Raw genomic sequence first — 72,089 nt, 5'->3', positions numbered from 1 at the left:
AATGTAAATAATATATATAATATATGGAAATGTTAAGGAGATCTACAGTTCTACAAAGGTACACTGTGATTACTGAAGTAATTTACTATTTTCTTGGTGCCCCCAAGTGGCCATTTTTGTTCTTTTCTTACAGTCAAAATATCCATAAATTGATTTGTTCTCATGCATCAAAAAGTTACACTTGCTAGTTTATAGAAAAATTTAATCTGAAGCCTCTTTTCTTTCAGAGTTAGAAAAAAAATACCACTTGGAGACAGATATAGAAGATACGAGTGATGCTGTCAGATATTACCTTTTCACTTACACAGAGAAGAGTTTTTTGAGTACAAAATGTTCTGGTGTTAAGTCTCCTAATTGTTCCATATGAATGACATCGTCGATCATGAATTGTAACTCTTTATTTAAAGAAAGAAACCTTATGAATTGCACAAATGGATGCTGTAGTTGAATATATTTTATTTTAACTGCAATTGTTTATATATATAAACAGTATAGTATGTATATACACTAACTTGCCACTTTATTAGGTACACATAGCTAGTACTTTTGCTTTCAGAACTGCCTTCATTCTTCGTGGCATGCTTTCTACATGGTACTGGTAACATTCCACAGAGATTTTGGTCCATATGGACATGATGGCATTGCGCAGTTGCTGCAGATTTGTCGGTTGCACATCCATGATGCCAACCTCCCGTTCCACCACATCCCATCCCTTAGGTGCTCTATTGGATTGAGATCTGGTGACCGTGGAGGCCATTGGAGTACAGTGAACTCATTGTCATTTTCAAGAAACCAGTTTGAGATGTATACAAAAAAATACTCAGGCATTAAACAATGCTCAATTGGTACTAAGGGCCCCAAAATGTGCCAAGAAAATGTCCACACACCATTACACCACCACCACCAGCCTGAACTGTTGATACAAGGCAGGGTGGATCCATGCTTTCATGTTGTTTACGCCAAAGTCTGACCCTGCCATCCATGTCGCAGCTGGAATCGAGACTCATCAGACCAGGCAACGTTCTTCCATTCTTCCATTGTCCAATTTTGGTGAGCCTGCGCAAATTGTAGCCTTAGTTTCCTGTTCTTAGCCAACAGGAGTGGCACCCGGTGTGGTCTTGTGCTGCTGTAGCCCATCTGCTTCAAGGTTCGACGTGTTGGGTGTTCAGAGATAGTATTCTGCATACCTTGGTTGTAACAAGTGGTTATTTGAGTTACTGTTGCCTTTCTGTCATCTAAAACCAGTCTGCCCATTCTCCTCTGACATAAACAAGGCTTTTTCGTCCACACAACTGCCGATCACTGGATACTTTCTCTTTTTCAGACCATACTCTGTAAACCCTACGGATGATTGTGAGTGAAAGTCCGAGTAGATCAGCAGTTTCTGAAATACTTAGACCAGCCCGTCTGGCACCAACAACCATGCCACGTTCAAGGTCACTTAAATCCCCTTTCTTTCCCATTCCATTGCTTGGGTTGGACTTCAGCAAAGTTGTCTTGACCACATCTACATGCCTAAATGTATTGAGTTCCTACCATGTGATTGGCTGATTAGCTATTTGTGTTAATAAGCAATAGAGCAGGTGTACCTAATAAAGTGGCCAGTGAATGCATATACAGTATATATATATATATATATATATATATATACATATATAGAAAGAGAGAGAGAGTTCTTTTGTATATATATATGTATGTGTTTATATATATATATATATATATATATATATATATATATATATATACTGTGTGTGTATATATATATATATATGTATATATATATATATATGTGTGTGTGTGTGTGTTTGGTAAATCATTGAGTAGTCTGTAAAATAAAGTTCAAGGTCACTCAGATGAATTCTCACATCAGAGGCTAGCATAATGTTAAGAAAGAGCCCCAGAGGAATTTGTAATCAGGTTTGGACGGGTTGTATTAATCTTAGAAATAACTCCATATTTTTCCCCTACAGGTCAAAGGAAGTAAATTAGACCAGAGGATATATGTAAATAGGGAACTGTATGCAGCTGAATTATTTCCAGAAATAAGTATAAAATTATATTCTGTATAACAAACCATTCTTCCATTGCATTTTTTTATACAGTTAGGTTTGTGCCATTGCAGGGAAATCAGAAATCACCATGGATACGACTGAGTGTGAAACTGCTGATCAAAACCGCAAAACCTCTGAGTAAAAGAGAAAAAAAAACAGGAGAGAGAAAGCAGCGATTTTTGTAGTGAAGATTTCGCTTGCAACCAGTTTGTTGACATTTATTTTCATGTAATCGACTGGACAAACACAGCCATTACATGGATGATCAGAAGACAACAAGGCCAGATATGTGGGTGTTACAAAGAATGAAGCTATGAAAGGTCTAAGTGTGAAAAGGAAATGTTGTTATGAACCTCATTATCGCCTTTGTGAATTTCGGTGATGTTAAACAGTGTCAGTGTACCTGTTTCATAAATCTAACCTTATACCTAAAATGCTGTATTTATAATATGTTTTTTGTTTACGGAATCAATACAGACCGTCTGCTTAGTAATGCATTTGCATTTTGTTCTCCTACATAGTCAATCCACTGGGGAAAGCTGGATACAGTTTGTAAGGGCTTTAAAACAGGATATCACTTAATAATAATTGGATCCCTGAAAAGAACAAAAAAGTCACAGTAAAGTAGGTGGACAAAGCCAAGTTGGAGTTAGAATTGTCTTTATCGTGATTTATTGTCATCACTTCTGCCAGGACAAGCTCACGTTATTGGACTAACGGCCATCTTTTCTATGGGCTAAGTATGGCAGCTGCTCAAGTCGAAATTTGCCACTGTTATAGTGGGCAGCCCCCAACCTCAGGAGCAAATCTCAAGGGTCAAGTAACTACACGACTTTCTAAGGATCCTTAGTCCAAACTCCTAGTCCCATAGTATATAGTCTAGACAGGAACAGGAGGGACCCAAAACAAGTGGAAGGAACACATCAGTATCATATAACAAGTCAAGGGATTAGAGAAGGCAGCAATGCCAATAATTCATTGGTGAATGGTGGCAAAACGGCAGGAATAGGAGAAAAGCAAAGTAAGCAATGGAAGATCAAACCAGTATCAGGAATGTACTTGGAGGATGTTATATAAAGGAGAGTATGGCCCAGACCTACCCAAGTTAAATGTTTGAAACAGGATACCAGTTGTGAGGTTGGTGCCAAAAGGCACTGTATAAGTGTTGTTACCTGTTTCCAAGGAACTGAAGAGGCCATTCATGACTTTATCATTACAGAAGTCTAGAATAGCAAGTTCATGCTACAATTAGATGGCTGGTACATTGATAACCCCAAATTGTCACTTGACACCAAGAAAGAGATTGATACTAGGTCACCTTGGAAAATACTTTTTGTGCATATCTGCTGAATCTTCACATTCTATTATTACTTCTTAAAATTGGTTTCTTTGTAGTTCTTTTTGTTCAATGTGCTTGTTGGACAAAAGAGACGAGACTAGGCTGAGCATTTTGTCTATCACATGTTTTTTTGCCCTCTGTTTGATTGGCTGTATTTTCCTTAGGCTTCCCAACTACTTCACCAGCCTTCCTTCTACCAACACGGAGAACATATTTAAACCATTTAATGAGCCATGGGCCTTGTTATGCCTTTTAAGAGTTTTTGTATGGCACTGATTTTACATCTCCCTTGGCCGATTAGGAGAGATCAGAGTATCTCCCAAACTGTCTGATATTCCCCCACTGCCCACAAAAGCTGCCAGGGACAGCAGAACAGTGCCAAGAACTTGGAGGTAAGCGTCATATGAAATAATAATACTCGAGAACAGGAATTTCAGGTGGCAGCTTTCATGTTATTCAAATAGGTGGCTATTTAATACATATGCAGGCCTGGACTAACCATCCGTCGCATTGGGCAAATGAAAATGCCGAGCCGCACACTATGTGGGTAGCATATCCAGCTGTCGGCTGCCATCAGCCTTAAAGTGGCATCGCCAGTTCGGATCTGTACATAGATATTGCGTATGTCAATCTTCAAACACCATTATGAATGCATTTACTTTAAAGGTGATGTTATACGAGAAAAAGTCTGCTGATTTACTGCTGATTTGACTTTTTTTACTCAGCCGCAGTAGCAGCAGATGGATGTAGTACAACGCAATATGAACAAAAGTAGCTGTGGTACATCGATTTTGATAGAACAAAGGCAGTGACAGCTTTTTAGCTACAAGAAAGGACCGTCCCTTGTGATATTAAAAAGAAGCATGTAACATGGTGAGTTACAGGAGTGTGAATGGTGACCAAGGCTTCCTCTATGAAACCTCAGAGATGGAAAAACATCAGACGATAAGCTTTAATAATATGAAATCAATGTAGATCAAAGATTGTTTTCCATTTTTTCCGAGAACTGAACATGTTTTATTGTGCCTCTCTTTATAGAAACAGAGAGATAAGAAAGGTTTTCATATATCTTCTCCAAGGTAGCTTTACACTCAAACAAAATGTTGATTTGATAATGGTTTATGTAGGCTCAGATTTATTACATTACATTACATTTATTTATATAGCGCCAGCAGATTCCGTAGCTCTTTGCAATGAGATTTAAATTTAAAATCACAAACAATAACTGGTACAAAAGGAGAAGAGATGCAGCAGCTCATATATAACACTCTCTCTAAAGAACTATTAAAATAGGTAAAGATATGGGGGGAAAACTAACATTAAAATTACAGAAAATTAGTAAAGTGGAATTTTAGAGCATAGTGAAGGTAAAGTAAAAAAAAAAAAAAACCCAAAAACTAAAACTAAGACGCGTGTCTCTGGAGTTATAACAAGAAAAGGTTTGTAATGCATTTGTGGCAATGTGGCTACCAAATAGAATTGATTTTTGCCGAATAATATAGAAAAATGACCAGAAAAATGGCTTTACTTTAAGGTTTTATCCGCTCACAGCAAAGGATTTAATAAGATGCATTTGCAGATTTGCAGAAAAGTGAAGTGCTGGTTCCATCTAGAGGATAAAATAGTAAAGAACATCAACCATTGATTGATCAAAGGTCAAGGGGTGATAGCAGCTTCTTGAAATTATTAAAATACCTAGCAAATTCATTCACAGTCCATTTTTATTCTGCTTTGTTACAACATTATAGTAACATGGAACATTTGGATTATTTGCCACTGATACAAAAGCTCATAATGGTTGTGGTTTTGAAACTAGCTTTATTCTGGAGTCACATAGTTTACTTAATAGTAGACTTGTGCATTCGTTTTCGTATGAACTTTATTTTTAACGAAAGTTGCCTGTTTCGTGCTTTCGTACAAATCAATGAAAACGAGGCTAATCTCCGGCGAAACTAAAACGAATTAGAAAAGTGACGAAAATGTGTTTGGATTCGTTAGATTCCTTGCCACATGTAGCTGCCATTACAAACCATTTTGGCGCCATTACATGCTTGTTTGGTGCTCCTTGATGAGGTGAAGTGAGAGGGATTATGTGTAGGGGGAACATGTCAATAACTGATAGGTAAAATTGCTCATTCTGGGATGTTCAAAAATGGGGCCTGTTTGCATCCTTCAAGGTCTGAGGTTGTGCAGGCCTCCATCACGTCATGCTCCGGCAATGATACATCATGAAACTATTTTTGTATACGAAGGTAGGAGACTAGCCGTGAAATCCTATTCCTGTATCGAGGAATGTGCAAGAATAAATGTTCTAGTGGTGTTAAGAAGAAAATAAATAATTAATTCTACCTAAGAAATCTAGATACAAGATTTAAAAAATTAATCTTTAGACAATTAAATTAGCTACCTCTCAGATTACATCTTTTTACAGCTTCTTTCAATATTCCAATCAATGTTATCTGAGTGGAGCTTGTAGTGTAATGTGTTGCAAGTTATATTCTTATAATAACACAACGTTTTAAGAACAGTCCTTATTACTAGATTTTTACATTACTAATATGTCCATGAAATGTTATTGGAAGACTGTTCTCAATTAGCCAGCAATGCTACCTTGATGTTTTTGAACTTTCATGATAAATATATTCTAAACCAACCGCAGAAAATGTATCCATGTTAGCATTGACATTGATTTTTTACAAATGTAGCACTCATTTTGCTAAATCAATAATTTTATTCCCACTGGAGTTCATCAAGTATCGTTCACTTAGGCGCAATGGGCAAGTGGTCAATCATTTCCAGACCCATCATTATAGGGAATGTTTGAGTGACTGATAAGTGCAAAATATAAGAGCACAAAAGAAAATATAATATGTTTGATCATATAAGCTCAATAAAAAGGACCACATGTCGTACTAAACAACATTGTTTAATATTTTAAGGGAGTCCCATTATCTTTTTGATAGAAAGAGAACTGGGACTGTTTAAGTGTAACAAGTGTAATTTATAGGTTCCCATTTATATTTAATAAATATTTAAGTTCCTTGGAAAACACAATATAATTTCATAAAGCTATCAATTAATAAATAGTATGGTAACTTTACTGGGAAGACAGATTAGTGGAACAGTCTGCTAGCATCTAAGTTGACACCTTAACCCCTTAATGACAAAGCCCATGTACGGGCTCAAAATGCATTGTTTTTAATGGGTTTACGGACCGCCCATTGTCCTTAAGGGGTTAAAGGACTTATTAAGTTTTGAGTATTTATATTTACATCAGAACTAACAAGCAGACTAGACAGCCCAAATTGATGTATCTCCTGTCTAGTTACCTTTTCTATCTTTCTATAAAGTTTTAGTTTCACCAGCACCATCTACCAACTACTACCTAAGAGTTTAGCATTAAAAATGTCAGCCGCAGAATATATAAAGACATTATAAAGTTGTCACTGCTATTTTCGGGCGGAGGAACAAAATGTAAGAATACCCAACCGTATACAATATCTGAGATCCCAGATGTGACAGTATCAGTAATATTTGTCTAGGCAGTGTTGTACATCATAGCTGCACAATAGATTGAGATATAAAACCTGTGCCAAAAATGCTCATTAAAGAATGATATAGCTGTAAAACCATCCATAAAAAAACAACTAACATTTAGAAATAAAATTACATAACACCATCACTTATTTTTGTTAATCCGGAGGAGGAAGAAAACATTCTTTATTTTGTATTCTCTCCAGTGATAAACATTATAAACAGGGAAACATTTTATTGATGAGAAAATACATGAATGTCCACACTCTATAAAAGAAAAACAGGGGCAGAGCATGTGTGTTGGCATAGCAGTCATGGCTGAATCAGGGCCAGCGGGGTTAAAATGATCCATTTAGAAGAAGAAGCTGTATAGTGGGTGTTTCTCATTTATGTCAGAAACCATATGCTGATCTCTACCGTTAACTAAAAATCATTCAGGAGCAAAAAACAAATTAGTACAGATCACGTCGGCAAAAACAATATCAACTATCTCAATGGATACAAAAAACATACACTATACGTTTGTTTAAAACAAAACTTTTGTATTTATTCCATATGGTGTTGCTAGAACCATCGCTATATAAAGAAGAAACAAACGTAAACATGAACAGATACAAATTTGCAAATTGTGTTTCAACATACCATATGGTACTGTAATACAAAATATACCACTTATTTGTAAACCTTCTGAAGATAGATTTAACGTTATTCATTATATGTCTGGGGCTGAGTTGGCAAAGGAGTGAATAGTCATATAGGGAAAATAATTTGTGGTTCTTGTTTTTTATTTTTTTTACATCACTTCTTATTGTTTAGTGCCAAATATACAATAATTTCAATGTAACATGCCCTGCAACTGTACTGTTAATACCTTTCACTGAAAGTAACTAAACAGAAATCTATGAAAGGCTTATCAAGAGAAATTATGTATCACCAGCGTTTTAAGAACTGTATGAACTCCATATGGTTACAGTATCTCACAAAAGTGAGAACCCCCCTCATATTTTTGTAAATATTTTATTATATCTTTTCATGTGATAACACTGAAGAAATGACACTCTGCTACAATGTAAAGTAATGAGTGTACAGCCTGTATAACAGTGTACATTTGGTTTTCCCATCAAAATAACTCAATACACACCCATTAATGTCTAAATCTTGAAAACAAAAGTGAGTACACCCCTAAGTGGAAATGTCCAAATTGGGCCCAAAGTGTCAATATTTTGTGTGGCCACCATTATTTTCCAGCACTGCCTTAACCCTCTTGGGCATGGAGTTCACCAGAGCTTCACAGGTTGCCACTGGAGTCCTCTTCCACTCCTCCATGACGACATCACAGGGCTGGTGGATGTTAGAGACCTTGCGCTCCCCCACCTTCCGTTTGAGGATGCCCCACAGATGCTCAATAGGGTTTAGGTCTGGAGGCATGCTTGGCCAGTCTTTTTTCAGATCTTCAGAGAGTTCTTTGCCATGAGGTGCCGTGTTGAACTTCCAGGGACCAGTATGAGAGAGTGTGAGAGCGATAACACCAAATTTAACACACCTGCTTCCCATTCACACCTGAGACCTTGTAACACTAACGAGTCACATGACACTGAGGAGGGTAAATTGCTAATTGGGCCCAATTTGGACATTTCCACTTTTTTCCAAGGTTTAGACATTAATGGCTATGTGTTGGGTTATTTTGAAGGGAAAACCAAATTTAAACTGTTATACAGGCTGTACACTCACTACTTTACATTACAGCAGAGTGTCATTTCTTCAGTGTTGTCACATGATGATAAAATATTTACAAAAATGTGAGGGGTGTACTCACTTTTGTGAGATACTGTATATTAAATCATGTAAACATGACGTTCTGTTCTCACCCATGATTAATTGGATGGCTTGCTCTATCGAGGACGGTGTGACCCAAGCTACAGAACTGGGTACCATGGGTCTTTAAAGCTTACTAGTAATGACCTATGGAATTCAGTTCTCATAGCTGGGACTCACAGATTCACAATCTTGCTAGAAGAAAGGTTCTGTTATTCTCTTCAGTATTTGAAATGTCACTGTAACAGAGAAAGAAATATAAGGTAAATTTAAGGCTCACGCTCGCCTATTGGTATTGGTGATGTACTTATTGAAATGTATTTCTTTTCTTAAATTGTGCTACACATTTATTTGCTGTTCTCCTACAGAAATTTCACATGATCCCTTAAAGGGTTAGATGGCTTCCCTCTGTTTCCTTTTGTTTTGTAATTTTTGAAGAATGTTCTGAGCTACATGTTTTCTAACTGAATTGATTAAGTAAATGTTTTCCTGTCCTTTCTCCGCTCTCTGTGTGTCTTAGAATCAACAGTACATGCCAATATTACTTTCTTAATGATCAGTTACACAGCCTGACTGCTTTGTAGAATGCAATAATTGGTTCCTCTCCTCAACGCTTGATCTCTATGCTCCCCTCTGGCCTTAACACAATTCCCTAAATCCATACCTACGGCTCAACTCATAAACATGCTTTCTATAACCTCTCAGCTCAATGCTTGTGGAGAAAGTGTATCTTAATGCAGACTACCTACACTATACAGTATATTCTCCTCTGCCAAGCAGCACTATTATACTTCATTATATATATATATATATATATATATATGTATTGTGCCTACATCCACCCCTCCAAGCAAAATATTGATGTTATCCATAAAGAAAATCCATATAGTCGCTAACCAAAAATCTCTCTGTGACCCTCCAACTTCCATTTGGAGTTATACCAAATATCTGAAGTTTTAAAATGACTTTCTTTTCTAGGGCCGCACCTGATCTGCCACTGCATGCTTCAGTTATCCCTCTGAAGATTCGATGTTAGAAAATGTAGATCCTTTACAAAAAAGAAGAAGGTAAAAGCCAAGTAACCGTAGACCAAAAAGTCTTACTATATATCAGTATGACCGTTTTTTGTGCCCCTGTCGCATCTGCCTTTGAGGGCTGCAACTTCCTATTATAATCATCATTGTAGCTGAGGATGATGGGAGTTGTAGTTCACAAAACGTTAGCCAATTTTTGTGTTTCCATCAATATAACTCCCGTCATCCACAGAAGCACTCTATTCCCAGACACAGCCCCAATGTTTAAGAGTAAACAGATCCGCCTTTAACAGACGTCTCATGCTCCCGTAACCACACAAGATCTCTGAGGGGGACATAGGAGAAGACTACCTTGGTTTGCATGGATCTTTAAGATTTAAGTCAAACCAGGTGTCACATGATATCATTGTACAAATACAAAAAATATATACGATTATACTTGTTTTTGTAAATTTAATACTACCTGGATTGTATGCCATAATTATACCAAAGAACGAATTCTGACTGAAGGTTGTAGAAGCGGTAATTCGTAAGCACTTATCTGCTTGTTTTTGATGTTTGCTTTTTTTCTACTTATGCAGGTAGCATTGACTAGTCTCATGTCACAATGTGTGTAAGCACACAGGTCAACTGACCTTGGTACCTTGGTCCAGCATGAAGGTACTTTTCCTCTTTTTTTAATTTATTTTTTGTAACAATAGAACCTGGCTGCTACACTACACTACACAAGTCCATGCATATAGGTAGGGATAAGATCTTCTTCTTTTCTTTTGACCTTTTCAGCAACATGGTCCTTCCTATGCCAATTCCTATGCCAATTCCTCTGATAGAAAATGCAAGGCTTCATCGTATTACTTTAGCTATCGGTTGTAGGTCATGCAACAAACTGCTACCAATCGTGTAGGTGACCATGACTAATCCTCAGACACTCATTTCCTTAGCTTTGAAAGTCAAGCTGGGACAGACAGATAAAAACACTGCATGCTTACAATGCAATCAGCACAGGGAGTCATTCAGCAAATTAAAACTTTTTCCCATTTGGTTTCCATGCAAATGTCCTTTATTTGTTTTCTTTTTTTAATAAAAGCAGCTTGGAACGAACACTTTACTACTCTATGTGATTACTGAATATTTAAATGATCTATTAATATTTAAACACAGTTAATTTGAATTGTTCATGAGTTTAGAATCCATGCAACAGCTCAGCGGCAGTCAATATCATAATAGTTGAATTGGGGGCTTGGGAATAGTAATTAGCTTGAAGCATTAATTCCCTTTTTATGCGTATGTGGTTTTCTAATGCATTTTTAAAAGATTCCTAAATGCCTTAAAATTTAAATTTTAATTATACTAAGCCACCAATAGAACCGTAAATGCTTCTGAATTGGAATTTGGCCTATAATCAGGCCAAATGTAGGCCCTGAGATAACTATGCACAATTTTGTTTTTCATTTATACTTAATATCAGAAAAGTTATTGTTTAGTATTTTCTATGTTTATCAAGTAAATATAAATTACTGGTTTTGGATATTTTTATACTCTAAGCCTGTACAGGTACACTTGCACTGGCTATGTTCTGCAGAAAATAGCTGAAGGGTTGGTGAAGGGGCAAATTAATATAAGATGGTTCTGCAGAATCTCCCCATGCATTTGCAGGAAGAGAGGGATCAAAGAGAATTAAAGGGTCGTCAGTATATTACGTGTAGGGAATTATGTTCAGCTGTGTTCTGCAGAATTCGCCTATGCGATGGCAAAAGGGACAACATAAAAAATTTTATGAGACCACGCAGCTATCATATGTATTAAAGTGGGTAGTGGGATGTAGAAAAAAAAAACAAAAGTTATCTACATACTAATTAGTTATCTACATAATAATTAAGATTAAAAATGTCTTAGATAACCATGTAAAACATTAAAGAAAACTTACAAAATAAGAATACATGAATGTAAGCCCAAGGTAACAATCAGCCTAACGGGGCAAGTGGCTCAGTAATAAAATGTTGCAAAAGGAATCTGAGACTGGTCCTTTCCAGCCTTCCCCTGATATAAGCTAAGAAACCTGAAACATTTTTATAAGCAAAAATGACAAATCATGTACAGTGTAGCCAGCTTTAATGAAGATCAAAATTACCTTGATAACGGACCATACCAGGACTATGCATTGATATTATTTGCTGCATTTAATAGCATTTGTGGGCCTTATCAGTTTTTCTAAAAAATTAAAAAAAAAACTTTTTCTAGCCTTATCCATACAAAAGCAGTCAAACTGTATATAAAGTTATAATAGAAGGTTATGGGAGATTATGAAAATGCTATTATATATATATACCGTATTTGCTTGAATATAAGACAAGGTTATATCGTCTTATATTCGAAGTCGTCTTATAATCAGACCTCAAATAGAGGTCTGACTACAAGACTAAGATCCAGATCGTCTGCAGTGCTGCAAGGAACCTGGATCCTCCTCTCTGGCAGCCGGTGAACGTTTGCAGGGTGTGCACAGACAACCTCCGCTGCTGCTGGCACTTGAGCTTCCAGTGCTCAGTCATAGAAGCCCTGGTGGAAGTACCGGCCAGCAGTGGCGGTTGTATGCGCACATAGCGAATCTGAAGCATGGAGGAAAAGTCTAGGGATGCATCAGTAAGTCGGGGCAGGGTAAGAGTGGCTTATGGGAGGGTATAAGGGCTTTCTGGAAGCAGAGTGGCATATAGTGGGTAAAAGGAATATCAGGGAAGCAGAGTGGCATATAGGGGGTTAAAAGGAATATCAGGGAGGCAGAGTGGCATATCGAGGTTAAAAGGAATATCAGGGAGGCAGAGTGGCATATCGGGGGTTAAAAGGAATATCAGGGAGGCAGAGTGGCATATAGGGGGTATAAGGCATATCGGGGGCAGAGTGGCAAACATTGGGTTAAAAGGCATATCTGGAAGGCAGAGTGGCATTCAGTAATTAACATTTTATAACAACAGGTTAATAAATACCATGATATGATTTAAATTAATATTTGGAATTATGTAAAGTAATTGATGTCCTGTCAAAATAGGAACAGCCTTTCCTATTTTGTTAGCCTTTAACAAACGATACTGTTTCTGAAAAAAACTAATAAAATCAGACTTGGACTGCCCATCTGACACCCCGGGCTAATGCCCGCTGGCCGACAGAGCTCCACGTTCAGCTGGGGTGCGGCAGTGCAGGATGCGGCCACCTGCGTGAAACATGAGCATAAAAACGTAATGTGCAGCCGCGCGTAGCCAGATGGCAGCAGTACTTACACCATTAGCCAGTCGCCAGCCTTAAAGTGTCAGGGCTGCTTCACCAGGTTTAAGTGTACAAGTATAAAACTTAAAAACTACAGTGTGATTGCAACCCTGTTCAATCCAACACACTGCTGGATGGATAAAACTAAAGTTGTTCAAAAAATGGTTACATGAATGAAGACGGAAAGGAGGTTGAGAAAATAATTTTGAAAAAATAAAAACCAAAAATAGAAAACAATAAAAAATTACAGTTCTACACAAAGTAATTAAAATGGGCACAGGGTGAAAGACAGGTTTTCTATTTGTAGTTTTCATCACATTTTGGATATCTATTTTGCTAGTTTTTTTAAATGTTATTGTGTACCCAGTAAAATAATTTTGCCGTACTCTATATGTTTATTTTGCTTTCAAATTACAGTTTTTAATGCTATTGGAAAATCATTAGGTATCTTGGCTATGCATTTCATAGAGTTGAAAGAAAGAAAGCTTTTACAATATTTAAACTGTAGTTATTATTTTTAAAATGCAGCCATTGTTTTTTTAACACAATTCCAACCTTAGGATGTACTATTATGTCCTATAAAATATGGCACAAATTAACCATAGGACATAATGGTCCTGAAGGTTTTGGTATTGGAGGGTCTCCCTACCTGTAAAGGAGAGATCAGACTGTAGTATAACAGCCTGGACTCTTACTTGTCAATGAAAAGTTAAAACACAAACTGAGTTGACTAATTAATTGTAATGGCAACATAGCTTTGGCTGTTAAAAAGTAAGACAGAAATTAAGAAACAGTAATAAAAGTTAAAATAAAACAAAAAAATAAACAAATATATGAACCCTAGTGTTGTCAACATGGAATCATCAGGCGTACTGTCTGGATAAAAAGTGAGGAAAAAATAGAAATGAATAAATTAATTATTAAAAATTAAAACACGCAAAAAAAGGTGAAACACGCAAAATAAGTGTTCAACTTCTTATTAGAAATATGAAATTAAACAAAATGATTTACTGCACTCAACCAAAAATGTAGGGGAGCCTTTTGGGCTTTCTAGGGCAACCCAAACTATATGGGATATTTCTGGAAATAACCTGATTGTTTATTCCAGCAGGGTGACTTATCCTGTGGAAGAAATACTAAGTAAAATTGCAAAAAAAATCTCTTTTTTTAAATTGACCATTTTTATATACTTTAGCGTTAATAAATATTAAATTATACACCCGTGCCGTGGTATATTTAATTATTATTGTAATCAATAATTATTATTCATTATTATTAAATATTTGAATATGGTTTGAAACAAAAGCCTTATTATGTGTAAAACCAATATATCACTTGTAGAGGTCCACCAAACACAAGAAAAGTGAAATTATGGTTTAGCAAACACATTGTAAAAATGGTCTTGTCTTTATCAAGTGAAAAATCTTTAGAATTAAGGGGTTCATTAATATAGCCTCTATATGAAAAATATTAACCCCTTAAGGACAATAGGGGTTTTTTCTCGTGGTATATTGCGGGACAATGGCTCTTTTAACGTTTTTCAGTGTTACTGTTTAGATGTAATTTTCTTCTTTCTCATTTCATGCTCCCACACATATTATATATTGTTTTTTCCAGGACAAACAGGGCTTTCTTTAGATACCATTCATTTTATCATATCATCTAATTTACTATAAAAAAAATGATAAAATATGGGGATTTTTTGTTAAAAAATTACTTTTTCTCACTTTTTAAACAGAAAACTTTTACTTATCTGCAAAAACGAATGAAAAAACCTGCTAAATAGATTCTACTATTTGTCCTGAGTTTAGAAATACCCAATGTTTTTATGTTTTTTTGCTTTTTTCTGCACGTTATGGGGCAATAAGTACAGGTAGCGTTTTGCCATTTCAAAACCATTTTTTCCAAATCTGGTAATTCTTCCCCCCATGTGCCATTTCGGGTATCTTTGAAGCCGGATAATGCAATTTACCCCATCAAATCATATATTTTTAAAAACTAGACACCCCAAGGCATCTGAAATGCTGGTATTTTAACCCTTTCCATGCACTAATTTTACCACCACCCTTAGTGAAACTTTATGGTAGTAATTTTTTTTTGTATTTTTTTCACACACGTTGTACTTCAGGTATAAAATTATCGCTCCTGGTATATGTCCGTGTCAAACAACACTCCAATATGTGTTCAGTAACATCTCCTGAGCGCAGTGATATCCCCCATGCATGGGTTTGTAGGGTTATTTGGGAAGTAAAATGCCGCCTTTGTGAGGTGTGTATTTTTTGCCATTTAGACATCCGCCCCATGTCCCATATTTGGGACATCTTTGAACCCGGCCAATTCAATTTACCCCACCAAATCATATATTTTTTAATACTAGACACCCTATGGGCATTTGTAATGCCAATATTTTAACTCTTTCCATGCTGGAATTTTTCTAAAGATAAAGAATTTTAGGACTTGCTTATTAAAAACTTTTTTTTTTTTTATTTATTTTTTTGGTGACAGTGGGGATTTTTACATGTTACCATATTTTTTTAATTTTTTTTAAACATTTTTGACCAATTTTTTTTTATTTTTTATTTTTTTTATTACTAATCACTCTCAATAGTGAGCTGGGCTCCATTGACCTTGCATGGTTGGATGCAGTACCTGCATTCAACCTGCAGGAGGAGCTCGAGAGTTCTCAAGAGGGTCTGGATAGACCCTCTGTGAACTAAGATCTCTTGTTAATGCCATCCTGTGAATGACGGCAACGTCATTCACAGGATGGCACTTGTGGTTGCTCCTTGGAGCAATCACAAGGCGATCGGGGGTCGGGGGGGTTGTGTTGCTGATATGCCTCGATATCGAGGCATGTCAGCAACACAGTTTATGCTTAGGAAGCGATTCCGATCGCTTCCTAAGCAGTTTTAGCCGGGCGCCGCCGCGATCTTTGATGATCGGTGCGGCGGCGGCCATTTTTCTTCCGGGGAGGGCTGCCCTCCCCGGATCCACGGTCAGCCTCATTTGTGAGGCTTCCGTGGATGCTGCAAAGCCGCCGATCGCGGCGAAAACGCCGCGATCGCGGCGATGCAGCTATTTAACGGCAGCCCGTACATGTACGGGCATTGTCGTTAACCCGTTGCACGGCAACCCCGTACATGTACGGGGATTGTCGTTAAGGGGTTAATAATGCAGAATACATATTTGCTAGCCAAGTCATCCAGGGAAATGTGTAATTTTAGTGGATTGAGAAAAGGCAATCAAGGACAACGTATTTTATGAGTTCTTAACCTGTACATGACCAAGGAGACTTATTGCCATTTTTTAAATATGTTTATTCAACTATAATTGTGTAGCCACTAAGAATTATATATTGTTTTCGGAACCGTCATTTTTAGATGTATGGTCCAACATTTAGGATACATATTGAAAGAGATATTGAAATTAAACAAATTTTTGATATAATTATCATTGTTGAAAAAACAATACCACGAAATATCCAATTTAGTTTCCACGGTTTTGTAAACACCTCGCATTAATGGTTATATAGATTTTCCATACTATCTCCGTGAAAATTATATAGTAAATAATATTATCCTCACGTAGCTGTGCACATGGTTGCTTGCCATAATATTTTCAGTAGGATGTACTATTTTGTCCTAGTGGTCCCTGTGACCACCATTTCTAAGACTTAACTAACCAATCTAAAGTTACAAAAGCTGTTTCCACATGTCAATCATTCTCAATCATCTCTGATCAAGAACTGGCTTTAAGGATCCTTTTATGTTGCCAAAAAAAGTCTCTACTTCACCTAGACATAAGAGATGACCTTATCTGTTACCCTCTTATGCCAAAGGTATCATGAAAGTTATACTTTACTGAACTATTTGCATCTTTTGCCCTATTCTTTTGAACAAGACTAAAATATGTCCTAATCTTATGATATGCCTGTGTCTGCACCATTTTTAGTTAAAACCTGGTAAAACATTTAGGAAAAAGTATAGTATATACGGTGACTTCTGAATATTAACATTTTCCCATAATATACTTGACGTGTTGTAATTGCGATATAAGTCACCACTTGACATTATGCTGCGTTCTCAAACTATAGGATACATATAGGTCTACGAGTTAACAGAGAATCATAGGCATTGGAAATATTGAAGGCCACCCCTGCCTCAGAACAGTATTTATTTTTCATGTCTCATTTTCGGTTCCAGCGCTTTTGTTTTTTTTTTTAGGAAAGTAAAGAGACAGCTGTTCTCTTGGAGAAGTAAGAATACATATTGATAGCTATTGCTTTATTTTAAAACACTAAAAATGCTATTTTTAATTGCTAAATATGTAGGCATGCATTCATTTAAATAGCTTACTGTATTAACTGGGTCAAATAATCACAATATTATAGGTTAACCCCTTAAGGACAATGGGCGGTCCCTAAAACCATTGAAAACAATGCATTTTGAGCCTGTACATGTAAGGGCTTTGTCATTAAGGGGTTAACATGTGTTTGATCTTGCATATTATGATCTACTTACAAGTTATGTTAAAACATATTAATGAAAAAGGATAAAAATAATCAAAATCTATTTAAAATGTTATGTACAGCGCATGCAGACACTAAATCTAATATATAAATATGATATAAATCATATTAATCTACTACTATCTCTATTACTATTATTGTTAAGTATCTTGTCAATTTTACCGCTATTTGTAATGTTTGTATTTTTTTTGCTTTGCAATAGCGTTAAAGAATCTGCTGTCTTTTTTTAATGTAATTTAATAATGTAAAAAAAATTAATTTGTTACTTGAAAACAATATGTAATGTTAGAGATTTTGTGAAATAATTATTCATACTAATTTATACTAATTGCACATCACAAAGAGCATAACACAGATATTTATATACACACTTACGTTTCGTATGCTTCCACCTTGCTTCAGAAGAAATCTTAGTTTCAGTCTCTACGAGGTCTGTCATAATTGTTCAATGAGGAACATTGTAAATGCGGGAGCCAAGCATTCTGACTGACCCCCTACTGCGTTAGAGACATTTAAACTCTTTAAGGGGAGAGACCGTAGTTCATTTGCATATATATATATATATATATATATATATATATATATATATATATATATATATATATTCTTTACACTATGCAGCTTGCACATTTACAGCTTTGGAAAGTCCCTTTTCTATTCCCTTCTCGGCAATGTGTTAAGGAAGGAACTCATGACAAGGCTACACATAAGTGACCTTTTGTTCAGGACGACTCTGCCTGTTCTGTAAAGCTGAGTGACGCATTTAAAGTATTTTGAGATAAAATGGGGGGATTTAATAATATAATAGATCGGCAGATCAGCGTACATTATTTTGCAAATACTTTAATATGCAATCTTTACCTGAAAGGGAAAAGATACCTTAGGGAGAAGCTGCTGCATGCGCTCTACGTTATCCACAGACCAGTTTTCATCACTTCAGCTACTTGAAGATAGGTTGCAGGACAGCACTCCTACTGAAATAAAAGAGAGAACTTTCTGCGCATGCATATTGTGGGTCTTGTTAGACCTTGGAACCTCCAAGAGCTGAATTCATCTCCTTCGACCCATATAGCTGGGGGGGAGGCCAATATATAGAGAGGATTCTACTGAATGCCTCTATGCATTTGCAAGGAGACACAAAGAATTTTAAGGGGACACTCATATGCATTAAAGTGCATATGGTGCGCGGAGTGTCCCTTCACTAAGTGTGAGTGAGTCTGTTTACATCTAAGTCTAAATAATGTTTTGTACAGACTGCCTGGAAACAGATATGCGGGAAACATTCTAAACAAATATGATGATTTTACACCTTTCAAACACACATCTTTGCAAATCGGTAAATATAAATTATATTTACACTATTAGGGCTGATCCGAGAGTATTCACAAGTGGCCAGTCTAGGCGCGCCCAGCCCTTTGTGATGACTTTTGGACTGGACAGGAGAGACTGCAATGCAGCATTACATGACTGCATAATAAAAGCTAGGCTGCTCCTGTATTGTGCCATTTAACCCCTTAATGACAAAGCCCGTATATATAGGGGCTCAAAATGCATTGTTTTCAATGGGTTTAGGGACCGCCCATTGTCCTTAAGGGGTTAATATGTTGAAGATGTTGGCAGTGAAGGGGTCAGGCCTAGGTCAGCCCCAAATGTATATATATACATTAGATCACTGCCTATTCAAAGTACCGTGTATGTGTCTGATAGAAGGCAGTGATTTAGTCAGGCCCATGGGCAGCGATACCAAAAGCACGTCTTGTATGTGGGACAAGAGTTTACAGTAAGTCAGATATTCCATACTATGAAAATGTGGTGAAGACTAGTGACAGGTGACCAAACATTATCACTTACTAAAAGCACAAAAATATCCAAAAGCAATGGGCACCGTGCTGTCATATACACAATACACAATTCTAAGAAATAAACGGAAAATTTTGATTATTATTATTATTATTATTATTATTTCCTTGATTGCTTTATCTAAAATACATTGCCAACTGAGGGTTGGTGAATGAATATCAGAAATTATTTATGGATGGAAACTGAGATTAACTTCTTTTGACTGAAAACCCGTTGCAGATACTTTTCTATCAAATCCTCAAGCAGTTTTTTTCACATTTGCCTACTTTCACATTCTTTTGTTATGAGACTTTTTGTATTTCTATAGTAAAAAAAAAATGTTCTCAAGAAACTTGACGACTAAAGAGGGATGAAAAATAGAGAGGACAAAATCAGTGACTGGAGAGGGAAGCAACATTAAGGGGAGTTATATTTTAATTCAATGTTTAGTACCCTGTTATAAGCATGGGCACATTGCTTCTGCGGATTGGTTTGTGGTTTTTTTTTACCTAACAGCAGTTCCGTATTAGGCCAACGATTTATTGTAGAGACTTTGTCCCATGCCCCACATTACTGTTATGGGCAGATGTCCACATTTTTCTACCCCCACTCACATATTGAGGGGAGTAGATCCAGTAAACACTCTAGAGAGAATCAGGAATGTAGACTTGGTAGTCATCATTGATTTTGCGGGACCATAGTTGCTTTTTCAGCATTATATACAGAGTATGGCATTTTTTTTAAACAAAAAGACTACCAACAATGGAAAGATGTGCCAGTGCCTCCCCAAACTACATGCTTTATCACTGCTCCTCTATTTCCTTCTTTAATCTGGAGTAGCAATTATGGGTTTTTTCAAATATTGGGGAAAATTCAGTCTTGTACTTCTGGCTGGATGTGTCTGTCTTTCCTTCCTTATTCTAAGGGATCAAATCTTTTCTGATTTTGGGGAAAATGCTGTGTCCCTAATACCACTGCTGCTGCTGCCTTATCACCTTCCTTACTCTTAGGGATAAATTCATCAAAATGGTGCAATATTTGGATAAATTGATTCCCATAGAATGCTATCCATTGGTGCAGTGCTATCCAGAAGGTGTCAGGAACCTAATAAAATGGTTAGAAAAAGAAATCTGTTGCCCAAACACAAGAATATTTCTGTCTATTTATGATCATTTGCTTTATAATTAAGTTTCAATGGTGGGACAACTTACTCAACCATATTAAGATGGGAAGGGGTCCTGATTTTCACATTATCTTATATATCTTTTTGTTCTATGTTTTAAATGAAGAGGAAAGCTAAATTGCCTGGTGGGTGAGTAACATTAGTTTTTACATCTGTACTGCCAGACACACACTTCTTGTGGATGGGTTCTGGTACTTTGAATGAGTAAATGATTTACTTGCACCTTAAACACATCAAAAACCCAGACTTTGCCGCTCCATAATTCAAATAGATTGAAATGATCTGGTGCATATTTTGTGAAAACTTGTTTTAAAAATTTAACATACAGCATGAGGTCCATTAGTCAGAGAAAGACATAGTTACTACTTCTAATATTTATCTAAGTTACAAGACTTAGTAATAGATCTCATATTTGCAACTTCACATGATTATCACCTGAAAACAACCTTAATAGTTATAACTATAAGTAATGGTTGTAATAAGCGTATAGCGCCCATCTTTGGCAATATGTGCAAGCAAAATGGTTGATCAACATGCTTGAAGCATTTGAGCATCTATATTCAGGGCAGTGTATGAACTATAACCATAGTGAGACCTACATTTTTAAGTTACACAAATATTTTTTTAAATAAAATAGTACATGAATTGAACATAGTTTATTTGTTTAATTATGTCAAATGAAATAAGAAATATATTGGGAAGACTTAATGTTTATTCTAGGTCAGATTTAAAAAAATATATTTATTCTATAATATTATTATTATTATTATATTAATAATAATAATATTATTATTATTATATTAAATAAGTCTTAAGTTCAATCTTCTCCCATTGGTTAATAGTGGGTCCTCAGTAACTCCATTTTTTTTATTATTATTTTTTTTTATTGACATTGAACTCACATGCCCTCACCTCTAATTTGTAAAACTTAAAAGTCACTGGCACGCACAAATCTTTGTAAATAAATAAATAATAAACCTGATCTAGGCTGGCCATTCAAGTTTTTGTTGAATAGACCTATACATCCCTGAAAATATTATATACTGGTAATTATAAAACTATGGCTGTTTATAAGAAAAAAAAGAAAATAGCACAATATGTTTGAAAATATATTTTTAGTCTAAAACTAGTACTATAAAAGTGGGAGTTTCCCAGATCTGTAAAGTATATAGTATTGAAAAAACATGTCTTCCTGTCAGGAGGGTGCTTTAGCCATCCACTTCCATCTGGAAGTGAAATTGATCTTTCAACACAGAATTGATGTTGAAACCATAATTACATTTCATCAAGGTTTTTTTTTTCCAGTTACTCAATATATTTCACTTGCTCACATACTGTATATCTAATTTACATGTATATCGTATTATTTGGTTTCAATTACCTGTACAAATATGGCTATAGTACCTTTTTCATTTATAATTTAGGGTGGAGTCATTATCTTATTAATAAATACATTTTGTGTATAATGTCTTTTTTTTTGTATGTTTTTACATATTCATACATGAAATGCTTGCCCTCTACATATGATATGGTGTACTTAAATTTGTTGTTGATTAATATGTTAAAGCACTCAAGTTTTCTATTTGAAATTCTTTATTCTTTGGTTTATTTTGCTTTTGGGGTTGAGGGGGCATTAATGTTATAGCATCTCAGATGAGTGCTTGTTGACTATTGTACTGTTTGGGTTATGCTAGCGGCTTAATGGTTGTCTGAATGCTGTTCGTATAGGGGCTACCTGGACCATTTTAAGATTGTTTAATTATACAAAATAATTATCAGATGTTTTCTCATTTGGCCACAATTTTTTTTAAAACACTATTATCTCAAAATGAAGTCTATTGATATTTCAATCATAATAGTGAAGTAATCACTGATATAGATTTGTTATACGCCAGGATTTATGCTGCACATCATATTTTAAGCAGATGAGAAATTGTGAGAGTGGTTTGTCTCTCTAAATTTGTAATTGGAATCCACAAGAGTATCATAGTGGGCACCTTATACAGAATTACAATAAGTAGTATATATTTAATACAAGACTAAAGAAACATATACAGTATAATCCGCAAGTAGAATAAAATGAGTTGTATGTTTACAGCTAGGATGTATTCAGGATGGACACCTCACATTTTTTGGTTTTATTTGAACTTGTTATTCATGATATCAACTGGTAGAGATGGAGTACCACTGAAATTTCAATACAAAGAATATATAGGTTGAGGCAGAGGACCAAAGTGGTTTCTGAAGGAGGACCCATCCCTAAAGTTCACACGAGTAATATTTCAAAATACAATTTTCAAAATGGCTTGGAGGATAGTCCATGTTATCAATATTTATGTAGAAGAATGGTATGGAAGAATGGAGAAAGAGAAGGTAAAAATCTTTCCCATTCTAGTAAATGACAGCTTAGATCTCTAATTGTGACTGAAACTCCAACTGTATCTATGAAAAGCTCCAAATATTCTGAAGCAACAGCTTTTGTCCCAAGACTCCAAAGCCTTCTGCTTCAGAATCTCAGAATATTTGGTGCCTTTAAACATATACAATTGGAGGTTTGATAATTGCTCCTTATTCCAGGACAGATGGGGTGATCTTGTTGGGGTGATGTTGTGAATCGGACATGTAATCCCATTGAGTGACATCATAAATGATATCAAAAATTGGATTTCTGATCATATGTAAGCTCTTGGATGGTGGTGGCAGGTGTCACCCTAGAAACCAGGGCAGGTCCATTATAAATGCCGCCCTTTCATTCAGAAATTGCAAGTGGAAAAAACATGCAAATATAGGCATTTAAACATATTTGGGACCTCTTCACAGATTTAATTGATTTAAATAGATTGCTCTAACTACCAGGGCCATACTCTGCATCTGTCTTGTTGTTTAAATTAATTTTGTTTTCAGAATTTATTGTAAAACTCTGAGGAATCTGTTCAGACAATAACAGACAATAATTACTATTTCATTTTATCACTTTTGAAGTATTTACTCATGCCCATGCAAAACCACGCCCATTTTGGCTAACAGTCATTATTGCTCTTCTGCAATTCAAAAAAAAGAGGAACTTAAATAAAACGATAATGAGCCAATTGGCAGTATTAGAAAAAAAATACAAGTGACAATAGAATTTTAAGTAGACTTGTGCATTCGTATTCGGGCAAACATGAAAACGAACACGAAGGGTGCTTTTTCGTTGTTCAGCCCGAATACCAAACATACAAACATGGCGGCGGCAAGAAGTATTTGAAGACGAAGAATCTTGGTGTTAATCTTCGTTTACTAATCTCACTGGTCCTTTTTCCATCTAGCCTACCTTATCTACGCAACATTGCAAGGGTTAACAGGAGGGGAAATCCGTAGGTTCACCGTCAGAAGTTAAAGGGCCTTGTGAACGACTCTATTGGTCGCCTGCAGCAACCAATAGACTCACTAAACCACTGAAATTTAAAAAACCTTCAAATAATATTTTTAACAAACACACCTTATGGAAGCGAGTTACATTGTACATTATTGGGTAATGTCTTAATGTTCTACAGAAAAAAACTGTTGTGTTTGTGGCCCTTAACCCCTTAATGACAGGACCGTCATGACTTGTGTTGCTGTAATGCCTTGACGTTGAGGCATTCAGCAACACTGCGATCGGCATCAGGGGCCCCTCCCCGGGGCGGACGCCCGTTTTAAAAGAGTGTAGCTGAAATACCTCGATCATGAGGCATTCAGCAAGGCCGAACTCTCACCGCAGGACACGCCATGACCGCTCCAGAGGTCGGTCACAACTGCCACTGCAAGTGATTTTGCCCCCCGCAAGATTGAATACAGGTACTGCGTTCAACCATGCAAGTCAATGGAGCAGAGCTTTTTAATCACAATGTGATTAGTAAAATAAGAAGAAGAAGAAAAAAAAGAAAAGTAAAAAAAATAATAAAATGTAAAAATAATTTCCCACTGATGTCACCATCAAGGGAACCTTCAAGTTCCAAAAAAATGTAAAAAAATTAATTAAAAAAGGCCAAAAAAATAATATATATATATATATATATATATATACTGTATTTGCTCGATTATAAGACGAGGTTTTTTTCAGAGCAAATGCTCTGAAAAATAACCCTCGTATAATAATAATCGGGGTCATAGTATAATCAGACTTCAAATAGGTCTGACTATGAGACGACTAAGATCCAGATCCCCCGCAGCTGCCGGGGACCTGGATCCTCCTGTCTCCCCCCCCCCGCCCCACTTACCGGTGCTTCTGAGTCCCTGGTGTGTAGCCGGGGCAGAGTGTAGATGTCTACGCGATTCGCGTAGACAACTTACGCTGCAGCCGGAAGGAGGTGTGGCTAGCAGCGGGGGTTGTCTGCGTACATCGCGCAGACCTTCCCTGGCTGTCAGAGGCACCGGTGCGGGGAATTCGCATAGACGCTGCCCCGGCTACATGACAGGGGACTAAGAAGCACCGGTAAGTTTGGGGGGGGCGGGGGAGTGTTAAATGGGGGGCATAAGGCATTTCTGGACGCAGAGTGCTCTATGAAATGCCTTTTAACCCCCTTAATGCCACTTTGCCTCCAGAAATGCCTTTTTAACTCTCTATACGCCACTCTGCCTCCTGAAATGCCTTAAACCTCCCTATATGCCACTCTCCCCCATAATATGCCTTTTAACCCCCTTAATGCCATAGTGGCATTTCTGGAGACAGAGTGGCACATAGGGGGTCAAAAGGCATATCATGGGGCACAGTGACATATAGGGTTAAAAGGCATATCATGGGGCACAGTGACATTTAGAGGGTTAAAAGGCATATCATGGGACACAGTGGCATATAGGGGGTATAAGGCATTTTCTGGGGCAGATGTGCATAACTGGGGGGGCAGGTTGGAAAATAGAAGGAAATAAAACCAAAATATTTTTCTCAATCATAGCTTTTATTAAAAAAATAGTAATTAACATTTACTGGTAAAACTTTTTTCCTATAGGGTCGTCTTATATTCAGGCTTTTTCTTTTTTTTCCTAAATTAATATTCAGATTTGGGGGGTCGTTTTGTAATCAGGGTCATCTTATAATCGAGCAAATACGGTGTAGATATATATATAATATATGGGGGTGTCTACTTTTAAAAAATGTATGAGTTGAATTGAATTGGCCAGGTTCAACAATGTTCCAATTAACACCAGGGGAGATTTCCAATTTGAAAAATGCACATGCCTCAAAAAACAGACAAACCCATGCATGTGGGATATCACTGTACTCAGAAGATGTTGATGAACACATATTTTGGGGTGTTGTGTATCAGCGACATATAACAGGAGCTGTAAATTCATACCTAAAGTACGTGTGTGGGGAAAAATACACACAAAAAATACTACTGCAAACTGAAAAAATGCTGGTGATAAAATGTGTGCAGGCAAAGAGTTAAAATCCCAACATTTGAAATACCCTGGGGTGTCTAGTTTTCAAAAAATATATGGTTTTATTGGGCACACTGAATTGGCCAAGCTCAAAGATGTACCAAATAGGGCATGGGCAGTGGATCACCAAATGTCAAAAGTTTAACAATGAAAAATGCGCATGCCCCAAATGTGGCCCTTTTGCCCCCAAACAGCCAGGAAAACCAATGTGGGGTATCACCAGGGCCGGCCGAAGACTTAACGCCGCCTGGGGCGAAGTTTAAAACGCCGCCCCCCCCCGCCGACGGTACTTACCTTTAAACAGTCCTGCGGCGAGTCTCCCTGCTCTGCCACGGTGCCGGCTTGTAATGCTGAGCGCCGGAAATTGACGTCACTTCCGGCGCTCTGCATTACAAGCCGGCACCGGGACCGAACAGGGAGAGTCGCCGCAGAGGAGAGAGAGAGAGGGGCGCCGAGCGGGTAAGCGAAAACCACTCGGTGCCCCTCTCTCTCTCCTCCGCTTCAAAAAACAAAACAAAAAAAAAGCGCTTGGGGCGGCAAAGTGCCGCCCCTTCTAAAGTGCCGCCTGGGGCAATTGCCCCAGTCTGCCCCATTATAGGGCCGGCCCTGGGTATCACTGTACTCAGGGGATGTTGGTGAACACATATTGGGGTGTTTTATGACATATACCAGGACCTGTTAATTCATACCTGAATAAAATGTGTGTGAAAAAATAAACGCAAAAAACGACTCCCAAAAAGTTTGACAAAGACTGGTGGTAGAATTAGTGCATTGAAAGAGTTAAAATACCAGCATTTGAAATACCCTGGGGTAAATGGGTTTATGGGGTAAATTGCATTGGCCGGCTTCAAAGATACCGAAATAGCACATAGGGGAAGAATTACCAGATATGGAAAAAATGCAAAACGCTACCTGTACTTATTGCCCCATAACGTGCAGAAAAAATACATTGGGTATTTCTAAACTTATGATAAATAGTAGAATGTATTTTATTTTTGCACACATTTGACTCCCTAACAAACATCTTGTACTTGTTTTGTCAAATATACTGTGTGTATATACACCGATCAGCCATAACATTATGAACATCTACCTAATATTGTGTAGGTCCTCGTTTGTCACCAAAACAGCCCTCACCCATTGAGATATGGACTCCACTAGACCTCTGAAGGTATGCTGTGGTATCTGGATCATTTAAGTACTGTAAGTCGCGAGGTGGGGCATTCATGGATGCATCATTGTGCCATGTGTTCTCCAGGTAAGTGACGCACCCAGCCATCCACCTGATTTAAAGGAAAATGTGATTCATCAAACCAGGCCACCTTCTTCCATTGCTCCATGGTCCAGTTCTCGGGTTAACATTATGGCCAGTGTCATCCTAGTGAACAAACTTCTTTAACTCCATTCTTGTCTTCATATTATCTGCTTTCATGAAAACAGTGGGCTTTTGATGAGGTATCATGGCCAAGTAACAGTGAGCACTTTACTGCGCATCCACAGTAGCTGCTTTTTCCATGCTTGCACATACCAAGTCCTCCACCACAATTAGAAGTCCCTTTTATCCAAACAACGTGTTGCCTTAGTTGCTTCTTCCAATGATAAGAAAGTTATCATAAAATTGTAGGTATTCTGTAAAATTTTGGATATAATTAATGACACACGTGTTTAATAAACTTACATGTTTGTTATTATGTACCTCTCTATAATGTTAGACATTAAGACTTTACAGTAATGTAGGTCCTCGATTCTTTGGAAATAAGGATATTATGTTGTAAAGCTGTATATTTGTTTCATCCTATATCTTTGTGGGAGTACAGGAACCCTCCAACAAAATAAAATGTGTTCTTGGACAACAATTGCAACAGAAAAAAGGGACAGTGGTGATTCTTTAAAGTAAATTATCAAACCATAAAAGCACTATACAGTGAAAAATCAGCATTTAAGCATTACTTTATGATTTAGCATAAAATATGCCAAATGTTTCCTGTGTATTTCATCCTTTGGTTATGTCCAGAAATTACTCTGTATCACTTCTGCTTTGGAATTATTAATGTTTGCCAGATGTCTGCAGGAGGCAAACCTTATCTTAAGATTTGTGTGTTATTATTAAATTAAAATAAAAAAACTTCATAAGAAGTAATGTTTTGACCACAGACATTTAACTCTCCACTTCTGTGTAGTTCTCCTATCATAGATCTCAAGTTCAGTAAGTAGGCTATTGAAGTTGGGTGTCAGGGCTCCGGTCAACAGGTCGGGTAGGAGCCCAATTGCAAGGGATATCTGAGGCTCTGTCTGTACTCCGAGATGCAAATTGAGAGACAGGTAAGTATAGGCAAGAAATAACAGTCTCACACCAGGCTGGTATACAAGAAAAGATTATATTGATGAAAGTTGGCTGATCAGGAACAGGACTAGTATATACAGTAGAATAAAGCACAAACAGGATACACTTAATCTTAACACATGGAAAGACTGGAAAGTCTTGCTGGACAGGCGTGGAATTGGAGACCCACTGGCAGGGCACACGGCAGTAAGCCCACTGGCAGGGCACACGGCAGGAAGCCCACTGGCAGGGCACAAGGCAGTAAGCCCACAGGCAGGGCACACAGCAGAAAGCCCACTGGCAGGGCACACGGCAGGAAGCCCTCTGTGTAGCTGGACTGGTGGGGGCCCGCTCTGTGTAGCCGAGCTCAGGAAAACCAGATACGGTATGCAGGAGAGCGGTCAATATCAAGCCGAGTCGGTAGCCGAAGGACACAATCATAAAGCTAAAATGGTATGCAGGAGAGTCAGGGCCGACCCAAGACATAATGCCGCCAGGGGCAAAGTTTAAAATGCCGCCCCCCTTATCTACCCTTCCTCTGCCGGCACCGAGACCGAGCTAGAGGGCTCGCAGAGGAGAGAGAGGGGCGCCGAGTGGGTAAGCGAAAACCACTCAGCGCCCCTCTCTCTCCTCCACTTAAAAAAAAAAAAGTGTCTAATATATATATATATATATTGGCAGCAGGGGCAAATATTTATATATGTTTTGGCAGCAGGGGCTAATATTTATATATATTGGCAACAGGGTTTAATATTTATTTACATTGGCAGCAGGGTCTAATATTAATATATATCGGCAGCAGGGTATAATATAAGTATATTTATCCGCAGCAGGGGCTAATATTAATATATATCAGAAGCAGGGTGTAATATTTCTATATATTGGCAGCAGGGTCTAATATTCATATATATATATATATATATATATATATATATTGGCAGCAGGGGCTAATATTAAAGAATGAAAAATAACTACCAGTTCAGCTGTTATTTTGAAATCATATTTCAATCACTTCAAAGAGAAAGTACATATGATGTAGTTAAAAATGCACGTCTAACGCATATATATATATATATATATATATATATATATATATATATATATATAGTTATATATAGTATATGTACCGTTTTATAATTGGCCCCCCTACTTTGGTCCCTGGCCCCCCATGTGTCCCCCCTAAATATGAAAGCTGGAGACGCCACTGGCTGAGCATGATCAGTTTTGTGTGGGAGTGGAATAAGCATGCAATTGATGTGAAAGGGGGAGGAGTAAGCAGGGCCTGACTAGTCATCTAACCCAGCCCCTGAGGAACGGCTATTAGATGCGATTCCTGGAGCCTCCAGATCAAACCTGTTAATACTTTGCACTAGTCATTCTAATAGCAAAGATATGTTTCTAAACTTACCTCAAAGCTCCAAGTCTTTATCTGTATGCCAGCATAGCCAGACAGTATAAGCAGATGAGAGGCACACTTTAAGATGTGTTATTTAGTTGAAAAAGGTGGAAGGAAGAGGAAGATTTTTATTTGCCATTATTTCCTTCGTATAATTCAATTCAGTTTAGTCTGTCTGCAGATTTTTTTTCAAAAGCATGAGTTTTAGCTTAGTGATACTTAGATTATATGAAGCATACAGCAATAAATTATGGGTACCTATCTTTTAAATAGCAAACACTTTCTAAATGGAAAAAAAACATTACCATTTCCTGATAGTAACGTACTAAATGCATATGATATTTACTGAAATGTCATTGCACTTGCAAAATTCTACTTATTTGTCAAGGATCTTCGACATGTATTCACCAACTAAAAACATGATTTAAAACGTAGCATGTTGTAAATTGCAAAGCTTTTTATTTACCCTGAGCTGTATTTATGACTTAAAAACTAGTAGGGTACTTAACCTCTCTGATAAAATGTATCCATTAGGAGAACAAATACTTAATTTAACTAAATGCAGCATATACAGCATCTGATCACTGAATAATTCTTATTTAACATAGCCATAGATAGAGCCACTATATAAAAGGATAAAACAGCTTCTTGGGGAGCCACTCATCTTTGGGCCTTCAACAGAATATAAAAAGAGATTATGTGTGGTGACATGTTCTGTGCAACTAAAAAGCAAGATGAGCTCAGGGGTCCACTGGCAATTTGTCCCACCGAGAAAAAAGAAATACCCATTTTTCAGAATGTATATTTTAAATATACATTCTTCCTACATCAGTGGTGAGGAATCACTTCCATTGAAATCAAAGGGAACAATTTGCAAAATGTACATGGGGGTCTGGATAGACTCCCACCTGCAGCTTTCACAAAAGAAGCATAGTAGCTAGTGGAGGTACATGGTAGGAACTGTATATCACGGCTAAACACATCTCTTGCATGGAAAATAGCTAAGGGGTGGGGAAAAGGGCAAATACATATGTTGGAATTCTGCAGAACCCCCTCCCCATTCATTTGCAAGGGGATACCATGACCACACAGCTTTCGTGTGCATTAAAGTGTGTACCTCTAAGCTTGGAGGAAAAGAATGAAGTCTGAATTACAGAGGTCATTGTGTGGGAATGAGAAAAGTCAAGGGTCCCCAAAAAGTCAATTGGGCTAACTGGAGAAGTAATACAATGACAGAAAGGGGACATTAGCAGTAGATCCACTCTGACTCAGGGTGCAGTGCACACATTGGTACTCACCAAAAGAGAGCCTAGGTAACAAGCCCAGCCAAACCATCCAGTAATACCAGAATGAACTGGTATGGTCTCACATGGCCATATATTGGATTGCTAATTAAAAAGAGGTCTTCCAGACAATACAGCTCCTTCAAACAGTGGATTGTTTCTATGTTTCGTTCTTGTTGAGAGGAAAAACGTATGTTACACCAGTCCTACACATAGTTAATGCACACTGTATTAAAACACTGCCCCTTAACTGTTACAAGTACAATATCTTCATGAATGACATAGGCATTAAGATTGCAAAGGACATCTAAGGGCATCTAAATTACTTAAATTCCAGCCATTCTGCCAAATTTAACACTAAATGCAGCATTAGTAACATCCCAACTGCTGTTGAAGTGGCCTTCCCAGAAATAATTCTTTAAAGGTAACATTTCTTCTCGTTCATAACTTTTGCAAGGAACACTTGTCATGCAACACGAAGCAGGCACTAATTGTTGAGGTTATTGCCATAAAAAATATGAAAAACTTTCTGTGTGGTTTCAAGAGGAAAGAATAAAATAAAATAAAAGATTTATTTAACATAATAGAGGATTTTGTCTAAGTGGAGCAGCACCTTTTAACATCTCTGGTCCTCTGACATGGAAAAACAAGTTAGTTGTGCTGATTAATTAACATATTTAGGAAATTGACTGGCCATCTGGCACACCGGAGAAGATAGTTGGTGGCCATTAGATCCATACACTTACCTATACTGCTACTCCAACAATCCACATGTACGTCAAGTGCCAAAGCATCCTAGTCATCCCCAGTCTGGCAGGCTGTTTCAGTCTATAGCATTGTAATACAATACTACTACTACTACTACTACTACTACTACTACTACTAATAATAATAATAAAAATAATAATAATAATAATAATTACTATTATGATTTTTATTATAAAAATACATAATAACATAATAACTACATCTAAAAACATCAAAACTTTCTGGTTTAATTTTTTATTTGTTTTGTTTAAGCCATCACAACCTTAAACAAGAGACAGTAACATATTATTCTTTAAAATTCTTTTGAAATCAGTGCTTCTATAAAAACTTTTTACAATTAATGGAGAAGTTATAAAATGTATTGATATTGACACTCTTAAAAACAATATAAAAGGGCATTGCCCTTTAATGCAAACTAATTTCACGGCTGATTTATTGTCGCCTATAAAATATTTTGATCATACACGTTTCCATTATACATCCCCATTCATGTTACTTTGAAAGGAAACTCAGGTCAGGCGCTCTCTGCTTCAGTTTCCTGTCTGTAGACTCCGCTCAGTTGGGGAAATCCTGACAGCAGAATCAGCTGCCAAGAAGCCACTAAACCTTTCAGGGCTCAGTTTCGATGAAACTCGCATCTGTCAACATGATAGGAGCCATTAAGTCTGGTGGCGAATATGTTTATTAAAAAACTATTGGAAATTGCTGACCAATCTGTATCGCTTTTTGTAGATAAGATAATTTAAATTATATAATAATAAATATATATCTATTGGTCTGCATATGTTGCAAAGCAAATGTTAATCGCAAATTGTTTATTAGAATGAAAATTATTATTTTGTGGGTTTTTATTGTTTTATTTTATATTTTTATTTTTCTGTGAGAGAAATATAAATGCAAATATATATTTAAATTCTTTTAATTATAAAGTGGCATAGACGCCTCCATGCCCTGGGCTCCTTGAGGGGCCTGGGGGTCACCCTCCTTCCTACAGACTATGGGCCATGGCCTTGGAAGAGGTTCTGTTACTTCTACCCCTGGTACAGTGTGCCACATTTTCCCATTTACCTGAGACGCTAAAGACTGTAGAGCTTGAATACAGATTTTAAGTATTTACATTTTGGGAGAGGGGCTTATGTGTGGTGTTTTAATCTCCATTGGGTCACGACGTACTATGGCCAGTATTTGCACCATGAACTGATATTCAGCCAGTCAGGAAACTGCAGTGTTTACCTTATTCCCCAAAGACTACAATAGCGACCCCCTACTAGACTGAGGTCGGGCAGAGTGCAAATACTGAGCACTGTGCAAATGAGGGCCTGGTTGAGAACTGTGTGTTGTCACGTCCTACCCAGGCCGCGGAGCTGCATATCTCACTCTTGCTTCAGTTTCCCGGTTTTGCTTCAATCCATTCCTGGATTTCATTTTGCGCTGTTCTGATCTTCCATTCCTTGCTTCTGCTTCAGCTCTTTGCTTCAGCTTTGTATCCTTTATAAGGTGCGCCCCTCCCGTGTGTTCTGTTTGTCTCAGTCTGCAGTCTAAAGGTATGTCTCAGTGCTGTGTGTGGATTTCATGTTTAGTTTGTTTCGTATCACTGTCAGCAGGGATTAGCGTTAGGACCCACCGTCATTGGAGTACGTAGTGGTGGGCTAAGCATACTATGGCCATAAGATGTGACGGAATCTCCAATAGTTATCAAACAGTCCTAGGCTAGTTCCTGTATTTATGTGGGTGTCCTGTCCTGTGTCCCCGGCAGCAGGGTGTCCTGTGCTGTGTCCCCGGCAGCGGGGTGTCCTGTCCTGTGTCCCCGGCAGCGGGGTGTCCTGTCTTGTTCACTGTTGTGCCCTGTAACATGTATATCTTGTCTGGTTATGTTTTGTGCCTGGTCTCCCGGTCCCTTGCTTGTTATGTTTCTGCTATATTTCTCTGCTTAGCTTCCATACTTCCAGCCCGCAGCATCCCGCACGTGAGTCTTGTGTGATGTCTCATGCCTGTTCCAGGGTGCCTGCAGGATATCACTTTGTTTCCTTATGGACTACATCTGCTGCTATATTAGGGCGCTGGTATGTGGCTGCACAACCCTAGATACTCAACACCCAGGTGAGTGCGGTCACCCTGCAACCAGGCCCTGCACCGTAACTCCTGCACACAATATTTGGGCGCGCTGGGTCCTTTCCGTCATCTGTTTGGACCCAGTCCGTGACGTGTGTTTTTTCTCCTTACGCATACACCCTCCGACTGTCAGAGAGAATTCCCCGCACCGGTGTGGGGAACTCTGCTAGCTGAATGTCGGGGAAGGTCTGTGCGATGGACGCAGACAACCCCCGCTGCTAACCGCACCTCCTTCCGGCTGCAGCGGAAGTTGCCTACGTGAATCGCGTAGACGTCTACCCGCTGCTCAGACAACACGCCGGGGAGTCAGAAGCACCGGTAAGTTTGGGGGGGTTACCAGACAGCAGGATCCAGGTCCCCAGCAGCGCTGGGGGGATCTGGATCTTAGTCTCATAGTCAGACCTCTATTTGAGGTCTGATTATAAGAAGACCCCGATTATAAGACGAGGGGTATATTTCAGATAATTTGCTCTATAATCGAGCAAATACAGTAGTTGTTTCCTATTGAGTACAATCTACCATTTCTTAGCAGTTCAAGACTACAGTCTACCACTTCTCACCATTATCAAAAATGATCTTGATGTTGGGAGACAAATTGTATTAGTCACTACAATAATGATGTGGGATAACTGCATTACTTTGAACACCCAGTGGGATTTTCTTTTAAGTGTTTTGATTATTACCACTGTGGGAAACAAAAAAATGTTGATTCATGCCCATAATGCCAGAAAGGTCATGATTCAAATGTGGTGTAATTTAATCAGATGTTCGTTTTGGAAACTGTAAAGGCACCAGTATAGTCATATTCTAGTGTTGTAAGCTGGCATTAGGAAACCTCAACTTCTCTTTTTGTAAAAGTTAACTGTTTCATATTTTATTCTAGCTATATAGGCATACACTGATCAGCCATAACATTATGACCACCTGCCTAATATTGTGTAGGTCCCCCTTCTGCCACTAAAATAGCCCTGACCCGTCGAGGCATGGACTCCACTAGACCTCTGAAGGTGTGCTGTGGTATCTGGTACCAAGACGTCAGCAGCAGATCTTTTAAGTCCTGTAAGTTGCGAGGTGGGGCCTCTAGGGATCACAGATGCTCGACTGGATTGAGATCTGGGGAATTTGGAGGCCAAGTAAACACCTTGAACTCGGTGTTGTGTTACTCAAACCATACCTGAACCATTTTTACTTTGTGACAGAGCTCAATATCCTGCTTGAAGAGGCCAATGCCATCAGGGAACACTGTGTCCATTAAATGGTGTAGGTGGTACGTGTCAAAGTAATATCCACATGATTGGCAAGACCCAAGGTTTCCCAGCAGAAAATTGCCCAAAGCTTCACACTGGCTTGCCTTCTTCTCATAGTGCATCCTAGTGCCATGTGTTCTCCAGGTAAGCAACGCACACGCACCCGGAAGAAAATGTGATTCATCAGACCAGGCCACCTTCTTCAATTGCTGCATGGTCCAGTTCTTATGCTCATTGTAGGGGCTTTCAACAATGGACAGGCCCATATGCAACAAACTGCAATGTGCTGTGTGTTCTGACACCTTTCTATCAGAACCAGCATTAACTTTTTCAACAATTAGCTTGTCTGTTGAATTGGACCACACTGGCCAGCCTTCGCTCCCCCCCCCCCACACGCATCAATGATCCTTGGGCACCCATGACTTTTAAGCGGGTTCATCGCTTTTCCTTACTTTGGATCAGGTATGTATGTTTGTATGTATATTAGCATTAATGTGTATGTAAGCATGAATGTCGATGTATAAGTGTATGTGAATGTGTATGTATTAGTGTGTTAACATAAATCTGTATGTAAAGGCAAAGATGAATGTTTAATTGTTTGTATGTTTTGGGGTCACTCCTGCGTTCCAATGGCACATCGTGTCCAGGTGTGTATGTATATATATAGTATCTCACAAAAGTGGGTACACCCCTCGCATTTTTGTAAATATTTTATTATATCTTTTCATGTGACACTGAAGAGCTCAATGGCTTTAAATGTGGCACAAGTCAGTTGGTGAAATTTATGCCCTGCCAGATCTGCCCCTGTCCACTGTAAATGCTACTGTTTGAAGCGGAAGTATGAAGGAGCAACAACAACTCAGTCACAAAGTGGTAGCGCATAAGACAAAGATCACTAACACAGCAATGACAACACAGAAATGACACTCTGCTACAATGTCATATAGTGAGTGTACAACCTGTATAACAGTGTAAATTTGCAGTCCCCACAAATAACTCAATACACAGCCATTAATGGCAAAGAACTCTCTGAGGATCTGAAAAAAAGAATTGTTGCTCTACATAAAGATGGCTTAGGCTCTAAGAAGATTGCCAAGACCCTGAAATTGAGCTGCAGCACGGTGGGCAAGACCATACAGTGGTTTCACAGGACTGGTTCCACTCAGAACAGGCCTTGCCATGGTCGATCAAAGAAGTTGAGTCATTAGGGAGTCAAAAGAAGTAGTAAGGGCAGTGTACATGCAGGGCCGGCCTTTGGGGTGTGCGACCTGTGCGACCGCACAGGGCGCCACGCTTCAGGGGGCGCCGCCGCCGGGTCCTCCCCCGCCGCCGCTGCTGCCGCCATGGGGTCCTCCGCCGCTGCTGCTGCCGCCGCCGCCGCCACGGGATCCTCCGCCGCCGCGGGGTCCTCCGCCGCTGCTGCCGCCGCCGCGGGGTCCTCCTCCCCCGCGCCCTCTGCACCTAAATGAAAACATTGTTGGTTTTTTTTGTTGTTTTTTTTAACTTTAATTAACAACCTCCTTGTTAAATAAAGTTTTTTTTTTACTTTATTTAACATGGAGGATGTTAAATAAAGTTAAAAAAAACCAACAACAAAAAAAACAGCAATGTTTTCTTTTATGTCCCGGGCAGGGGCGCCGAGCGGTTGCTCGTGAAGTTCTCAGCAACCGCTCGACGCCCCTTACTCTCCGTCGCGGTGCTGGCGCTCAACATGAAATGCCGGCAGGACTCCTCAAGGTAAGTTAGGATAAGGAGAAGTAGGGAGAGCAGGGGGATAGTTTGAAGGGGCAGAGGGGGGGGTAGTTTGAAGGGGCAGAGGGGGGGGTAGTTTGAAGGGGCAGAGGGGGGGGTAGTTTGAAGGGGCAGAGGGGGGGGTAGTTTGAAGGGGCAGAGGGGAGTAGTTTGAAGGGGCATAGGGGAGTAGTTTGAAGGGGCAGAGGGGGGGGGGCGCCAGAGGAGTAGTTCGCACAGGGCGCCGGAACACCTAAGGCCGGCTCTGTGTACATGTATGTATGTGTGTGTGTAAGGGCAGTGTACATGTATGTGTGTGTAAGGGCAGTGTACATGTATGTGTGTGTGTAAGGGCAGTGTACGTGTATATGTGTGTGTGTGTAAGGGCAGTGTACGTGTATATGTGTGTTTAAAGGCAGTGTACGTGTATATGTGTGTTTATGGGCAGTTGTGTGTAAAGGTAGTGTGTAGGAGTCATGGGAGGGAGGCTGACATTAGCCTTTTTTAATTAAAAGAAATCTCTGCTGCTGTGGACTACTCTTCCAATGTGCTCAGCCAGCATTATGGTGGACACCTGGCTGGCTGAGAAACATAGGAATTTTAGTTTACAACTAGCATCTGCAGCTTTATTGTTGCTGCACTTCCCATGACGCTCAGTCAGCATCATGGAAGTGGTATGTTTGGCTGAGCCTTATAGGAATGCAATTCAATGTGTTGGTTATTTTTAATACGCATGACTGTGCTGACAAACATAAAGCGTATTTTAAGCGGCGACGCAAGCGCGACATTTTAAAGTGCAATTGCTTGTATTGGTGATATATCTTTCAGGCTAGCTTATTCACTTAAGCTAGAGTTGTCAGGAGAGTTTTCAGGGAAATTGTGTTTCAGCTTCTTCTCTTGTATATAATGAAGATCTAACCTGTAACAGGAATTGGGGGTCTAAGGGGATGTTCTTGGGTGTAGTTCCCACCTCCTAATAGCAAAATTCAGCTACAAAATGGGTAGCTGCTCCAGTTCTCAGAGTAAAGGTGCTCCTTCATGGAAATATAGTCTCCTAAAGAAACAAGAGCAACTCGACACAAAGAACGCTCTTTATTGGAATTGGGCATAGTTTATATAGCCACTTTACCAGGTAACCATGCAGGTCAATACAACACTGCAGTTCCAATAATATTCTGAATCTTAACTATAACCAACTTAATGAATAAACAGTAACTCATACATAAAAACATATCAATATCCTAAGCAAAACAGATAAAATATATAACAGCAATAATCATGCCTGTTACACAACCCAGAGAGCTTTTGCTGCAGGAAGAGCTTGTCTGCCACACATGATATATACTGTATAGTTCAATTGGCAAGATTTTTATTCCAAAGTCTTCTTATACATGAAGTTACATGGTACACATTGCAAACTCAGCCCTCCTACTTGGAGAAACCTGGTAATGTTGGTCTATCACAATGAATAGTGAAGTGAGTTTTATGAACAGCTGCTCCCTGACAACTTTTTCATCAACTCTATACCCACCTTTAATTTCCTCATCATCTTAACACCCTTCCCTTAGCATACTCCTTTCATATTCATACAATATTAAACAAATTAATTTTTTTTTAGTAAATAGTTCTGTTTTGCATGGGCAAGCACCAGGATATGCCCTTGCTATCATCCACTAGGACTTTGTACTTCATGTGCCACTGATTGAGTGAATCTTGAAACTAAATAAAGTTTTAACAATGTTATACACTGCATAAATCCTTAGCAGGAAACTATCACTAGTAACATTTACCTTAGTAACAAAATACTTGCAGCAACTGGTCCTCATCAATGGGGAAAGATGGCATGCATAGAAGAATACAAGACTTATATTTCTCTATACCTGCCAACTCTTTACACCTTTTTGTTTTATATTTTCAGCGTGAAAAAAAGTGTACTTTCACAGACTGGCATATCTGCCTTACCTTTGTTTCTTATATCTTAGCCTTTGTAATATTTGTTACAGTACCAAACAAAGCCACAAGATGGCACTGATGTACTCTGACTGTGGGTCATTATGTAATTTGTGACCTTTTTAGTTTTGCTACGTATACTTATCTAAATGGACCTACAAAGATCTTACAACACATTACAAAACAAATTCCAATACAGTGGAAGAGAAAGTTGAAAGCAGCAAAACCCTACTAAAAACGTAATCAGTGTAGCTAACTTCTAACCCTTACACTGGTTAGAACATCTTTTAAGTAGTAACCCAAAAACCATCGGTCTTACCTGAAGTGTTTTCTATAAGTTATGTTGTATTTTTGGTATATGGTTCAGACATTGGTCATTTTATGTTTTACCTTAACACAACCTACTACTGGTCATAAAGCATCCTTGGTGTGTCTTACTGGGGCAGGGGTAACGGGACAGATTTCTAAACTGGGACAGATTTCTAAACTGGGACACATTAAGTGTGGCTATATAGGCAATATTAGGTGGTGCCAGAGGCATGGTAACCCACATTACCCCAAACACGTTCAGCTTCAGAGTGTCCCAGGATGGCCATGCGAGATCAGCAATTGAGACACTTAAGGCATATCTGTTCTGCATACAAAAGCCTATGGAGGAATGCTTTGTTAGCATTGCCATAAGGAATCAATGTGGTAGTCCAATAGTGAAAGCCATTCAGGAAGAATGCCAAATGCTTTTCACAGCTCCCTCTCAGATTGGGGCACTTGAGGGTTGCCACAAACATGCAGAATCGTGTGTTTAACTGAAAAGTAGTATGACACGGTGGACTAGCAACACAGCAGGCCGTGTTTATTCTAGCGATTAACCCCCTTAATGATAAAGCCTGTACATGTATGGGTTGAAAACGCATTGTTTTCAATGGGTTTAGGGACCGCCCATTGTCCTTAAGGCATGCAACCCTCAGTGCTGCTTCACAGTGCAAGCCCCCTTTTTAGATTGATTGGGTGTTAATTAGGATGTAGCCTCAACCATATATAGGTTTATGATTTAATAAAGCAACCATTCCATTTAATGTCGATTGGCAGCAACACACAAGCGTTCCAAGGATTAGTTAAAAACAGTAATTTTATTAAGTTAAGAGCAAAGAACAGAGACAACTAAACATTTAACATTCAATTTCAGCCATCTCCAGTGTGATTTCATCAAGAGTGGTCAAGAAAGGCAGATAGTTTACAGGATCTGGAAAACAGGTAGATATCAGTGTTAAAAATGCATAAAGTAACCAACTTTGTATACACAAAGAAAGCAATAGCTGCAGACTGAGAAACCACTGATAAGTCAAGTGTGTAAAACTATCCTACACATATTTACCAATAATAGTTTGACCTTTCCAGTAGCACATAAAGGCTCTGTCAGACCCATGTGACAAGGCGGATTCAGAATTTGGCAGTTATTAACTTGGACTGGGAACAAAATCCTGGATCATACACATCATATGGATTATAGTTTGTATCAGTTTGAGATTAAACACTTTGTTTGCAATAAGGCAATTCGTATAGTACCTTAGAAATCTACCCACCATATATTTGCTATGGATTTTTTTTTTTTTTAAATACATTTGCATGCATTTTGTGTATAATCAGTGTATTATGAACACAATTTAGAGAGTCAACAAAGCTTGGCATTTTCCTAGGCCTGTGTCATACTCCAATCTCATTTTACTCACCCGATTCCCAAGAAAGAGTTGGGATTTCCATCGGAGAAGGCTGGAATTGTATCAGCTTTTCAAATCTTGCCACATCGTTGTCATTTACAATAAGGGGGACACCAGCTAGGCAAAGGTGACTGAGCTTATGGTCTTCTGGCACATCAAACCTTTCAAAGTCTAGGGTAGAAAGGGGATGAAGACAGTTGGTCACTGGTTGGAGTCAGCACAGCTGCATACATGCAGCCTGCCACAGGATCAGTGATAGAAGCTAGATCAGTTCTTGATTAAGCAAGCATTTTCATGGGGGGGGGGGGCTTTCTTAATTTCACACCATGTTATGCATTACAAGTTAGCTTTGCAGCAGGACTAGGATTGCCAGGCACAAAGCATAGTTAAATCATCAATACTGTAGGGCCAGCAAAGACTCTTGTAGAAGGAACCTGCCCTTCACAATGGCAGGGAAATAGAGTTAAAACCACACTACTTGCGAGAAGGTGCCATACTTCTGTAGTTCAGAACTAAAGTGTCTTGCTTTAACTGCATTTTATCTACAGAATCAGTTTCTACATAAGTTCTCATTTTATTATGATCGCCTACAACTAGCATAAATGGCAGTTAATTAGTTCAAGTGCCAATAGGTGTGCTTTAGCACATTAGATGTGTGTGTGGGGGGGTTATATTCATATAGTTTGAAGTAGCAATATCAGTACCTATACATTATCCACTTATCAAGAAATATAGGTCAGAGTGGAAGTTGCCAAGGTTACACACCTGAAGGATTGTATGGGAAGAAGTTCTCAATGTCAGGGTATGCCTCTTTCACAGGCTTTGCAACAGCCTTCCTTTCAGAAACCTGAGACTGCAGAAAGAAAGGGGAAAAGAAAAAAGCTTAGATCAGATGTATTCATCAAGTATTGGGACACAGCATAAGAACCCACTTGCCTTTTTAGCATGGTTTAGGTTGGTTTTTCCTTTAACTGCCCCACTCTGTGGTATTTTGTTTGGTGCCAGCTGCTTGTTGACAGTTCCAAGTGCTTTCCTGGACAGTTTGGGCAGGTTTTCAGAGGCGCTGAACACTTTTCCTGGGAACATATTCTGCCCTTTGTTTGAAAGCCCCTTTGCTGCAGTCAGAGAGGTTTTATCATGTTAGTTTAACATTATGGGCATACAAGACCAGTGCTTTCCAAATCTATGCACATTTCATACAAGGTTAGCTTCTTGCTGTCACCTGCTTTCACAGATCTTTAGTGTAAAGTTGCATTTCAAGAAGGAAGCAGTTGGTTAATAATGTTGGAGAGGACATGGGTCAACAAGTTAATCCATTCTGCAGACCCATTTAGCTGATTCAGAAGATAAATATACCCAGACAGTAATGTCACCTCAAAAAGGAGATAAATCCATCTAATCCAAGGCAGTCAATCACTCTGGATTAACAGTCAGTTATCTTACTTGTCATAACCCTATATGCCAGGGCTTGACAAATTTGTTGTTAATCTAGGCGCCAGGTAAAAAAGTTAGGAGCCAGGATTTTTTTAAACTAACAGTTGGTCAGGAGTGATCTGATAATCATAGCCCACTTACTAAAAATCACAGCGTTTGACCTGGAAGCACCCTGGACTTTCAGGTCAGTGCTGTTGTTTTTTTTATCTCTTTCGATGCTGATGTTCCATTGGAGCACAGCATTGACTGATATTTAGTCCCCACAAGCTTGTGGGGACAAATGTTAACCCCTGCAATGCCACGAATGTGTCACACAATTGTGGCATTGAAGGGGTTAACGCTCCACTTTCGCTCTCATGGAGTGATCAGGCAGCAGGGGGGTGTTGGGGCTGGCATCCACACTCATGGGGAGACCAAAGAACCCTCTCCCCTGTTCCTGAAGCTGCCTCTGGTAGCTGGGACTCAACTGCTGGTCTATAGACCAGCCATTGCAGGGGGGAGTCTCTGATGACTGCTGTAGGCTTCCATGCCTACAGGAATCATCAAAGGGCTTTTGGGGGCTCGTTTTTGCTGTTGCTGGTCTGCCTGGGCTTCCGGGCAGACCACCAGCAACAGAGCCCCGTACAAAACGGGAATTAACCCCTAAATGCCGCGATCGCAGCATTGAAGGGGTTAACGCTGCACTGTCGCTCTCATGGAGCGATCAGGCAGCAGGGGGGTGTTGGGTCAGGTCCCCACACTTGTGTGGGGGCCCAATCAACACACAACCCCCTTCCCTGAAGCTGCCTGTGGCAGCTGAAAACACGATTGCTGGTTTTCCGGCAACCGTGTTTTCAGCCTACAGGATCACTCCGTGGGAGTGATCTCAGGCTCGGGCTCTGTGTGGCTGTGCTGTCTGCCCAGACTCCTGGGCAGACAGCAGCAGCGCCCCCGCGTGGTGACTCAGCCTCTTACATCCACATTTTTTTCTGGATGTAAGAGGCTGACAAAACCTAGGCGCCAGGACAAAATTCTGTCGCCATGGCGACCTGGGATTTGTCAAGCCCTGCTATATGCATTTCTGATCTAAGTTCTACTCCCCCTCCGATATATTGATTAAATGTGCCAGGACTATTTCAGATGGCAGTCTATTCCACCACCCATCAGTTAAAAAAAAAACAAAAAAAAAAAAAACACTGCTTTTACAAATATGACAAGCAATTGCTTCCTTGAGATCTTAAGGGACATGCACATGATGTCTGGAAGGCACAATTTAAAAAGGGTTCACCAAAGACATTTGTGAATAGGCTGGTAAGCCATGGCTAGTTTTAACTGATCACAATTTAAGCAAACCTACATTAACTGGTATAGATCCAGCATAACATTAGGCTTTTATGCAACAATACACTCACCCGAGTTTGAGGGGAGCCTCACCCGATCTTTAGCCATCATGTTGGCAGCAAGGTCACCATTCTCCTGCTCAACAAAGATCATAGTCGCCATATTTCGTTACCACAAGAGCTGCCAAGACCTGGATAAGAGTTAAAATTAACAAGTTAGCACCATTAGTCATAGACAAGCCCTGAAAGTTATCAGTAACCAGCTTTGTATAGCACCATCATATGCTACAGCAGTGCACAATACATATTAAGAGGATTCACACTGTCCAGTCTTGTATTACAGCAGACATGGTGATAATCCAAAGAATTTTTGGCATAAAGTCAAACGAACAACAATTTTTTATTGTGTTTATTGATCCATCTCCCCCTCTAAATTCTAAGATTCTTAGAAACTTGATGAACATAGCAGCTACACAGCCCACAATATGATGATCACAGTACAAGGACAACCAATGCGTCGGGAAGCCCATTCGCAGATCAGCACACTTAATGCTTCCTTCAGCCAGTTACCGGTTTATTTCCAACGGCACTAGAGGCAGTTTTAATCATAGCCAGCTGCTGCCACCGGGTCCCAGGGAGGGGAGGCTTTCTACTACTACTCTGTGCAGTGGACAGCAGGTGACCATGAAGCTGCACCCTGGGAACAGGTAGCAGCCACCCAGATCCAGGTAACATTGAGACGGACAGCGTATACAACGCCTATCATACAGGTACGGGAAGAGCAAGCACCCAAACCTTTTACCCAGATTGGCTACAACACACAAAAAACACTACGCAAAGTGATAGAAAAGCCTAAAAAAAAAAAAAGTGCAGCTCAGCCCTATGACCATAGAAGTACAGCACATATCTCTACGTATGCAACACGGAGCTGCAGCATAAGAGCTTTAGAGAAGACAACAGTATATCGCATAAACAAAATACCCCGTCGCAACCCAACCTTTTCCTTACCGAGAACCACCACCGAATACAAATTCACACTTCCAATCCGCGCGCTTTAAACCAAAACATTCGCCCTTATTGGTCAGCGAATCAACGATCGCCTCCCTGTCGTACGCGTCACGTAGAGTTCTAAACACTCTCACAAGATATAGCTCTCAACTCAAGCTATATGAAATTCGCCATTTTTCCGAAGACTCGATTTCATGGTGTTCAGCGTCGTAAACGCCAGCAGCATGTCTCCTTTAGCATAGACATAGATCCAGCAAAATGAAGCCGTTTTGGATCTTTAGGTTTAGAACTCGGTCTACTACACAGCGTAAAGTACCGGTAATTAAATGTATTGGCTAGTTCAGTTGGCCAAACCACGCTTATTTTTTATACAGACCTGGTGTGAGGAGACTTACAGTATTTAACTGCACCCAGGAGGATAATATAAACATGTTATTTGTTTATTTTTACTACAAAGTGGCCACCTGGGCTTTTTGTCCTCGTGCAGGGTGTATGCACCCACAGAAGGAAGCAATTGTTTAATTATGGTGTGTAGTAGAGCTCTGCGCGGGACTGCTTTTTTAATCCCGCCATCTGATTTTTTGCCCAATCCCGCCCGCTCCCGCAATGTGGTTGTTCCAATCCCGCCACATTTGTGGCCAATCACGCCCACCTCCTTACCTGAACTGCAGATTTCCCACGCACCAGCAAGACCGCCCGCAAGTTTTTTGCAGTCCTCTAGTGTGTAGTACAAGCAATAGGCCTTGCTGATACAGATACAGATAAATACCTGGGAATTTATCGGCTCCGACTACCCAGAGCCTTCCCTTGCGGGACGCAGCCAGGACTGCACACTGATGTCCTGTGGAGGTCCTGCTGACGTCGGTGGGCGGTCCCGCTGACCTCGTTAGGCGTTCCCGCAGGCGTCGGGGGGAACACTCACATGTAAATGAAAAATTGGGCTGGGAGCGGGGCGTGTCAAGACCCCACTCCCGCGACCCAGAGGATTCGGGTCTTGACCTGGAGGAGCAGCGCTCACCCGGCAATCACCGGGTCAAACCCGGAGAGTTCCCAGGTATGGATATCAGTTTCACAATTGTGTATATATCGCGGTCCGATTGTTTTCGGGTAACCTAAGACGTCCGGTTTTAAAGTTCTTGGTGGTGGCAGCGTATTTTACACTGGGAGTTTTGGGGTGACTGGTTGGGGCTGGTGGTGGTTGCTTGGTGCCCTGTGGGGAAAGTGACCATACCCACTGGAAGTCTGGTTGGCGTTTAACCCTTGTTACACCCATACTCCCACGTCACGGCCGGTTGGTTTATTTTAAAATTGTGAGCAAGAAAATAGTGTAGATTAAAGTACTCGCGAATAACTTTAATATGCATTCTTCATTGGCAGGACAGTATGGGACATTAGACTGTCCCTTTCAAAGAAAAAACCCAATGGAAAAATATTAGTAATCTATTAGTAATCTATTTATTCCAAGTTGCGGCCCATATTATAGTGCGTTTTACTGCATGCTAATTAGAGCATGCCTGTGTTTCGTTATTGGGGTCAGAATACAAAAACTCTGTACCCCCAATCGAAGTCATAGAAGTAGCAGCCAATCACATGTATGCTAGCAAAAAAGTGAATACACGTGATTGCATGCTGCATTCCTATTAACCACGAGATCCACTGAGTTTGTGCAAGATGCATATTATTTACCGTATTGGCTCGGATATAGGCCGCCCCCGTATATAGGCCGCACCCTAAAAGTTTGGTGCTTTTTTAAAGAAAAAGTTTTTTTCTTTAAAAAAGCACCAAAAAACATGCTGCCACTCTGACCTCTCCCCCCCCGAGATATGCTGCCATTCTGTCCTCCCCCTCCGAGATATGCTGCCACTCTGTCCTCTCCCCCTCCCCGAGATATGCTGCCACTCTGTCCCTCCCCCCTCGAGATACGCTGCCACTCTGTCCTCCCCCCCTCGAGATACGCTGCCGCTCTGTCCTCCCTCCCTCGAGATACGCTGCCACTCTGTCCCCCCCCCTCGAGATACGCTGCCACTCTGTCCTTCCCCCCCCCAGACTTACCAGAGCAGACTCCCGGGTGTCTTACGGGGCCGGAGGGGGACATCTATGCACATCGTGTATACAACTCCCGGTGCCGGCACTCAGCGGAAGTGCCGGCACCGGAAGTTGTATACGCGTATTGCGTAGATGTCTTCCGCCGGCCCTGCAAGACACCCGGGAGTCTGCCCTGGTAAGTCGGGGGGGTTAGAATGCATCGTGCGCACGTTCACCGGCAACGGCGCATCGCCGCTGCCGGTTAACGTCCGTGCGATGCGCTTGGACAACCTCCCGTGCCGGTATTCCCCCCCGTGGGAAGTGCTGGCACGGGAGGCTGTCTGAGCGTATCAGAGAGTAGGATACAGGTCCCCTGCACCGCTGCGGGGGATCTGTATCCTAACCCCGCTGCCTGCCCTAGACCCCGGATATAGGCCGCACCCCCACTTTAAAGACTTAAAGTGGGGGAAAAAAGTGCGGCCTATATTCGGGCCAATACGGTATTTATCATCTTTTATTTATATATGTACGCCAACAATCTACGCAGCGATTAATACAATACATATATTCAAGGGGAATGACAAGACGAGAATTGACAGACTAAGACAAACCGATACATTAGGTATACTGGGGTAGAGACAGCTGGATAAAGAGTTAAATTAGACAAACGTCTCCTTTTCTAACTCTAATAATTAAAGAATGTCTACTAATGTCACTTACCATGAAATTAATGGCAGAATACTCATTTAGAGTGTGGTATAACGTAGAAAGGCTTAACTTAATAAAGTTTGCAAAATGTGGGGTTTTATTTCATTTTCTTCCAATAAATGTACTTTGTCTACACAGCTGGTGGCGGCCTTTGTAAGTTTGCCACGTGTCCTGGGTTAACCCAAACAATCCTGGAATTAAAAGGTATGTTCTGATTCCTGGACTTACCTATCTATGCTCTGGAAACCACCTGGATAGAAGCAGAGGCAGGTCTTAGCGGTCACATTGTGTCAGTGTGTCTGTGTTAGAGTGAGTTTGCAGGTGTGTATTTTCACGTATCCCAGCCCAATTTTCCTTTTCTCTTCGCAGCAGAATAATTTTCTTTTGGTGGTATATTTTAGTTTTAATGCTTCACGGATCTGTTGTCATCCTGGTTCTTTCCCATGGCTCACAGCTGGTGTTTTATTTTGGTTCATATAGAGGTTTATTCACATCTTTCCGGGAATTTGGTTAATACGGTGAGGGGATATAACATTTTCGATTTTCCTAGCTTTGCGTATGAAAATATAGATTTTATTAGGAGGTGAGTATTATGCATTAAATCCTTCTTTACTACTCCCAGCAGCAAATAGTTAACAGAGAAAAAATGGTTGAACAAGAAATCTAAAACATAGGTGTGCAATCAAGGTGAACATAGGTAACTAATCAATAAACAGCAGGTAGTATAAGAGCAAGGTCCCCCCATATATCATCCTCTTTCACGCTGCCAACTGGAAAAAAAATCTTGTAACCGGAACCGAATGGCAATGAACAGGAGATCGCTAGCTGTCCTGTGGTCATTATATCTTTATGGGATAATATTCGCCTCCTGTCTATAAAATCTATATTTTCATACGTAAAGCTAGGAAATTCTAGGAGGCTTCATATTATGCATGTTCAACGCTATGATCTAGCCAATTATGTCACAAAATTAGCTTTTGATGGAGACAAATCCGGCTAACAATTCCAAACAATTTGTGTAGGAGAAGTTCGTGTGGGGACCATTTCCCTCCTGTAGATATGGCGTCACAACGGGCTCCCCATCCCAGTCGACTGGCGTCTGATTCTATGACCAAATTTGGAAAAGAACTGAAAATTGCTTTCCCGTTCCATTAAAGCCACCACAAGAGTTCTCCTCATGTTTCCGTCATCAGAGGGAACTCGTCTGAATATCCCAGGCCCTCCCGTAGATGTTGGGCCTTCAGGTGTTGAAGGGCCCGGTAATGGAGCAGGGCCGGGAAACAGCCTTAATGGATGCTGAGAGGAGACCCACAATGTGAGCTGGATTGCGTGGTGAAATTAAAAGTTTGTTGAGTACTGAATAGTTTTTTGCGAATAGTTTTTAGCTTCCGAGGAGGAAGTTTGGCAGAATGAGAGTCGACCAGGAAACCTAAGAATTCTATTTCCCGAGAAGGAATCAAAACTGATTTCTTCTCATTGATGATGAAACCCAGGTCCGTAAGTAGAGAAATGGTCCACCCCATATGAGTGTGTAGTGTATGGCAGTCTTGGGACATGATGAGGATATCGTCTAGATAAATTATAAGTCGTATGCCCCTGCTTCTCAATAGAGCGACTACTGGTTTCGTGAAGCACCATGGTGCTGAAGATAAACCAAATGGTAAACATTGCATTTCTGGCATTCTCCCAATTTCTCCCAAATGTGTTGGTGTGAGGGATGGATGGGTACCGTCAGGTAAGAATCCTTCGGGTCTATCTTGAAAAACCAATTGTTTATTAACAAATCGCAGAGAAAATGTATTCCCTCCATTTTGAAATGTTGGTATTTGACATACTTGTTTAGATGTTTTTACCATCAGGTAGCCTTTGATGGTGTTTAAAACCCACCGATATCGAGGCATGTCAGCAATACAGTTTATGCTTAGGAAGCGATTCCGATCGCTTCCTAAGCTGTTTTAGGGCGGTTTCTTCTGAGCCCGGGATATGAGTTTTTCTGAAAGGGCTTGAAGTTTTGGAATCCGGGTACCCCCCTGCCTGTTGATGTAACAGACTGTGGTGGCATTGTCGGATTGAATTCTTACTGGCTTCCCTTTTAGCCACGAACTGAACTCCTTTAGCGCTAGAAACACCGCTTTTAGTTCCCGAAAATGAGGATTGGGCCTGATCGGTTAATGACCACTTGCCCTGTCGGAAGAGGCAGCCCAAATGAGCTCCCAAGCCTATTTTGAAGGCATCCGTGGTAAGAGTAATCCAGTGACGTTGTAGAGAAACACGACCCTTGGTGAGGTGATACGTTTTCCTACACCAGTTCAGCTGGGATAAAACCCGTTCGGACACTGTGAAGGTGATATCCAGATCGTTCTCTTTCCTGGACCAATTCTTTAGAATATCCCACTGCAAGGGTCTTAACTGTGCCTTGGACCAGCTTACTGCTGGAATACGAGCTGTCAGACTGCCCAGGACGCTCATAGCCACCCTGAAAGAACAAGATGGATTTTGTTGTAGGAAGGAAACGTTTTACTCTTTTGACTTTTGAACTTAGAAGATAGAGTTGAAATTCACTATAAGACCCAAAAACTGGATTCTTGTGGTTGGAATAAAATTTGACTTCCTTTGGTTTATGATCCAGCCGTGTTCCTCCAATAATCGGGTCATAAAGTGGAGGTGTGAAAGAAGATCCCGCGCCGAGACGGCTTTGATGAGCTGTCCAGATAAGGAACGACCGAGATTCCGTTTTCTCACAGCGCTGCTGCAATGGCTGTTAATACCTTTGTAAAAACTCTGGGAGCCGACGAAAGGCCGAAAGGAAGAGCGGTGAACTGGTAGTGCCTGATTCCTGACTAGTTCCTTATAGCAAACCTGAGAAATTTTCTGGATGTTACTGAAATCGGTACATGGAGCGTCCTTTAGGTCTATTGTCACCATGAAATCTCATTTTCTTAACAAGTGGGTCACCGTGAGGATAGGTCCATCCTGAAATGACAGTAAGGAATACAGGCATTGACTCTTTTGTAATCTAAAACTGGACGGTAGGACCCATCTGGTTTTGGAACCAGAAAAAATCGAGAGTAGACCCCTTGAAATTCTTGATGTTTTGGTGTCGGTTCTATGACACCTTTTCTGAGAAGAGTGGGGCATTCTGATTACAGAGCTGAGGTTTTTACACTGGAGAAGGGTAAGACGAAATTAGAAAACGAGGACTTGATCCTGTAACCATCTGCAATGATATTCAGGACCCAGATGTTGCTTGTAGTTGTTTCCATCTTGGTAGGAACCATTGCAGCCAACCTCCAACACTGTCAGAATTTCCTAGGCTCTGGTTTCTTAGGACGACCCTGAAACTTCCTGTCTTGTGTCTGTCTACAAAAATTCTTGAAGGATGGCTGAAAAGCCTATATGGATATTGTTTGTTCCATCTGCCTTTCTTATCCTGAGAAAGTGCTCTCTTAGTGTCAGACATATGCTTGATAAGTTCTTCTAAGGGAGAACCAAATACCATATTTGCTCGATTATTTTTCAGAGCAAATAGGTCTGACTATGAGACTAAGATCAAGACCCCCCGCGGTGCTGCAGGGGACCTGGATCCTCCTGTCTTATGCCCCCCATTTAGCACCCCCCCCCCCCAAACTTACCATTGCTTCTGACTCCCCGGTCACGCGATTCGCAAAGACAACTTCCGCTGCAGCCGGAAGGAGGTGCGGTTAGCAGCTGAGGTTGTCTGCGTCCATCGCGTAGACCTTCCCTGGCTGTCAGAGATCAGTTTCCCACACCGGTGCGAATCGCGTAGACGTCTACCCGCTGCCCGGACAACACACCGGGGAGTCAGAAGCACCGGTAAGTTTGGGGGAGGGGGCTCTATGAAATGCCTTTTAACCCCCTTAATGCCACTCTGTCGCCTGAAATGCCTTAAACCTCCCTATATGTCACTCTGCTCCATAATATGCCTTTTAACCCTAAATGCCAGAGTGGCATATAGGGGGTATAAAGGCATTTCTGGAGGCAGCGTGGCACATAGGGGGTCAAAAGGCATATCATGGGGCACAGTGGCATTTAGAGGGTTAAAAGGAATATCATGGGGCACAGTGGCATATAGAGGGTATAAAGGCATTTCTGGGGCAAAATTTTTATTAAAAAAAAAAAAAAAAACACGAATTAACATTTACTGGTAAAACTTTTTTCCTATAGGGTCATCTTATATTCAGGTTTTTTCTTTTTTCCTAAATTAATATTCAGATTTTGGGGGTTGTCTTACAATCAAGCAAATACGGTAGCTTGCTTGTTTCAAAAGGCAAGTCACACTGCCATCCATGAGCATAGCCATAAGGCTCTTCTTGCCACAGACGATAAAAACCATATTTCGAGCCGAGAGTTTTATCTCCTCGGTAGCTTCCACCAAAAAGCTATTAGCCAGTCTAAGATTCAACAGCTTAGATAAATCTTCACCAATATCGGCAGACATGCCATCTTCTAAGGCCTGTAACCAGACATTCTGGGCTCTGGCTACTGCAGAACTAGATAATGCTACCTCGCATTGAAAAACAGACGATTGGAACAAACGTCTACAGGAAGTCTCTGCTCTTATCCATAGGGTCTTTGAGACCCGACACTTCACCAATGGGAATTGTGGTTCTTTTGGCGAGCTGGGCTATCTGTACATCCACTTTACAAATATCTTCCCATTTCTTTTCTCCTTGAAGCCTAAAAATCTGCTTAAAATGTTTGGAAATAAAGGCTCTTGCCCAGATTGATGCATTCTCTTTGCATGAGATCTTACAGCTTAGGCAACATCAGAAACCCTTTAGGGCATCTACTCAAGGCCGGGTCTAGGAAAATCCTTGAGACCTCTTTCCAAATTTACGCAGTTCATGTGGAAGAAAAGTGGTCTCATCCTCTGAATGCTCACTGGATGAAAGAGAGTTAGAAGAACCAGAGACCTTTCCAGTGCTACTTTACATGTAATTCACATTGTAAGCCCCTTTTTAGATTGGTAGGGTGTTAATTAGGATGTAGCCTCAACCCTATATAGGCTTAAAAAAAAGTGCCAACTGACAAATGATTATATAAAAACAGTAATTTTATTAAATTAAAAAGAGCAAAGAACAGAGACAACTGTACATTTAACATTCAATTTCAGGCATATCCAGTGTGATTTCATCAAGCGTGGTCAAGAAAGGCAAATAATTTACAGGATCTGGAAAACAGGTAGACATCAGTGTTAGAAATGCATGAAGTAACCAACTTTGTATACACAAACAAAGCAATAGCTGCAGACTGCTGGGGGGTGCTATGAGATACACACTTGAATTGTCAGTGGTGTAAAACTATCCTATACATCAGTGGTTCTCAACCTTCCTAATGCCGTAACCCTTTAATACAGTTCCTCATGTTGTGGTGACCCCCGACCATAAAATTATGTAATTATATATTGTGAAATATGTGTTCTGATAGTCTTAGGCGAGCCCTGTGAAAGGGTCGTTCAACCCCCAAAGGGGTCGCGACCCACTGCTATACATGTTTGACCCTTCCAAAAGTCAGACCCATGTGACTTGGAACGGGAACAGCAAAATCCTGGACACCACACACGTCATATGGTTTATAGTTTATCAATTTCTGAGATTTAACACTTTGCTTTCTAAAGTACTATATGAATTGCCTTATTGCAATCTACCCTCCATATATTTGCCATGGTTTTTAATACATTGTATTTGCATGCACTTTGTATATGATCAGTGTATTAGGAACACAATTTAGAGAGCCAACAAAGCTTGGTATTTTCCTAGCCCTGGCCCTGTGTCATACTCCAATCTCAGGTAAGCAATTCTACCAACTGCTAATTTTACTCACCCAATTCCCAAGAAAGAGTTGGGATTTCCATCGGAGAAGGCTGGAATTGTATCAGCTTTTCAAATCTTGCCACATCATTGTCATTTACAATAAGGGGGACACCAGCTAGGCAAAGGTGGCTGAGCTTATGGTCTTCTGGCACATCAAACCTTTCAAAGTCTAGGGTAGAAAAGGGTTGAAGACAGGTGGTCACTGGTTGGAGTCAGCACAGCTGCATACATGCAGCCTGCCACAGGATCAGTGATAGAAGCTAGATCAGTTCTTGTTGATATGAGCATCATTAGGGGGGGGCTTTTATTCACGATAGTGAAGAGTGCCTTCTTAACTTCAGAACATGTAATGCATTACAAGTAAGCTTCCCAGCAGGACTAGGATTGCCAGGCACAATGCATAGTTAAATAAGCAATACAGCAGGGTCAGCAGAGACTCTTGTGAAGGGCAGGTTCCTTCTACAATGCCAGGGAAATACAGTTAAAAAAAACCACATCTGACCTTGTGTTTTGCAGGAGAATAAAGCCTAACCTTCAAAATGCTTGGTTGAAGTTTTACCCTGTGTTTTACCTTGGGAAAAGGATTTCTATACATTTCATAGTTGCTAAAGGCAACAAAAACTGGTTGATTCTTGTTATCCCAGGTCTCCAATGCTTGCTTTTTGTCACAAGTATACTACTCTACTACTCTTGTGAGAAGGTGCCATGCTTCTGTGGTACAGAACTAAAGAGTCTTGCTTTGACTGCATTTGGTCTACATTTCTTGTAGTATTACGATCGCCTACAACTAGCAGGTAATTAGTTCAAGTGCCAATAGATGAGCTTTAGCACCTTAGATGCTCGAGGGGGTTATATTCATATAGTTTGAAGTAGCAGTAACAATATATTATCCATTTATTAAGCAATAGATATCAGAGTGGAATTTGCCAAAGTACACACCTGAAGGATTGTATGGGAAGAAGTTCTCAATGTCAGGGTATGCCTCTTTCACAGGCTTTGCAACAGCCTTCCTTTCAGAAACCTGAGACTGCAGAAAGCAAGGGGAAAACAAAGAAGTTTAGATCAGATGTATTTATCAAGTATTGGGACACAGCATAAGAACCCACTTGCCTTTTTAGCATGGTTTAGGTTGGTTTTTCCTTTAACTGCCCCACTCTGTGGTATTTTGTTTGGTGCCAGCTGCTTGTTGACAGTTCCAAGTGCTTTCCTGGATGGTTTGGGCTGGTTTTCAGAGGCACTGAACACTTTTCCTGGGAACATATTCTGCCCTTTGTTTGAAAGCCCCTTTGCTGCAATCAGAGAGGTTTTATCGTGTTAGCAGTTAAACACTATGGGCATACAAGACCAAGTACTTTCAAAAGCTATGCACATTTCCTACAAGGTTAGCTTCTTGCCATCACCTGCTTTCACAGATCTTTAGTGTAAAGTGGCATTTCAAGAAGAAAGCAGTTGGATCATGTCCTCCAACATTAACCAACAAGTTAATCCATTCTGCAGACCTATATCAGCTTATTCAGAAGACAAATATACCGAGACAGTAATGTCACCTCAATAGGTGAAAGTAAATCCTTCTGGCAGTCAATCACACCAGATTAATAGTCCATTATCTTACTTGTCATAACCCTGTATGGATTTCAGATCTAGATTTCCCCCTCCGCATATTGATTAAACACGCCAGAAGTATTTCAGATGGCAGGCTATTCCACCACCCTATCAGTAAAGAAACCGCCTTTAGGATTAAGACAAGCAGTAATTTCTTCAGAATCCCAAGGGACATGCACATGATGTCTGGAAGGTACAGTTTAGAAAGGGTTCACCAAAAAGACCTTTGTAAATAGGCTGGTAAGCCATGGCTAGTTTTAACTGCCGAGTGTATTTAAGCAAACCTACATTAACCAGTATAGATTTAGAACTATTTAAGCTTTTATGCAACAATACACTCACCCGAGTTTGAGGGGAGCCTCACCCGATCTTTAGCCATCATGTTGGCTGCAAGGTAACCGTTCTCCTGCTCGACAAAGATCATAGTTGCCTTATTTCGTTACCACAAGAGCTGCCCAAGACCTGGATAAGGTTAATTTTTAACAGGTTAGCACCATTAGAGTCATAGATAAGCCCTGAAAGATATCAGTAACCAGTAACCAGCTTTGTATAGCACCATCATATGCTACAGCAGTGTACAATTCGCGTAGACAACTTACGCTGCAGACGGAAGGAGGTGTGGCTAGCAGCGGGGGTTGTCTGCGTCCATCGTGCAGACCTTCCCCGGCTGTCAGAGATCAGAGTTCCCCGCACCGGTGCCAGTGCCGCAACCACCACTGCTAGCCACACCTCCTTCCGGCTGCAGCGTAATTTGTCTACACGAATCGCGTAGACATCTACACGCTGCCCTGGCTGCACACCGGGGACTCAGAAGCACCTATTTGAGGTCTGATTATAAGATGACCCCGATTATAAGACCAGACCAACATGAGTGTCGTCTGATGCCTGGGGTGGGCTGCTATGGTCCCTTATTGTCCTTTTCAGGACAAATAGCCACACGGTGTAGCTCAGCTTCGGCTAGCCACAGTGGTAAAGCAGCCCTGTTGCAGTGTTGTCCCTTCTCTCTGAAAGCTAGTTCTGTGAAGTTGAAGGGGTTAATCGCTGGTATCCCAGTGGCCACAGGGAGAAGGAAGCAACGATTGGCGGAAGTACCTAGTCGGGGTACAGGCAGGGCCGGACTGGCCCACCGGGATACCGGGAAATTTCCCGGTGGGCCGGAAGGTCCGTGGGCTGGGCGGCCATGAAGACAGCCGCTGAGCTGCCCCCCAGGCTGCCCGAAAACTAATCAAAGCAGCCGCTGGGTGCTAACGCGGCTGGTCGTACGACCGGCATCAGCACCCAGCAGCCGTGTGCGATGGCCGTCTAGTGATGGGAGCAGTGTGAGGGGTGAAAGCTCCGCCCCCTCGCACTGACCTTTCACCCCTCACGCTGCTCCCATCACTATGCGGCCATCAGATTGCTGGGAATGTAATCTGAACGGCCGATGCGTGCTGATGCCGCCGGCCGGCTCTGCTTTAATACTATTTTTTTTACTTTATATGGCAAGCCGATCCAGCTTACCATATAAATAATAAAAAAAAAGTGTTAAAGTAGCTCCGGCCGGCGGCATCAGCACGCATCGGCCGTTTAGATTACATTCTCGGCAGTCTGATGGCTGCATAGTGATGGGAGCCGCGTGAGGTGGAATCTCCGCCCCCTCGCACTGCTGCAGCACCGGATGTCAGGTCAGTGGCATCCTGTCAGCATAGAGGAGAACAGTGTGCAGCTACCAGGAAGTCAAGAGAAGTAGAAGGTGAGTAAAATAATGTATTTTTTGTACTGTATAATGTTTTTTGTATTTGTTAAAAACAAAAAAAATCGGCATGTGTGTGTATGTAAGTGTGTCCCCCTATATGCCACTCTGCCTCCAGAAATGCCTTATATCCCCCTATATGCCACTCTGTCCCATGATATGCCTTTTAACCCCCTATATGCCAGAGTTGCATATAGGGGTATAAGGCATTTCTGGATGCAGAGTGACATGTAGGGGGTCAAAAGGCATATCTGGAGGCAGAGTGGCATAAAGGGGGTTAAAAGGTATATCATGGGGCAGAGGAGCATATAGGAGGGTATAAAGCATATCGGGGAGGCAGAGTGGCATATAGGGGGCATAAGGCTTTTCTGGAGGCAGAGTGCCCCATGATATGCCTTTTAACCCCCTTCATGCCACTCTGCCTCCAGAAATGCCTTATACCCACTATATGCCACTCTGTCCCATGATATGCCTTTTAACCCCCTATATGCCAGAGTGGCATATAGGGGTATAAGGCATTTCTGGATGCAGAGTGGCATGTAGGGGGTCAAAAGGCATATCTGGAGGCAGAGTGGCATAAAGGGGGTTAAAAGGTATATCATGGGGCAGAGGAGCATATAGGAGGGTATAAAGCATATCGGGGAGGCAGAGTGGCATATAGGGGGCATAAGGCTTTTCTGGAGGCAGAGTGCCCCATGATATGCCTTTTAACCCCCTTCATGCCACTCTGCCTCCAGAAATGCCTTAAAGGATTAACACTGACCAGCAGGCATGGAGAGCATCCAGAGCGTTTTGACATAAGGCCAAATTAATGACAGTTTACATTTAGTTTTATTGATAAATCTCCCCCTCTAAACTCTAAGATTCTTAAAAACTTGATAACCATGCCAGCTACACAGCCCACGATATGACCATCACGGGCCAAGGACAGCTAATGCTAGCAGCCACTCAGATCCAGGTAACATTGAGTTTGTACAACGCCTATCATACAGGTAAGGAAAGAGCGAGCACCCAAACTTTTTACCCAGATTGGCTACAACACACAAGAAACACTACGCAAAGTGATAGATAAGCTTTAAAAAATAATGCAGCTCAGCTGTTGTGGAAATCAAACGTTGTGCTGACCACCAGACTTCTTTGAATGCATAAAAGTTTATTCCGGATACAAGCAGCTGCAGGGAGATCTGCACAAAAGCAGGCAAATCTAACAGCTTTACATTTTCACACAATATATATACATTGAAAACAAAAGAAATAAGTAAACTCCTACAAAAGGGCTGGCACACTTGTAATATCTCTGGGTTTACCATAAAAGGCAAAAGCCTAACCTACATATCATTAATATGTATGACATGGGTGGGGTTTCAGTTAATTAAAGCAGACATCCTGTGCCCTGAAGTTGACCCTGAGCCTACACTTATGGTCCAGTTTCTCACCAGCTGTGTAATTTGACCTATGCCCTCTACCATACATATCCTGTTCCTCAACAGAACAATACTACCTCCCAGTGCATCAGACTCTTATCACCAAATAGCAGAAACAGTTAACCTCTTCCTACCCACTCTCCACATCCTAAGATTCCACAGTCCCCCCTTTCATGCTTTAAAGATTCCATGAAGCATGACTCTTAGGCATTCACCCATTGCGCTTAATCCAATTGTGGGCAGCCAAATCTTGGTCAGCGTCATAAACAGATAATAAACGTGTAAATTCTTGGTATTGATATTAGAATCTCCATTAGCACTAGAGGGACATTCATGAAGGGTCTTATCAATTAGAACAGGGTAATGGGCAATAGATGAGGTAGCAGAATTCCAACATTTAAGGAGTAAAATCTTCAACACTGCTATGGAGGCAAATATGGTTGTGAGGAACAAAGCCCCTATAATCAAACCATAGAAAATTTTTGATCCTAACACCCCAAACCAAACTACTTATTCCCCAATCCCCAGAAGAAATTTTCAGGGAACTTTGCATTTCGAGTACATTTTTAGAGACGTCTGGAACATAAGTGCAACATTCAGAGCGCACTAGTGAGCATAATAGCTAAAATGAAATGAAGAGCTATACGTTTCTGTATGGCACCCAATCCTAGTGCTAGCATTTCTGCTGTAATACTTGTGAGAGCGTTTTCTGTTTAATTGGCCACCATTTCTAACATGATGGTTAAAGCTCTGATTCTTCCCCAATTATCTTAGACCCTAGTGGAAGGAATTATTATACTTATGAAATTATCCAAGCTACCCACAATTTCTGAAAACGTGGGTTCATCTGGTGCCTTTTAGTTCTTTGAACCCCAAATACAACTATTGCTCTTTCTTTAGTATGTCTTATTGTAGGGAATATGTAGGCCACATAACATGATCCTTGACAATTCTCAGGTAATCTAGGAAATGCATAATTTCCACACACCTAATAAAACCCATTTAATGTCACATAAATATGTGCTTTACCTATAACCTAACATCTTCTTCCCATGCAATATTAACAAGATGTACAATGACACCGGATTCCTGCACTTACTTGTGACACTTACTAGTTCCTACAAAAATACCTCCCTCAATATTTGTACGTTCTAAACACAAACCCCCAATGGTCTGAACTACTGTTATTCTTCCTCATTTCTCTTTGAAGAATTATAACACCGACCATACTCATTTTATGACATCAGAAAGGGAGGATAAAGAGTTTTAGGGAGACCTGGGAGTAAAACTTGAGTCTTATTTCTAAATCCTACCATTTCATCACTACAATATAATGGGTCGGGTATAAAAAAAAATAACCCTGTCTGAACAATGAGGCATATGAATACAAACATAACACGGAGAATCTCATACATTCTCAACATAACTATTGGTAAGAGCAATATAAGCGTTCTGTTCATAACACTGAAATATAACAAAGGATAGAAAATACAAACATTTGTAAAATTAGACTTTTTTAAAACTTCCTGCTTTCTCTGGAAATTATACAATCTAAATCTAAATAAGCAACATAAAATAAAATCAAGTATATACAAGCATAAAATTACTAGGAGAATTTCAGTCTTTTAAATCTTTTGGGGGAGGAGCAAGCTTGCAATGGGAGATATGGATCCAAGAAACAAACAAATCTGTGTTGTACATAATACTTGATAATCTCCTTTCCAGTGCGGTTCCTTTGTAAACTGTTAATAAGGACCAAGTCTCTAAATTGGATATGGTGCACATTTTTCTTCATATATTGTTGGCTGTACAGCTTTGACCTGTAGATGTCGAGACTCCAATGCTTAAATTAATGGCATATCCACATTTATAAATTGTCCTCTTGTATGATTTTGATGGCAAATAAGAACCTTTTGGCCCATCCACTGTCCATTTTCCCAATATAAGGCTCATATCCCAATCAGCCCACGGTCCTGTCCTAGACTCAAGAGCCACATGCCCATGTCCTGTATTTTACATTTCCTTACTGTACCAGCATTTACCACTTCCACTGGTAGGCAGATCCATACATCTACCACATAACTCCGTAAAGAAAACCTCCTTACATTACATCTAAATACACATTGCATTGACATAGTTATTACCTAGACTAAAAGTACAAATATACTTAGTGAATACAAGCACAAGATTTTTGTAATTATTTTCATTTAAGTGTGAAAAAGAAAGTAGTTAGAAATTTTAATTCCATGGGATAAAATCTAGAAAGATGTGAACCTGTGTCTGTGGATTTAGAAGCCACAGAGATTTCCTTATAAATTCATAACCTAAATGAATCCCCTAGGTACTAGTCAAGTCATGACTTTATGTGAACATTCTTGTTACAAAGTAACCAGTCACCAGGCGTTCAACTTTCTTTCTGATCTGAGTTCTGGTGGCTTGAGAACCCTGTTGAGATATAACTCAAATCATAATGGTTAGTTTATCAATATTCTAATACAATCTGACATTGCACGTACATAAATATACTTGACATATGGATGTCGTTGTGTCCTAAACTGATATTTCTTAATGAACACAATTATAATCTCACAAATTTAATACTAAAAAAATATTCCTGATAGAAATACAGTTAGGGAACTATTCCAATGAAGGGATATGGGTGTATTCTATTATATATTTTCCAAGTCCAATCTGCTTAATCCATTTTACACGCATTATAACAATATTTATGTTCATATCCAACATTCATTCACACTTCATTCGTATCCCACACACACACTGGTAAAGCAGATTGGAGTAGAAACAACTTTTACGATAGCAGTTATCTTATGCGCATTGTATTCACTACCATACAACTTTGCTTACTGCAAACTCTTAAGTAGAATTATTATTTATTTATTTTTATTATTTTTTTTAAAGTTTACCTCACAGTTTTCCCAGCTGGCCAGGCTGAGGCAACTGTCAGGCATCCTGTACATACTTAAAAACATTACTCCAGGGAATTTTCAAAACGTAATCCCCAAAATACAAAAAGAAAAACTAATATCAAGTTACAATTATATTATTTTGCCTATTTTGTTTAAATATGCATTTCCTGTACATCACTTTAATAATAATCAAATAATTAGGCTGTTATTTGCTAGTATAATTGTGCATGGGCGTTATGGTGGAACAAAGCTACAGTCTCTTTCAATGTTCCTTTATGCACAGAATAGGCAAGGTTGACACTTACATAAATCACAATAACTACAAATCTCATATCCACTTCCTAGAATGTTCAAATTAATACCTGAAAACAATTATAGAGCAATCAAACAATTCTATTTCTTTACCCAATGATAACATCATACCAGTTACAAATCATTCATACAACCACCACTAGCAGCCCACCCCATGCTTCCACTACTTTTATTTATTTTTTAAATACATCCTTTTACTTTCATAACAGTACAACTCACAAACACTCATAATAGTTTTGTGCACATCTTAGAAAGGAAAATATACATACACTCTTTACACTATTGCATTCTTATTCACACACATACAAGGGTGACGTCATTTCTTCAGTTTTCTGCGCCTTTATTCTTAGAGAGGCATGCCAGTAATTCTAAACACTTTTATTTAATCAATTTCATATTACATTTAATCAAAGGTACCTTCTCAGGGAATTGCAGTTTTATCTTATTCCCCAATTTGCTCCAATAAATAATTTTATATACCTCACGTGAATTCCTGGTATTTAAATACCAAACCGGGGTTCCCTTTTCCTGGGACCACCACTTCCTTGGAACTAATTTTGCACAATCATACACCAAGAACTTATTTTTCCTGGACCAGATACAATTAGACACAATTATCTACTTGTGCTTGCTCTGAGTCCACTACATCAACGTCACCACGGCCAGTCTCCTCCCTTAAAGGTATTTATATTAATACCCGGGACCTTCTATCAAATATAACCTGACCGTCCTTCAACCGTCCTCAGGGGTCTCATGTGTACCACTTCATTCAGCCCTCAATTTAACACGCAACTGGGTTTTCCTCAGACCACCCTTGCAATCAAGATACCCTGGTCAACACCCGAAAGGCTAGCAGGGGTCTTGGGGCGGCTGCAGTCTGATTATTACCCAGTCCCGACCCACCTGGGTCTCAGTCACACAGCACTCACACATGTTCCAGTATCCCTGACCTAGGTATACCACCTTAATATTAACGTTTATACATTCAAAGTAAAAAGATCCCGTCACCAGGAATATCTTACCTTCCACGGGAACAATACCACTCACAGGAGACACAAACAATAGACATTTCAAAAGGTGTCTTACCTCTTAATAGCGCGCTGGGTTTGTGTGTCCTGGAGAGAGTCCCAAGGAAAGGTTCGATCAGGTTTCCTGGATGTTGGGATCCTGCCGACTACGCCAAAAACTGTTGTGGAAATCAAACGTTGTGCTGACCACCAGACTTCTTTGAATGCATAAAAGTTTATTCCGGATACAAGCAGCTGCAGGGAGATCTGCACAAAAGCAGGCAAATCTAACAGCTTTACATTTTCACACAATATATATACATTGAAAACAAAAGAAATAAGTAAACTCCTACAAAAGGGCTGGCACACTTGTAATATCTCTGGGTTTACCATAAAAGGCAAAAGCCTAACCTACATATCATTAATATGTATGACATGGGTGGGGTTTCAGTTAATTAAAGCAGACATCCTGTGCCCTGAAGTTGACCCTGAGCCTACACTTATGGTCCAGTTTCTCACCAGCTGTGTAATTTGACCTATGCCCTCTACCATACATATCCTGTTCCTCAACAGAACAATACTACCTCCCAGTGCATCAGACTCTTATCACCAAATAGCAGAAACAGTTAACCTCTTCCTACCCACTCTCCACATCCTAAGATTCCACACAGCCCTACGACCATATAAATACAGGACATAGTTCTACGTATATAATAGGGAGCTGCAGCATAACAGCTTTAGAGAAGACACCAGTATATCGCATAAAACCAAAAACCCCGTCACAAACCAACCTTTTCCTTACCGAGAACCACCACCGAATACAAATTCACACTTCCAACCCACGCGCTTTAAATCAAAAAGATCGCCCTTATTGGTCAGCGAATCAAACGACCGCCTCCCTGTCTTACGCGTCACATAGAGTTCTAAACACTGCTGGCCTTTAGAAAGGAGTTTCACACGGTGTCTGCACTGACGCTTCCAAGCTAAATGTAGTCCGCCATTTTTCCGATTTCATGGTATTCAGCGACGTTAACGCCAGCAGCATGTCTCCTTTTGCATAGACAGAGATCCCCCAAAATGAAGCCATTTTATTTCTTTAGGTTTAGAACTCGGTCTACTACACAGAGTAAGGTACCGGTAATTAAATGTATTGGCTGGTTCAGTTGGCCAAACTACACTTATTTTTATACAGACCTGGTGTGAGGAGACTTACAGTATTTAACTGCACCCAGGAGGATAATATAAACATGTTATTTGTTAATTTTTACTACAAAGTGGCCACCTGGGCTATTTGTCCCCATGCAGGGTGTATGCACTCACAGAAGGAAGCAATCCTAATCATTGCCATAATTAAACAATTGGTCTCCACCATAGATCCTTATTTAATATATGTCCTTGTTTAATTATGGTGCGCATTACTAGCAATAGGCCTTGTGAAAGACATTTGCCTCTTTGGTAATGGGCCTTGCTGTGCTCTTTGCCTATCTCTGGTGTGTGAGGGCTCTCTTGGGGATCTGATGCTCCACATCTCCTACCCATAATTAAAGATGGAGTATAAAGAATGGCGCCTCTGTCTTTATTTTGCACTGCTTGTGTTCAAGGACTCCATTTTTGTAAGAGCGATACCCAAAGCATTTTCCACTAGCATCGCCACATTGGCCTCAATGGGAGAACTTTCTTGACAGTGCTTGGCTGCTTCAAGCAACCAAAACTGGTGCCAAACAAGAGCAGCAGAAAAGACCGTTTGCACCAGATGTGGGTTTTTGGTTTCTAAATTGTGAGCAAGAAAATAGGGAGGTTTTAGGCATGTCAGGAGGCAGAGTGGCGTATAGAGAGTTAAAAAGGCATTTCTGGAGGCAGAGTGGCATTAAGGGGGTTAAAAGGCATAGAACACTCTGCCTCCAGAAATGCCTTATGGCCCCATTTAACACTCCCTCTCCCTCCCTCCTCCAAACTTACCGGTGCTTCTGACTCCCGGGGCAGCGTGTATGTCTACGCAATTCGCGTAGACAACTTACGCTGCAGACGGAAGGAGGTGTGGCTAGCAGCGGGGGTTGTCTGCGTCCATCGTGCAGACCTTCCCCGGCTGTCAGAGATCAGAGTTCCCCGCACCGGTGCCAGTGCCGCAACCACCACTGCTAGCCACACCTCCTTCCGGCTGCAGCGTAATTTGTCTACACGAATCGCGTAGACATCTACACGCTGCCCTGGCTGCACACCGGGGACTCAGAAGCACCTATTTGAGGTCTGATTATAAGATGACCCCGATTATAAGACCAGACCAACATGAGTGTCGTCTGATGCCTGGGGTGGGCTGCTATGGTCCCTTATTGTCCTTTTCAGGACAAATAGCCACACGGTGTAGCTCAGCTTCGGCTAGCCACAGTGGTAAAGCAGCCCTGTTGCAGTGTTGTCCCTTCTCTCTGAAAGCTAGTTCTGTGAAGTTGAAGGGGTTAATCGCTGGTATCCCAGTGGCCACAGGGAGAAGGAAGCAACGAATGGTGGAAGTACCCAGTCGGGGTACAGGTCGTTCCCGTCACAATCCTCATCTTCACTGTTGTGATCCCTCTCCTGAAAGGCTCAGGAACTCAAGTTAAGGTTACATATTACGGTTCCATTGAATTTGTTTTCTTCAGAAATGTTTTTAAGTACACTGCCATAAAACAAGGAAGAGCACAACTTGTCCATTCTTATCACTAGTAGTAAAATTATATTAAACGTATATAAAAAAAAGTCACCCTTATGCCAAAGAGCTGAAAGAGGCTGATGTAATACTATAGTCTTATATGGTTTATATAAAACAGGATTTGGTATGACAGATACACAAAATATTGTCAGCTGGAGGAGATCCATCGAGCTTTTAAATTATTAAATCTCAAATCTTGTTATATAACCAAATCATTAATCCATAGAACATTTGACTGCCAATATTAGCACTTTGTATCTTTAACTTATGCATGTTTTAGCAATCTGAGCAACATGGCAGCGAGGAACACAACGGGCGCTGTGATCCTGGCTCCGCCCACACTGGAATAATTTTGTTCAAAGCCACAATTATACTGGTCTCAGAGGGGTTTCAAGACCATTAATGGAAATATGACCATATATTAGATATTAACACGCATCTAAACTTTATTATACTACTTAACTTTAAACGTCAACAGATTTTAAACAGACCATAGAAACACAGACTGATGGCAGATAAAAACCATTCTAGTCTGTCTGTCTATCCTGATATATAAATTGTTATAACATTTAGTGATGCAAATGCTCAAATTTGTATAATCCTCTATGAATGTAGCGACATGTTATAACACCCAGTGATACAAAGTATAAAATTGTATACTCATATAAATATCTGTAAATTTTCTTTCCAATGGAGATGACTCAATTACATGTAAAACAAACACAGCAAATAAACCATCGTGCAACATACAGTATAATAAAAGAAAACCAAAAAAATAAAAAAAATTTTGGAAAGACTCTTTAAAAAGCATATATGAAGGAATCTATAGGTAATATTGTACTCAAAGAGAACAAAATTGAGCAAATAGTCGCTAATATTTATTGTTTTATATAGCACCAAATTCCGTAGCACTGTACAATGGGTAGAGAGGACATAACAAGTAGTATGTAACATAACAAGATGACTAAAAGAGACAAAAGGTGAGGAGGACCCTGCTCAAATGAGCTTACAGTCTATTTTTCTTCATGCAACAATTTAATTCCAGCATCAGAGAGTAAAGTGAATGCTTACAAGACGGATTCAACAAATAGGAGTCGAACAATCCAAATCGCAAGGATAAAAAGTCTGTTAGCATTTGTCTGATTCAGACCAGCTCCGGTAGTTCCCGGGTTCCTCGGTGTGACGTCTCACAGTAACAGGATCTCCAGCGTTCCAAAAAGTAAAGCACAATGCGTTTCGCCTGTCTAATCGGCTTCATCAGGTGCATGTTCAATTAGGGTTAGTGTTCTATATATTGTGCATCCAATTAGTGAAATTAACCATTCCCTGCATTTCTCTTACATTGTTTATTTATATGTTGCACGATGGATTATTTACTGTTTGTTTTACATGTAATGTAGTCATCTCCATTGGAAAGAAGATTTACGGATCTATTTTCACTGGGTGGTATAACCAGTCGCTAAAAGAGGATTATACAAATTTGAGCATTTGCATCACCAAATGTTAACACTTTACCAATTTATATATATTTTTTTTTTTTACTGCTTTTTACATTTCTGGTGTGTAAGGGAGACTACCCTGAGTGCTTGGTCCTGAGCTCTTTTCTATATAAGCGCTTTATTTCACATTTATATAGTATTTGTCTATTTCCTGCGGTAAAGACCTTAATCAGTCTTTGGTCTTGTATTAGATTTAGGATAGCTATATGCCAACCCTCTGCCAAGCACAGATAACTTGTTTGTTTTTAAGAAAACAGAGGCAAGAGATTTAGATAGTATTCCTTCATGGTCAAAGTAGGGCAGCCAGGGGAGATAGAAAATGTGACAGAAGTCTCATTATTTATAGGGCTATACATAGAGTATTTTAGAGCTTCTTGATCCAAGGGGAAATCCGATTGCCCTTTGGAGTCAAGAAGGAGTTTTTCCCCCTCATGGCCTTTTTGCCTTCTTTTGGTTCAAGAGTAGGAAGGTTAGGTAGAAGGGTTGGACTTTGTTAACTTTAGGTAACTATTTAACAGCCTAAACAATGAATGCAGCAACATACATTTTAGGGGGCTACACAGTTCCTTATGTATAAATTATGTTATGAACCACAACCTTCACAAAATCCTAACCGTGTCAGGTATTACCAACACCTAGTAAAATTATACATGCATGGCTATCGATTACAATAAGTTTGGCTGAATACCCAAGGGGGGGTATAATATATACATAAATAATCAGTTGTATTGGTCCAAGAGAAGAGCAACCCTTTAGTTAAGTCTTTGATTGCACCAACTTAGAAAAAAAAAATAAAATAAAATGTAATGTCACAAGCTATCATGACAGCAGAGGTCTCTTTAACCTGAACTTTTTCCCGTGTTGAGCCAATGAAAGGCATCAACTCAGTAAAGTCTTCCGAGTGTCCCAAGATGGCCATGTGAGATCAGCAATGGAGACACCTAGGCTTTTGTAAGCAGAACGGATATGCCCCATGGAGGAATGCTTTGTTAGCATTGCTGTAAGGAATCAACAATGTTGTAGTCCAAATGAGAGCCATATGATTTTCAAAGCTCCCTCCCAGATTAGGGTGGTTGAGGGTTGCCACAAACATGCAGAATTGTATGTTTGACTGAAAAGTAGCATGACAAGGTGGGCTAGCAACACAGCAGGTTGTACTCTATTCTAGCGATTGCTGTATGCAACCCTCAGTGCTGCTTTACATTGCATGCCCCCTTTTTTAGTTTGAAGACATAGCCTCTGCCAAATACAGGCTTAAGATGTTCATTTAAAAGAGTGACAATTCCATTTAATGTCAATTGGCAGCAACATACACGCATTCCAATGATTATTTAAAAACAGTAATTTTATTAAGTTAAAAAGAACAAAAACCAGAGACAACTAAACATTTAACATTCAATTTCAGGCATATCCAGTGTGATTTCATCCAGAGTGGCCAAAAAAGGCAAATAATTTACAGGATCTGGAAGACAGGTAGACATCAGTGTTAGAAATGCATAAAGTAACCAACTTTGTATACACAAACAAAGCAATAGCTGCAGACTGCGGGGGGGGGGGCGGCGGCGGATATGAGAAACACCACTGACCATACAGGTGTGTAAAACTATCCTACACATATTGACCAAGAGTTTGACCTTTCCAACAGCACAGTCAGACCCTTGTGACATGCAATGGGAACATGTATTATAGTTTGAATCAATTTCTCTGAATTGCCTTGATTTATTTATTTATTTTTATGCATTGTATTTGCATGTATTTTGTGTATAATCAGTGTATTAGGAACACAATTTAGAGAGCCAACAAAGCTTGGTATTTTCCTAGCCCTGTGTCTCAGGTAAGCAATTCTACCAAAAGCTAATTTTACTCACCCGATTCCCAAGAAAGAGTTGGGATTTCCATAGGAGAAGGCTGGAATTGTATCAGCTTTTCAAATCTTGCCACATCATTGTCATTAACAATAAGGGGGACACCAGCTAGGCAAAGGTGACTGAGCTTATGGTCTTCTGGCACATGAAACCTTTCAAAGTCTAGGGTAGAAGAGACAGTTGGTCACTGGTTGCAGTCAGCACTGGTGCATACAGCAAGCATTTTCATTCACTATAGTGAAATTAAGAAGGCACTCTTCACAACATGTTATGCTTCCCAGCAGGACTAGGATTGCCATGCACAATGCATAGTTAAATCAGCAAGACAGCAGGGTCAGCAGAGACTCTTGTGAAGGGCAGGTTCCTTCTACAATGCCAGGGAAATACAGTTAAAAGCCACATCTCACCTTGTGTTTTGCAGGAGAATAAAGTCTAACTTTCAAAATGCTTGGTTGAAGTTTTACCCCGCACTTTTACCTTGGGAAAAAGGGGCTGATTCTTGTTATCCCAGGTCTCAATGACTGCTTTTTGTCATAAGTACACTACTCTTGTGAGAAGGCACCATGTTTCTGTGGTACAGAACTAAAGAGTCTTGCTTTGATTGCATTTTATCTACAGGATCAGTTTCTACACAAGTTCTTATTTTATTATGATCACCTACAGCTAGCATAATAAATGGCAGGTAATTAGATGCACTTTAGCACCTTAGATGCTTGGGGGGGGTTATATTCATATAATTAGAAGTAGCAATATCAGACACAGCAGTACCAATATATTATCTACCGTATTGGCTCGGATATAGGCCGCCCCCGTATATAGGCCGCACCCTAAAAGTTTGGTGCTTTTTTAAAGAAAAAGTTTTTTTTCTTTAAAAAAGCACCAAAAAAACATGCTGCCATTCTGTCCTCCCTCCCCGCGATACGCTGCCGCTGTCCTCCCTCCCCGCGATACGCTGCCGCTGTCCTCCCCCCCCGAGATACGCTGCCGCTGTCCTCCCTCCCCGAGATACGCTGCCGCTGTCCTCCCTCCCCGAGATACGCTGCCGCTGTCCTCCCTCCCCGAGATACGCTGCCGCTGTCCTCCCTCCCCGAGATACGCTGCCGCTGTCCTCCCTCCCCGCGATACGCTGCCGCTGTCCTCCCTCCCCGCGATACGCTGCCGCTGTCCTCCCTCCCCGCGATACGCTGCCGCTGTCCTCCCTCCCCGCGATACGCTGCCGCTGTCCTCCCTCCCCGCGATACGCTGCCGCTGTCCTCCCTCCCCGCGATACGCTGCCGCTGTCCTCCCTCCCCGCGATACGCTGCCGCTGTCCTCCCTCCCCGCGATACGCTGCCGCTGTCCTCCCTCCCCGCGATACGCTGCCGCTGTCCTCCTCTGCCCCCCCTCCTCGACTTACCGGAGCAGACTCCCAGGTGTCTTGCGGGGCCGGCGAGGGACATCTACGCAATACGCGTATGCAACTTCCGGTACCGGAAGTTGCATACGCGTATTGCGTAGATGTCTCCCGCCGGCCCCGCAAGACACCCGGGAGTCTGCTCCGGTAAGTCGGGGGTGGGCAGAGGTAAAACGCTTAGATAACCTCCCGTGCCGGCACCCCCCCCGTGGGAAGTGCTGGCAGGGGAGGCTGTCTGAGCGTATCAGGGAGAAGGATGCAGGTCCCCTGCACCGCTGCGGGGGATCTGTATCTTAACCCCGCTGCCTGCCCGGCGCCCGGGACTGCATGTCCCGGGCGTCGGGCGCTAGACCCCGAATATAGGCCGCACCCCCACTTTAAAAACTTAAAGTGGGGGAAAAAAGTGCGGCCTATATTCGAGCCAATACGGTATTTATCAAGCAATGGATGTCAGAGTGGAAGTTGCCAAGTTACACACCTGAAGGATTGTATGGGAAGAAGTTCTCAATGTCAGGGTATGCCTCTTTCACAGGCTTTGCAACAACCTTCCTTTCAGAAACCTGAGACTGCAGAAAGCAAGGGGAAAAGAAAAAGTTTAAATCAGATGTATTCATCAAGTATTGGGACACAGCATAAGAACCCAGCTTGCCTTTTTAGCATGGTTTAGGTTGGTTTTTCCTTTAACTGCCCCACTCTGTGGTATTTTGTTTGGTGCCAGCTGCTTGTTGACAGTTCCAAGTGCTTTCCTGGATGGTTTGGGCAGGTTTTCAGAGGCGCTGAACACTTTTCCTGGGAACATATTCTGCCCTTTGCTTGAAAGCCCCTTTGCTGCAATCAGAGAGGTTTTATTGTGTTAGCAAGTACTTTCAAAAGCTATGCACATTTCATACAAGGTTAACTTCTTGCAGCAGTTGGTTAATAATGTAGGAGAGGACATGGGCCAACAAGTTAATCCATTCTGCAGACCCATATCAGCCGATTCAGAAGATAAATATACCCAGACAGTAAATCCTTCTGTCAGTCAATCACACTGGATTAACAGCCCATTAGCTTACTTGTCATAACCTTGTATGCATTTCAGATCTAGATTCCCCCCCTCCCTATATTAAGTAAACACACCAGAACCATTTCAGATGCCAGTCTATTCCACCACCCTATCAGTAAAGAAACTGCCTTTAAGATTAGGACACACAATCATTTCTTCAGAATCTTAAGCGTCATGCACATGATGTCTGGAAGGTACAGTTTATAAAGGGTTCACCAAGAAGACCCTTGTGAATAGGCTGGGAAGCCATGGCTAGTTTTAATTGCTCAGAGTATTTAGGCAAACCTACATTAACCGGTATAGAGCCAGCATAACATCAGGCTTTTATGCAGCGATACACTCACCTGAGTTTGAGGGGAGCCTCACCCGATCTTTAGCCATCATGCTGGCAGCAAGGTTACCATTCTCCTGCTCAACAAAGATCATAGTCGCCATATTTCATTACCACAAGAGCTGCCAAGACCTGAGTAAGGTTAGATTTAACAAGTTAGCACCATTAGTCATAGATAAGCCCTGGAAGTTAATAACCAGCTTTGTATAGCACCATCATATGCTACAGCAGTGTAAAATGCATATTAAAGGATTAGCACTGGCCAGCCTTGTACTACAGCAGACATGGAGAGAATCCCAAATGTTTTGGCATAAGGCCAAATGAACAATTAATTATATTAATCCAACTCTCCCTGCATCTAAATTTTTTATAAACATGATAGCCATGGCAGCTGCACAGCCCACAATATGATGATCACAGTTAATTCGGCGAGCAGCCCCTTCACAGATCAGCACACTTAAACCGGTAACTGGCGGAAGGAAGCATTATTTCCAAGGGCACTAGAGACAGTTTCAAGCATAACCAGCAGCTGCCACCGGGTCCCAGGAACGGGAGCCTTTCTACTACTACTCTGTGCATTGGAGAGCAGGTGACCATGAAGCTGCACCCTGGGAACAGGTAGCAGCCACCCAGATCCAGGTAACATTGAGACGGACAGTGTATACAACGCCTATCATACAGGTACGGGAAGAGCAAGCACCCGAACTTTTTACCCAGATTGGCTACAACACACAAGAAACACTACGCAAAGTGATAGAAAAGCATTAAAAATAATGCAGCTCAGCCCTATGACCATATAGACACAGGACATATTTCTGAGTATATAATACGGAGCTGCAGCATAACAGCTTTAGAGAAGACACCAGTATATCGCATAAAACCAAATACCCCGTCACAAACCAACCTTTTTTTTTTTTTCTTACTGTGAACCACCACCGATTCCACCGAATACAAATTCACACTTCCAACCCACGCGCTTTAAATCAAAACCTTCGCCCTTATTGGTCAGCGAATCAAACGACCGCCTCCCTCCTTTACGCGACACGGCGTCTGCACTGACGCTCCCAAGCTATATGTAGTCCGCCATTTTTCCGAAGACTCGAGTTCATGGTGTTCAGCGCCGTTAACGCCAGCCGTTAACGCCAGCAGCATGTCTCCTTTTAGCATAGACAGAAATCCCCCAAAATGAAGCCGTTTTGTATCTTTAGGTTTAGAACTCGGTCTACTACACAGAGTAAAGTAACGGTAATTAAATGTGTTGGCTAGCTCAGTTGGCCAAACCACACTTATTTTGATACAGACCTGGTGTGAGGAGACTTACAGTATTTAACTGCACCCAGGAGGATAATATAAACATGTTATTTGTTTATTTTTACTACAAAGTGACCACCTGGGCTATTTGTCCCCATGCAGGGTGTAGGCACTCACA

General features: G+C 40.5%; 3 protein-coding genes across 3 annotated transcripts; all 3 read right to left on the bottom strand.

Moving 5' to 3' along the window:
• Positions 1–39,902: 39,902 nt before the first annotated feature.
• LOC128490272 (securin-like) lies at positions 39,903–44,291 on the bottom strand. Its single transcript, XM_053462093.1, has 6 exons — positions 44,271–44,291; positions 43,335–43,453; positions 41,446–41,624; positions 41,275–41,362; positions 40,522–40,680; positions 39,903–40,034 (listed from the first exon to the last, which is right to left on the bottom strand). Exons 2-6 carry the CDS (start codon positions 43,423–43,425, stop codon positions 39,961–39,963), a joined length of 591 nt encoding a protein of 196 aa, XP_053318068.1. The 5' UTR covers positions 43,426–43,453; positions 44,271–44,291; the 3' UTR covers positions 39,903–39,960.
• Positions 39,903–71,569, bottom strand: LOC128490273 (securin-like). The gene is made up of 7 exons (XM_053462094.1): positions 71,549–71,569; positions 70,674–70,792; positions 69,934–70,112; positions 69,763–69,850; positions 67,895–68,053; positions 67,405–67,488; positions 39,903–39,952 (listed from the first exon to the last, which is right to left on the bottom strand). The coding sequence occupies exons 2-6, from the start codon at positions 70,762–70,764 to the stop codon at positions 67,415–67,417; spliced, it is 591 nt and encodes a 196-aa protein (XP_053318069.1). The 5' UTR covers positions 70,765–70,792; positions 71,549–71,569; the 3' UTR covers positions 39,903–39,952; positions 67,405–67,414.
• Positions 52,060–54,894, bottom strand: LOC128490274 (securin-like). The gene is made up of 5 exons (XM_053462095.1): positions 54,782–54,894; positions 53,948–54,126; positions 53,777–53,864; positions 52,848–53,006; positions 52,060–52,194 (listed from the first exon to the last, which is right to left on the bottom strand). The coding sequence occupies exons 1-5, from the start codon at positions 54,861–54,863 to the stop codon at positions 52,121–52,123; spliced, it is 582 nt and encodes a 193-aa protein (XP_053318070.1). The 5' UTR covers positions 54,864–54,894; the 3' UTR covers positions 52,060–52,120.
• Positions 71,570–72,089: the final 520 nt, after the last annotated feature.

Source organism: Spea bombifrons, chromosome 4, assembly GCF_027358695.1.
Source record: "Spea bombifrons isolate aSpeBom1 chromosome 4, aSpeBom1.2.pri, whole genome shotgun sequence".
In the NCBI taxonomy this organism is placed as follows: domain Eukaryota; kingdom Metazoa; phylum Chordata; class Amphibia; order Anura; family Pelobatidae; genus Spea; species Spea bombifrons.
Note: the sequence above shows the minus strand (reverse complement) of the source record. Positions and strands in the feature narration are given on the sequence as shown.

Excerpts from the sequence above, each read along its gene's own strand:
- LOC128490272 (XM_053462093.1), bottom strand. The coding sequence starts at position 43,425 with ATGGCGACTATGATCTTTGTTGAGCAGGAGAATGGTGACCTTGCTGCC. Across the intron at positions 41,625-43,334 it reads GAGGCTCCCCTCAAACTCGG|CAAAGGGGCTTTCAAACAAA; the intron begins GTGAGTGTATTG and ends CTCTGACTGCAG. Across the intron at positions 41,363-41,445 it reads ACCTAAACCATGCTAAAAAG|TCTCAGGTTTCTGAAAGGAA; the intron begins GCAAGTGGGTTC and ends TTCTTTCTGCAG.
- LOC128490273 (XM_053462094.1), bottom strand. The coding sequence starts at position 70,764 with ATGGCGACTATGATCTTTGTTGAGCAGGAGAATGGTAACCTTGCTGCC. Across the intron at positions 70,113-70,673 it reads GAGGCTCCCCTCAAACTCAG|CAAAGGGGCTTTCAAGCAAA; the intron begins GTGAGTGTATCG and ends CTCTGATTGCAG. Across the intron at positions 69,851-69,933 it reads ACCTAAACCATGCTAAAAAG|TCTCAGGTTTCTGAAAGGAA; the intron begins GCAAGCTGGGTT and ends TGCTTTCTGCAG.
- LOC128490274 (XM_053462095.1), bottom strand. The coding sequence starts at position 54,863 with ATGATCTTTGTCGAGCAGGAGAACGGTTACCTTGCAGCCAACATGATG. Across the intron at positions 53,865-53,947 it reads ACCTAAACCATGCTAAAAAG|TCTCAGGTTTCTGAAAGGAA; the intron begins GCAAGTGGGTTC and ends TGCTTTCTGCAG. Across the intron at positions 52,195-52,847 it reads AACTCTTTCTTGGGAATTGG|ATCCTGTAAATTATTTGCCT; the intron begins GTGAGTAAAATT and ends CCTGTTTTCCAG.